Consider the following 58713-nt stretch of genomic DNA (forward strand, 5'->3'; position numbering starts at 1 on the left):
TAGAGCTATACCGTATAGATCATGACCTGAGCAGAAACCAAGAGCCGGACGCTCAACCAACTGAGACAGCCCGGTGCCCCAAAGCTTTCTGTAAAACTCAGTAACATCTCCTCCCCTCACTCTCACCCCTATAGGTCTAGGGACCACAGTTAAAACAGTTAAACACCAGAAAAGCTCCTTTGAGGTGGATATTATTTAGTTACACCATCCTTTAATCCTCCCCAAGGTACCATCTTCCTTCTGTTCATGCCTCCTTATTCACTTTGGTACCCGGGTCACCATCTCCCTTTTCAGTTCAAATGGTCATTGTCCCTAAATTTGGGACATAGATGATTACAATGTGCTTATTACTTGGTCTGTTACTGGCTGTCTTTACCATCTCAAGCAATACTCCATAATTATTGCTTTTGTAGCCATATTCTGGATCTTGTTATTCCCTAAAACCATTCTACCTCTGAACTCACAAAATCACACATTCCACTCACTGATTGTAGCCTCCTATCCTTGCAGCTTGCTTACTCATTATTCCTGCTATATTTCTCCATTAAGGTAATTGGTACTGCAAGTCTATTTTCTCCCTATCTATCCTATTGTCTCTTCTCTATAAAGCTTAGGTCTATTGCTTTGCATATTATCTGGCTAAAACCCTAAAACTCTCCTGCACTGTTTTCCTTTATGTCTACCTGACAAAAACTCAGTGTTGGAAAAAATGACAGAACCTTACTGTCTGCATGCTCCATGTCTACTTCAAGGCTGCTGGGTGTTGCTGGGGAAAAATCACTATACTCGGTAGAGAATCTTTCTGTTTCTCTAGTCATCTTCCTCCCCCATCTTCCATAATAACCTTCCCAATTCTCAAAATTCTAGCTTCACTGTCTCCCCCTTTATTCTCAGGACATGATCTGTCCTACTTCACAGTGAAATATAATAGCCTTTAGATTGGAATATGAGAAATATTTTGACACTAAATATGACAAATATACCTATTCCCTTCTTCCTTCTTTTCTAATACAACTGAAGAAAAGCCCCTTCCTCCTTTCTAAGGCTAATCTCTTTAATACCATTCCATTTTCTCAGGAACTTGTATCTTTACATACGTATACACACGAACACACCCACACACACAATCTGCCTTTGTTCTTTATAAAGAATTACTTTTATTCTGTATTTGACCTTTCATGTCAATATTTAAATAAGCTCAAATCTTTTCCACTTTAAAAACAAAACAAAACAAAAACAACAATAAAGAGCCCTCAATTCATTCCCAGCTGGCATCAGTTTCCTCTACTCCACAGAAATGGCTTTTCCTGTGTTTATCAATGAACTTCTCTTTAATCTGATATTTTAAAGTCCTTACTTTGCTTGACCTCTTAGAATTAGAAATTTTGGACTACTACCTCCTTCTAAAAACATTCTTTCCCCCGTGCCTCCTGTGATACCATATGCTTCTGTTTTTTTCTCCTCCCTGTGTGGTCATTCTTAGGTTCCTCTTCCCACTTCATCTTCCTCTAATTGCCATTAAATGTTGGCATGAGATACCGGAGGTGCTATTCTCTTTTTACTCTATACCTCTCACTAGGCAATCCCATTTACTCAGATGATTTCAATTACCCTATGTACTCTGGCATTCCAAATACTTGTTCTTTGCCATGCCTCACTCATGAGCTTCTGACCCATATAACCACTTGCTTATTGAACATCTCAAAGTGGGCAAATCACAGCCAACTCAAATTCATTATGTTCAAGATGGAATTCATCAACTTCCCTCCCAATAGGTTCAGTGTTTCCCATTGAAGTTAATGACAATACCAGTCATGCTTGAATTATAATTCTGAGAATCTTCCTTGACTATTTCCTCTCTCATTACTTTTTTACAGATTTAATTAATTAATTTTAGAGATTTAATTAATTAATTTTAGAGAATTAATTAATTTTAGAGAATTAATTAATTTTAGAGAGAGAGCATGCATAAAGTAAGGGCAGGGAGAGAGGAAGAGAATCTTCAAGCAGACTCCCTGCTGAGCATGGATTCCCCCCCACCCCCGCCCCACCCTGACATGGGGCTCAATCCCATGAGATATAGCCCCAGTGGAAACCAAGAGTCTGACACAACTGACTGAACACCCAGGCGCTCCTCCTCTTTCTCATTACTTAATATAATGACCTACTAATCCAGTTACTAATGCCTTCTAAAAATGTCTTAAATACTTCTCTGATCTCTCATCTCTGATCTGGATCTTTGATCCAGATATCCTTTGTTGATGTTAAAGTTAATAAATAAGTAAAGTAATACATGTATAATACTTATAAGTATATGATGGAAAGGAGGAAGCAGAAAGGATAACCTTATTTTTATTTTTTATTTTTTTAAAGATTTTATTTATTTATTTATTTATTTATTTATTTGGGAGAGACAGCGAGAAAGAGTATGAGAGGGGAGAAGGTCAGAGGGAGAAGCAGACTCCCCACCAAGCCGGTAGAAGGGCAACCTTAAAGGGGAAAATGTTTCCATCCTCCACTTTCCTTCTGTCTCCCCAAAGATAACTTCTGTTTAACAGCTTCCTGCTATTCCTACCGGAAACAAGTTTTTTTTTTTCATAAAAATTCTCAGTACTTATATATTGTGATAGACTGCTAGCTATCAATCTAATCTCTCTTAAAATACAGAAATAACAGTATTTTAGCTTGTCACATTGTTGGCTAACCTTGCTATGTTTCCCAGATTCCCTTGGAAATTAGATGTGGGCACGTGATCAGTTTTATACCCAATGGAATGCAAACAGCAGTAATGTGCATCACTTCCCACTTGTGCTTTAAGAGATGGTCATGCTGACAATACATTTTTTTTGCCTTATTATACAATTAAGCTAGCCCTTATCTGTAACTTGGACTTGATCTGTAGACATAGATTCTGCCTCCAGGGAATGGTGAAGAAACAAAATGGGAGCCACCTGGGTCTCTGAATGACTAGTAGAGCAGAGCTACCCACCTAACTGAAATTTCCCATTTCTCTCTTCTGAATCACTGTATTTTCTGGTAATGTTAGCTGCTTAACAAAAAAACCCAATCTTACTTATTATTGTTCTGCATCTTACTTTTTCATCTAACAAGTGAAACTGGTACATAAAGACACCAGTATTTTCAACGGTTATACATTAATGCATGGTAAATTAATTGCTCAGTCTGCTATTACTGGAGTCATTAGGTTTTTTTATTTCAGTTTCATGCTATTAAAACATGCTAAAATGGTTATCCTTGTGTATATATATGTATATTTATATTCTTGGCCAATTTTCATGAAGATATTAATAAGATAAAGTTCTAATAAGGAGATTACAATATCAAAAAATAAGTATATTTTAAATTTTGTTATTCTGTCAAATCCAGAAAGGTTATACCAATTTATCATCCCATCACATGTGCAGAATATCATTTAAGCTTTTGTATCTTCTCAGATGGATGAGTGAAAAGTAGTAACTTATATTTGTTTTTACTTGAATTACTTCAATTATGAATGAGACTGAATATCTCTTCATATGATTAATGACCTTTTTTTTTCTTTTTAGTAAATGAACTTTTCATATCTTCTGTAAATTATTCTTCTGGGTTGTTTCTCTTTTTCTTCATTATTTGTATGAATTCTTTGTAAATTAACGAGACTAACTTTGCCATATATTCCACAAATATATTTTCCCAGTATATTTTTTCTTCTTTGGCTATACCTATGGTATTTCTTTAGCTATAAATTAATTTTAAATTTTTATATAATCAAATGTATTCATATTTTCTGGATTTTTATGTTCTGCTTGGTAAGACCCCAGGCTGATCTTTCCATTTTGGTTGAGCCCAGACTGCAACTGTGTTTTCTCAGCACTGTGCAGCTTCTGAAATTTCTGTGCAGGTCTTCAGCTTCCAAGCAACTGTTCCTATTTAATCTTTTCTGTGTAGCTTGAGTTGACCAAAGACCCATAAAGAATTTTTACTGACTTTTGGGGGTCCTTCTTTGCAGCCATCTTCTCCTTGGGATCCTAGTCCTGAATACAAGGCATCTTAACATCAATAAAACACTGATATATCCTTTGCTCAGCAAATAACACATTCTTTGCTTGGATTCCGTTTCTCTGGCTATGGTTTTGCTAATTCTCTCAGAGAAAATGAAGGCAAATACAGTGTTCCCACTACGTTATTTTCTATTTGCAAAGATCATGACCTGAGCCAAAACCAAGAGCCAGACACTTAACCGGCTGTGTTGACCAGGCACCCTGAGAGCATTGTTTAAACTTTCACACATCCATTAAAAAACAAAACACTGTAAAGATCTTAAAAAGAATCTGGACACTCTTTGTGTACTCCAATGGAAAGACTTCTAGTGCATATCACTAAGTAAAAAAAAAAAATAAAGAAACCACAGGAAGTATGGTATGCTTCTGTTTGAATTGCGGATACACATACACACACAGACAGACAGATACACTTTTGTATATGCACAGAATATATCTTTTAGGATAAAATATTGGGGAGGATAACTGGAAGAAATGGGAACATTAGTTTATGCTTTTGAATTTCTATCATGAATTTTCTATTATGACTATGTATCAAGTATCACACATATTTTATTAAAATGACCTAAAATTACAGTCCATAGAAAATAATGAGAAAGAGGCTATACCAAACAAAATCCTAAGGTCCAGCAGAAGTTGCAATCAGAGGAAAATATATAACTGCAAATATCTTCAATATTAAGTAGGATTAAAGATAAAGGAATGCTGTATACCTTAACAAAAAGAGCCTCTATTTCTAAAAGATACTTGGAAGATTGAATATCTCAAAATTATAAAATAGAAAGCAAAGAAATCAGAAAGTATGAATAAATCTGAAATCTTTTCTTTTGAAAGATCAAAGAAATAGGTTAAATCTTCATGAGCTCCATTAAGCAAGAAAGGAAGAAAAATATTCATTATTAAGAGTTCTCTACATTTACTTTTCCTATAATTCTCTTCTGCTTTTTTCCATATAGAACTTGCACTTCAAGTCTTCCCCCTTCCCTTGTATGTTCTAATATAGTCTACCTCTCTCTTTTTTATTGATGGCTTTGTTTAGCTTATAAAAATGCATTAGCAACCAAGGTTATAAAAAACAGCTTTCATGTAACTCTACACACTGACCTCTTTTTCTTCTCTCTACTGCTAAACATCTATATAGAGTAGTATTCTAAATTGGCATTATTTTTCAAACTGTAAGTCATGAGCTTTTAATAGTTCATAAAATCAAATTTAGTGCTTCACAGCCAATATTTTAAAATATGAAATAGTTGTACTAAATTGAGAATAAAATATTATTTCATATAACATGTTTTTACTTTAAGGATATACATTATTTTATAGATGTTTCCTTTCAGTTATATACTGTATTTCATAATTCTAATATGCACATGTTTTCATATTTTAACACCTCTGCAAATGAGATACATGTTACCATTGATTGTGTCTCAAAATCACAGCCAGGCAGTGAATGTGATATGGTAGTCACTGAACATTTGTGAACTTGTCATAGCTCTTCATAATATCATCGCTTCAAATGGTTATATGCACTGTTTGCACTTAATGTATTTAAACTGCTATTCAAAATGTCTAAAATGGGGCGCCTGGGTGGCACAGCGGTTAAGCGTCTGCCTTTGGCTCAGGGCGTGATCCCGGCGATCTGGGATCGAGCCCCACATCAGGCTCTTCTGCTATGAGCCTGCTTCTTCCTCTCCCACTCCCCCTGCTTGTGTTCCCTCTCTCGCTGGCTGTCTCTATCTCTGTCGAATAAATAAATAAAATCTTAAAAAAAAAATGTCTAAAATGATTACAATATGATATATCATTGAATCATAAATTATTATGTATGCAGGAAAGCATGGAAAAAGAGCAACCTCATATATAATAAAAAGAGACTGGTGGGAAAAAAAAGTCTAAATGTTATTTTTTAAAAATGCCAGCACAGTTCTAGTTTCTCTCTTACCTCACTAGACTCTCTTTATACTCTTAATAACTCTTTGCCTGAAATTGACATACTGAAGTGATGTAGGGCTTAGTCCTTAAGTCTCTTCTGTTCTATTCTCCATACTTACTTTCTCACAAGGTGATCTCATGCAGGACCAACTCATTTCTGCCCCACTCTCTTTATCTGCAGTTCTTACTACCTAAGAACCTATCCTAGACCTTCATCTGACTAGCTCCTTCTCATGATTCATTCACATGTCCCACATTTGTCTGTCTACCCAATGTGTCTGAAACAGAACACTTGACCTTCCCACAAGGTCTACTCACTTATGAGCCTTCCCTATCTGATTTAATGGTATCGCCACTCATCCAGTTGCTTAGATTAGACATAGATAACATCCTTGATTATTCTATTATAGTCACTCTTAAAGTTAACCCAATCGGCAGGTATTATTAGCTCTATCTTCAAACTATATCCTGATCTGACCTTCCTTCACCATTTCCATGCGACGGTAGGCAGAATTCACGTCATGGAAGTATAGGTATTGACAGTGGTAGAAGAGAACTTTCTCTGGGTAGTCATTCTGGGGCACAGGCTCACTTCATCCTGTGGCTGTGCCACCCTCTAGGACAACTGAATCTTCCACCAGATCCTCTGTGTCCAGCCAGCAGATGACAGAAGATCAAGAGTGTGAAGGATCATGTGGGAAGTTTTTAAAGGCTAGGCCTGAACGTGGCCTAATTCCATTGGCCAGAGGTTGTCACAGGGCCCCACCAAATTTCCAGGGAGGCTGGGAAAAATATATTCTAGCTATCTGTTTATGAAGTAAAGAAAATGGCACCACCTGCCAGACTCTATTTCCTTAACTATTACATAAAGAAAAATTTCTTTACTAAATACTTTTGGACACCAGTATTTACTTCTTTTGGCATTAGATTCAAGTCATTTTCCTCAATCCCAGAGGTCTTACCTTACCTATTGACCTTTTCCCCCCTCTAATACATATCATCTATGCATCAAAGCTGACTGCTTTTAAATCTATATTCACGTAATTGTTTCTATGATTTCATACCTGCTTTTACAACTCCTTTTTATTTAAAATTTACATATGTGTGTATTTTGTTAATGTTGCTTTTTATTTATTTATTTACGTATTTTTTTTTCACATATTTTCTTCCCAACAGAGTACAAGTGTTTTCAGGATAGACATCATATTAAAAAAATATGGAATTCTCTTGCCTAGTCAGTGTTTGGTGCACCTACTACAAATATATATTTAATTGAATGAAAGGTCCTGCAGTCACCTACAGATACAACATGTCCAAAAATAAACATATTGTTTTCCTCCACACTACATATTTTCCTAGCTTAGTTAATAAAATGACCTATCACTGAAGCTTACATTCTCATGGTCATATTTGATCGTACCAACTCCAATACCTAAATTCAAGGCTAATCTAATTAATACTTTTAAAGTTTTACTTTATTTTGTTTAGAAATATCTTTGAAGAATAATCACTAGATGGGGCGCCTGGGTGGCTCAGTTGTTAAGCGTCTGCCTTCGGCTCAGGGCGTGATCCCGGCGTTCTGGGATCGTGCCCCACATCAGGCTCCTCCGCTGGGAGCCTGCTTCTTCCTCTACCACTCCCCCTGCTTGTGTTCCCTCTCTCGCTGGCTGTCTCTCTCTGTTAATAAATAAAATCTTAAAAAAAAAAAAAAGAAAAATGGCTGGTAGAAATTTCAAGAGAAAGAAGCTTATGGGACAGCTGGGTAGAAAGAAGAGTAGTCCTACCTTGTAGCTTCATCTTATCGCTCTACTTACAGGGTACTCTTATATTCACTACTGTTATTAAGGTCACCAAATACCTTCATCTTATCAAATGAAACTGTCATCTCTCCTTCCTCATGCTTTTCATTTTTTCAGAGGCATCTCATACAGTTAACCACTTTGGGCATATTGACTCATGTTCTTCACTTGGCTTCCAAGTACCCTTAACCAGCACCGTTTAGGTTTCCTCTTATCTCTTTTGTCTAAAGTTGAAATACTGTAGTGTTCTAGGGCTTCATCCTTCAATTAAGTCTCTATACTCTCACATAAGGTGATCTCATTCAAGACTATAATTTATTTCTATCTCAGGGCCTTTATACCAGTAGTTTCTTCTGCTTAGAAACCTATCCCAGACCTTCATAGAACTTTTTACTTCTCATGATTCACTTCATTTTCCACATTTATATTTCCACCTAATATGTCCAAACCTAAAACACATTTCCTGTTCTTCCCCATCTGAGCTGATGGCATTATTATTCACCCAATTGTTCAAACTAAAGACTTAGGTATCATCTTAGATTATTGCATCCCATTTATCCCTCAAGTCAAATCCATCAACTGGTTTTATTAGCTCCAGATAGCTCCATGATATATGCAGAAACTGACCTTTCCTCTCAATTCCCATTCTATGGTAGGCAAATTCTAAGATGGACCATAAGATACCTTCCCCTGGTATACACGCCCTGCATAATTCCCAAGACAGAGAATATGATGAACTTTACTTCCATTACTAATAATTTATGTTATATGGTACAGTTGACCTTAAAATACGAAAATTATCCAGGTGGGCCTGACTCAATCATTTGGGTACTCTAAAAGCACTCTAAAAGCTGGTCACAGAAGAAAAGTCAGAGATTTGAAGCATGGGAAGGTTCTGCGACTTGAAGATGGGGGAGCTTTGTGTTAAGGAATGTGGGCAGCCTCTAGAAGCTGAGAGCAACCTCTGACTGAGAGCCAGCAAGTAAATGCGGTCCAAGTCCTATAATCACATTGAACTGAATTCTGTTAACAATCAGAATGTGCTTGGAAGCAGATTCTTCCCTAGAGCCTTAGAGATAAGAACTCAGTCAAGTTCTTGATATTGGCCTTTGAGACCCTGAGCAGAGAATCCAGCCACAACTGTGCATGAACTTAACAGCTTAAAGAACTGTTTAATAATAAAAGTGTACTGTTTAAAGTCACTAAATTTGTGGTAATTTATTATGTAACAATAGAAAACCAATGCACATACTAAAATTCTGATCCAAAATAGACTAGGGGCACCTGGCTGGCTCATCCAATATAGCACGCTACTCTTGATCTCAGAGTCATGATTTCAGGCCCCACAATGTTTGTAGGGCTTACTTAAAAAAGAATCCCATAGTCTATAGCCTGTTACATAGAAATAATCTAATTGTGCTTGCTTCCTCTTTGTACCCATATTTCCCTAGACTCAATGTTCAATACAATAGCAAGGATAATTTTTTTTTAAGGGTTCTTTTCAAAACATAGATAAGATCATGTCATTCACTTGCTTAAGATTTTCCATTGGCTTGGCCATTACTTAGGATAAATTCCAAAATCCTTAACATGCTATTTTGGTGTAGCTCTCACCTAACTTTCTACCTCAACTCCTACCTCTAACCAGTTATTCATTTCTGAAACATGCTAAATTCATTCCAAGCTCAAAGGTTTTGTGTATGCTCTTATTTCTATCTGAAATGTTCTTTAGTCATCTTCAGACCAAATGCCACTTTCTCTTACAATTACCCTATCTATATTCCATATTCCATCTGCTTATCTTGCTTTCTGTTTTATGGCATATTCTACTATCTAATTAAATATTATTTATTTATTTATTTATGTGTTTATTTATTGTTTGTTGGTCTCCCTTCCAAGACTACAAACCAAACATGGTTAGTGTTTTTTGGTCTTGTTGGTAGATAGATCAGTGCCTTGTACGCAGCTGTTGAGTGAGTAAATGAAGACTAGTGCATCAGAGGGGACTTCTTTCCTCCCTTAAATCAGTACCTGGCTCTCTGCATTTTCAATACCAATCATCAGTTAACTTTCAAAAGTTTCTCCCTGTAATAGGTCCCAATGCTTTCAGTCTGTAGGAATGAAAGGAAGACTAAAAAGTATTATAATGATGCTACATCCTGGACCTGTTTTGCATGACTGTGTTCAGGGTCACAAAACAGGGTCAGGAAGGGAATTTCTGAGTGTAATTCGATTTACATCATAGTTCTCTTATTTTCCCTAATCAGAGGACTATAATCAGTAATCAGTAATTGATGGAGCTTTTTGTTTGTTTTTTCTTTTTGGTTTAGTCCCAGAGCATTTTATTTGGCAGAAATTCTTTCTTAATCCTAGCATGTAGTCAATTTTTTACTGTTTTCCAGACATGTTGATTAGGATATTTTCTCACTTAGTTGGACATTTTAATAATCTTACTTATAGTATCATCTTGACCTATAAGAAAACTTCAGACTTTCCAAAAAAAAACTCCCCAGAGATGGAGGCTATTTTGGAAGGTAGTTATTTCCCATCATAGGAAGGTATTCGGGTGTAGGGTAAATAATCACACGGTAAGTAAGGGGAAAGAATCAAATTTCTTCAAAAGAAGACTTTTGAAGCATTCTTGCATCTTTGAGACATTATGATTTTTAATATGAGACTAGCCTCAAATAATAATGCACCTTGCCAAGGATGGTCAGTTAAGTGTCTTTCAGTTACAAAACTGAGGCTCTCCTGAAAAAATTCTTACAACATACATTTCAACACATCTAACCTTATTTTTGACTTTTATTATAAATATGGGAATAAACTATTTTGGAAAATAACTTAATCTTATGCTAATTAGGATAGATATTGTGAAATAATACTAAAGTTAAAATTCTTCAAGGAAGTACTACTTGGCTGATTTGTATGTTAAATTAATATGCCCCAAATATGACTTTTTTCATTATAGAATTGAAACAATTTCAATTTAAAATCTTTAATATCTTATATTTGATTCTTTTACAGTTCACAAAGACATTTAGAAAAATATTTTGAAAGTTAGGAAAACTTAACCTTGAAAAATTCCCAATTTATTTTTATATTCTTTTTAAGATTTAAAATAACTTACCCTGGTGCATAGTTACATACGAAAATTGCTGCATATCTAATATGTCCAACTCTTGTACATGGAGTTACAGCACAACCAACTTTGTAAGATGTGTCCCAAACAAGCTAAAATAAAATTTTTAAAGAAAACAAAATTTGATTCTAAACATTTACTCTGTCATGTTATAAACAGTAATATATTCAATTCACAAAGAACTGTTAACCAAGAAATTCAAGGAATATGAAGTATTCTTTATTTGGATGCAGGTAAAGAATTGTCATAGATTTAGGGACGCATTTCCCAAACTCTGTTTAGAGAAACCTTTAGCAAGTTCTGCCTTAGGATAAAGAGTTTGAGAAACACTGATCCAGAGAGTTTCAGAGTCAAAGGAAGGCACACATGCTGCATCAGTTTTCAAACTCCTATTGAATCTGAGAGTTCTAGGTTATTGACAGAGAGGAAGAGGGAAAAGAGGAGGAGTTTTGGAAGACTGGAAGTTGTGACTAGAAAGAAAAAATGACATCAAGATTATAGAAAGGAAGGAAAAGCAATACAAGAGTAGAGAGTAATTGAATGCAGTCAGCATTTCTCTTCTTTTGTTGAGGAAATTCCATTATAAAATAAAATAGAGTCTGGGCCTGCAATTTAAAAAGATGTATAAAAGAGCTGGTTTCTATAAAAAGAAAAACAGGTCTTGAATTGGAGTGACAATATGAGAATGATTGAAGATATTCCAGAAATTCTCTGTATGGCTTTAGTATTTCTAATACTTCCACATAACAAAAAAGTACTTGTTTTGTCTGTTAACATCTGTGGAAGAGAGAAACAGTTTCTGGTTTCCTTTTCTCTTTATCCCAAGCTTTCGTGGTTTTAAAAATGTGATTCTTAAAAAAATAGAGTGATACATTAAAATAACAGAGAATAGAAAGTCTGCAGCAGTTGAAATGGAGTTAAGCAGGTCAAATACAAGAAACAAAAATGTCTAGGATACCAGAATTACAGAGTAAAAAATCACAGGAGTAGATCATAGAGTAGACTTGGTTAATTTACTGGGATTATTAAAATCACATTAAGGAGTCTGGTTTTGATATGAGTAAAACAATGGAGAACCACTATAATTTTCTAGACGAAGAAAGAATGGATCAAACATCTTTGGAAACATGATTCATTTGATGGAACTGAAAGACATGAATTCAACTTGAAAAAATTACAAGATTTTAAGTTCTGCATAAAACATGACATCACAGTCTATTGACTGAAAAATAATCATCTCTTAAATCATCTTGAAAGTTCATCCAAAAATTTCTTGATTCCTGATACAAAGATTTATAGAAGACCAAAATAATGTTATGTTCTTGTCGTGTTGCGAATGTATGGCTAACACTCTGTACTCAGAACAGTATCACATATAAATAGATGATTATAAATAATGTGATAGTGAAATAATAAGTGTATGTAGAGGAAATAACAAGTGGTTCAGTATTGTTGGAGTATGAAGTATAAAGGTGGATAGTTAGACAGGAGACAGGAAAATAAGGCTATTAATTTGCACTTAAAATGTTTTACTGAGGGGCGCCTGGGTGGCTCAGTCATTAAGCATCTGCCTTCGGCCCAGGGCCTGATCCCGGGATCCTGGGATCGAGTCCCGCATCAGGCTCCTCTGCTGGGAGCCTGCTTCTTCCTCTCCCACTCCCCCTGCTTGTGTTCCCTCTCTTGCTGCTGTCTCTCTCTCTGTCAAATAAATAAATAAAATCTTTAAAAAAAAAAAGTTTTACTCAGTTATATTGTAGTATGTGTACTGATCTGTGCAAAAAATGTCAAGTCTTTTACTTTTATTTATAGTCAATAATTTAAAAATAATTTTTATTTGCTGGTTTCTTCCTTTTCTAGTGTGTGTTACTTTTAGAAAAGCACCTTTCATTTCTGGGTGGAGATGAGATTTGCTACATTTAAAAGGATGTTTTAACTGTACGGTTCACAGAATAGATGGAATTACAGACATTTTGAAGATCTAGGACTGATTAGAATTTTTTTTTTTTTTAAAGATTTCATTTATTTATTTGACACAGAGAGACAGCCAGCGAGAGAGGGAACACAGGCAGGGGGAGTGGGAGAGGAAGAAGCAGGCTCCCAGTGGAGGAGCCTGATGTGGGGCTTGATCCGAGGACTCTGGGATCACGCCCTGAGCCAGAGGCAGACGCTTAAGGCCTGAGCCACCCAGGCACCTCTGATTAGAATTTTGCTTTTTTAGAAGTAATAACTTTAACAGTTGAGGTTATTTTTAAAATTGATACATAATCAATAAAAACTTGGTAGGAAAGCAATTAAGGAGTCTATTGAGTTAATATAAAAATTAGATACCTGTTTATAATTAGAACAGTCACTAGAGCAACTGTCATTTTCAAAATCGTAGTTTTTCCTCTCTTCATACCAACTTCTGATAGCAATACTTGCAGTGAATTCATTTTCAGGTCCGACCCATATATTTTCACCAATACCATTAAATTTAGGATGGGCCATATTTAGTTCTTCTAAATGACTATTATGTTTAAACACACATTTTTTCCCCCATGCTCTAGCAGTCCGTGACAAAGCTACGTCCCAAGTCTGAAAAAAATGCAAAAAGCAAAGAAAACAAAATAATAATAATGAGGTTTTTTTTTTTTGTTGTTGTTGTTGTTCTCTAAATTATTTTCCTTGAGTTCTCATATTCTATTTAAGGAAAACAATTCTAACTTTGTGCTTATGGGCTTGTCTGTGGAATTTCTAAGGGGGAAAATGTTTTTGAGTTACTCATAGATGAAATAACTATTTCCTGAGGCAAAGGACTATCCATACAATTGCAATTTAAAAATCATATTGTTAGATGATGCAAATGGTTATAATACTATTAATGTAGTCTGTTCAGAATATATACTTTCAATCTCATTCCTTTTATACATAGTAATACAATGATTTAAAATATTCACCTAAGAACTGTTTATTGAATCCTGAGTATATGCAAACTATTGTAATGTGGGGAATAAAATACAAAGTCAGGCATAAATTTTGTCTTCTCTGTTTTATAAATATAAAATCTTAACACATTGTGGTACTTGGTGAATATTATAAAACAGGCACATGTGAAGTTTTATGGATCTCAGAAATCTAAGAAAATATCACAAGATACTGTTCCCGGGCTAGCTATCTGGAAATATCCAGAAATGTATAAATTTATCATTATTTAGAGACTCATTAAGTTTACTGTTTACTTAAGGACAAGAACAAAAATAATACACTTAGATAAATCAGCAAAATAGTTGTAAAATCAAAATGCTTTATACATGCTACAATATATCTGAAAATAAACATTTCTGAAAACCAATACTAAGATTTCCTTAGTTTTCTTAGTTAATTTCATAGATTATACACAAATATAGAAAATAAATATTCTTCCCCAAAGGTAATAATTGTTTAAAAAAATTGCTTATGTATACATTCCTCTATCTCTATATACATACACATACAACCACATTCAAATATAAGATATAAGTGGGGATGTTTCAGGTAGGTATTGGGTGATTTTTTTTCTGTATATTGTAATCATACCATACACAATATAATTGGCCTTCGACTTGGCGGTTTTTGCTTAGATTGTTCCATTTTAGCACAACTAGATCTACCTAAATTTTACAAAGTCAACATAGTATAGTATGGGTCCTCTATAATAACTGTTACCATTCCCCTATTAATGGCCTTTTAGATAGCTTTCCATTTGCAAACAATGCTCCAAGGACTATCCTTCTACTGCCTTGTTTTGCATATTGTTTCCACATCACATGCTTACTATGTACTAGTCCCTATTCTAAGTGTTTCCTATGCATTATTTCACTTAATGTTCACAATAATCCCATGAGTTATACATTATTATTACTGTTTTTATTTCACAAAGGAAGTAACTAAAACACAAAAAAGTTAAGTAGTTTACTTATAGCTACTTATAGTCAGTAGATTGTGGAGCTTGGATTTAAATCCAGGAAGTCTAACTCTCAAGTCCAAGTTTGTAAGCATTTAGTCATTGCTTCCCATGATTGTGTGAAAATAAGTTATAATACACTGCCAGTATTTGCTTAATTTGGTGTAGTCCTTTAGAATAGCAATTGCTATATATCATATAAATTAAAAATATCATACCCTTAATCTATTTATCCCATTTCTCCAATTTGTCTAAGGAACTAATCCAGAAGGAAGAAAAGACTTATGTCTATGGCAACAGTCCTTGCAATATCATTTAATAATATAAATTGGAAGCTCCTAATTGCCTGGTAAGAGAATATTTATCCAATAAATTTTGCAGCCATTTTAAATGACAACCATGAAGACTAGTAGCTAGAGAATAGCTGATGAGATGTAAAACAGAAATACGAGGGGAAAATGGAGGAAAAAGGAAGAATAACATTGTAAGAGAACGCAAAATCAAGGCCAGGACTGGGATGAGGTGACTGAGACACTCCCTCATATGGGCGCCTCTACAAATCCCAGCTTTGTGCAATATCTTGGTAATAACTGTGTGTCACAGTGGCAGTGTTTTTATTTGAGTGTTTCTTTAAACCCAAACTAAAAGTGCAGTTACCGGGGATCTGTCAGCCTCAGTGAAGCAGTGCCCGGGTTTCTCAGGCCGAGGGGTGGCATCGTGACAAGGAGGTTGTTGGTTTGGGCAACCGACTTAGAGCCTCACCATGAAGCGCAAGTTAGACCCTCGGGGGAGGACGTTGCCCCGGAGCTCATTGTGGAGGTTCACGTACTCATTGATAAAGGATACGTCCTCTTCGTGAGGAAGTTGCGCGTTCAAACCGAAATCCAGCAGTAGTAGCCAGAGTTCCCAGACCCACAGCTTCAAAAGGCCTCCTCGCATCCGGGGAAGTGATTGGGAGCACCACTCCCGCGCAAAGGGCCGTGGGGCCTCCATGGTCCACCCGCCGCAGACAGGCCAGTGCGCACGCGCCAGCCCGCCCCTACCAATCTACGCAACAACGCTGGCAAGCGGGTCCTGCTTTCCCAGGAGCTGAGGGACAAGCGGGAATGGAAGTCGCAGTGTTGGGGGGCAGAAACTCGTCATAGCTATCTGCAGAACTAACTGAAGAGAGGCTTGAGTTGAAGGAGTATAGGCTTTTCACTAAACTAAGTATTTCCTCTTTAAGTCGGACTTCCTCATTGAGATTTTCTCTCAGTGTTTTAATAATCTTTTGTGAGGAACCACAGAATAAATGGAAGACTGGAAATCTGAGCTTTTAGGGGGTAGAGTAGGAATCAAGTTCTCATAAGGTTAAAGTATTTTCATTTCATCTCACCAGCACTGCAAAGACAACCTGGAATATCAGAATTCATCATCTCTGACAAACTGTCTTGTTCACAGTTGGTAAGACTTCTTTTTTGTTTTCGTTTCTTTCTTTCAGACAAAACGGCGAGGGCCTTAGCAGATTTTGGCTTGGTCTCTTTGCCTTCAAACATTTTGCTAAAGAAAACTTGCTTTGAGGAATAGAAGTTCTAGGCACAAAATAAAAGCACATATTGTTTTGGGGTACACGTTTGCAAATAACATACTGTGCTCAATAGCATTAAAGGGGTATTTGAAATCACTGACACTGGGACAGAATTTTGCCACAAAGAAAGCATTGGTAACTGGTTGGTCAAAATATCTTAAAAAATGTGCTTTAAAAATTATGAGGTACAGGGGCACCTGGGTGGCTCAGTGGGTTAGGCTTCTGACTCTTGGTTTCCGCTCAGGTCATGATCTTTGGTGGTAAGATCAAGCCTCACCTTGGGCTTCCTGCTCAGTGGGGAGTCTGCTTGAGATTCTTTTCCTCTCCCTCTCCCCCTGCCCCTCCTGGCTTGCTCTTGCTCTCTCTCTCTCTGTCTTTCTCTCTAAAATAAATAAATAAATAAATAAATAAATCTTAAAAAAAATTGTGATGTACACAATTGAAAGCAGTAGACCTCACAAGATGGTTTCATTCATGCCGTTATGCTTTTTAATAAATATTTATTACCAGGCAATGTGTTATTTGAGAAAGACCCAGACTCTGCTTCCAAGTAGCCTATAGTTTAGAGAACTAGCAAATTGGTACTTCTTATACTATGTGATAAAAACAAAACCAAAATGCTCTTGCAGCATGTATGGGACAATTAACACACCTTTGGAGGGCCATCAAAAGCTTTCTAGAGACTGTGACCTCAAGAAGGTGAAGCATATGGGTGACAGAGCACTTCCTAAACAAAGGGGAAAAAAGCATGTAAATACGCCAGGAGATCCGAAAAGACTAAAAGTGTTTTAGTACCAGCAGAGCATATTATAGGGATGAAGGTGGCATGTGGTGAAAGATGGAATTCCTTTATTACGTTGATACGGTTGTAAGATTATAAAAATTGCTATATCAAAGCACAAGGTAAATAGTATAATGCAATCTTAGATTAGGAAGAAATTTTAGGCAATTTTACTAGTCCCATGTATTGAACATACGCTCTGACACATCACTAATAGGAGATCATTATACCTCTCCTTAAATAATTATACTGAGAAGGAAGTTACTGTCTTTTAGGTAACCCATTCCATTGCTGGACACCACACTCAGTCATAAGTATTTCTTTAGGACCTCCTCTATGTCTGAGTCCATGATAGGTATTAGAGCTACAAATGCTGAGCAAGCTAATATGTAGTTTGTCCACATAAAGCTTTCAGTTACAGGTGATATAGACAAGTCAGCAAATAATTATAATGCGGAGTATTAAATGCTATTTTTAAAAAGATTTTGCTTATTTGAGAGAGAGTGAGCAGGGGAAGGGGCAAAGGGAGAGGGAGAGGGGGAGGGAGAAGCAGACTCCCCACTGAGCTCCATCTCAGGACCCTGAGATCATGACCCCAGCTGAAGTAAGATGCTAAACCAACTAAGCCACCTAGGTGTCCCAGTAAATGCTATTTTCAGTTTATTTAAAAAATTCTTACTATGTGATAGGCATTATTTTATTTTATTTTTTAATTTTTTTATTGTGGTAAAATACACATTCACAGAAAATTTACCATTTTAACCATTTTTAGTGTAAAATTCAGTGGCATTTACAGTCACAGTGTTGTGTAATTGTCACCACTATTTCCAGAACTATCTGGCGCTATTTTAAATGCTTTGAAAATATCATCTTATTTAAATCATAAAAGCCTTAAGAAACAGGCACTATGATCATCTGTTTTTCAGATGGAAAACTCAGGAAAAGAGATAACGTAATTTGTCTAAAGTCACCAGCCAGTATGCGGTAGAGCTAGTTTTCAAACCCAGGTGACTAAAATGGGTGCACACGAAGGCATCTAGTTTGGTTTGAGTAGAAAGAGGTTGGGTTTGCTGAGAACGTTTTGTAAATATTCAGTCTTTCAGATACGTCAATGAATTGGTCCACATCATGTACTTCATGTAAGAAACGTTTCAGATGCATTACATTCTAAAATATGTTTTTTTCAAAAATTTCAAAGAGGCATGTAATATTTGAGGATTATTTAATCACTGTTTAATATTTTATGTATTAAAATCACAGATTCTATATCAGTACTGTAGGGGCCAAGGGCAGGCTGCCCCAAGATGGGCCACTTTGGCATGAAGACTATTTTGAGTTCAAAAGCAATCTAAACTCAGCAGATTCAGGAAAAGTTCTTTATCTCCCCACAGCTGGGAGTTATCTAAAAAGAATTTAGATGGAGGACTGCTCCAGGAGGAGAGTTATTGCTGTAGATTACTACATCATACTATGAACTAGTTTTGATAGACAGGGAGGAACCTAGCAAGGTCTGTTTGATCCAAGTCTCCTATGTCCTGTTGTTTCTGAAAGGCCCAGCAAACGTTTATTAAACATTTACTCTTTTTCATCTACCTGTGAATTGCATTCCTTCTCTTTGACATCCTAGATCTCTGTCCCCTTCTCCTTAGTTCAGAATGACATATATACCTTATTTTGCCTGTGTTTGGAATTTCCATGTCTGTTTGGATTCCCCATACACAAAAAATTAAGTTTGATTCTCTTTCGTTAATCTGTCTCATGCCAATTTGATTCTTAGTCCAACCAGAAGGACCATGAAGAAAGGAAATTCTTCCCCAATGGTACCGAAAGATGTGTTTGTTTTCTCATAAGTTCTTATAGCTCGTGACTTTTTGAACTTTGAAATTTTGGCCTATTCATCTAGCCCTCAAAGAAGATTTAACTTTCTTAATTTTGAAAGTGGTGATCTAATTTAACACATTAAATTTCTTGAAGGCATTGGAATTGTTAGAGGATATTCACAGAATCATCTATTTCTTTTTTTTTTTAAGATTTTATTTATTTATTTGACAGAGAGAGATTTATCTGAAACCTTCCTTAATAACATTTTATTTCTGAATGATGTTGATGGTATTCTTAAAGGAAACTACTGGAATATAAAGAAAATATCTAATATCTGAAATGTTCTTTAAGTCTACTGTAACTAAAATGACAATCTAGAAAATTAGAGAGTAGGACTCTTGATACAATGTAAAATTGTATTAAAAACAACAACAGGGTACCTGGGTGGTTTAGTTGGTTAAGCGGCTGCCTTCAGCTCAGGTCATGATCCCAGGGTTGTGGGATTGAGCCCTGCATCGGGCTCCTTGCTCAGTGGGGAGCCTGCTTCTCTCTCTGCCTGCTGCTTTCCCTGCTTGTACTTTCCCTCTCTCTCTGACAAATAAATAAATAAAATCTTTAAAAAAACCCACACACACCTTAATTTTTTTTCTTTTTACTGCTACCCTTCTATACTCAATACATCTTTTGTTAAAATCAGACATTAAATTTAGATAACAGACAAGAGTGTAGAAGTTTTAAGAATTAAACTGATGAGAATTACGGTTAGCCATAAACTGTTTGTTTATTGTCATGTTTGAAAACTTTTCTTGTATGTAAATGATAATTAAAATAGTCTCAGAAGAATAGAAACCAGGCACAATGGATTACATGATATCTGCTGAGGCGCCTTCCCCTGTGGATTCCAATCAGGATATTCTGTCAATAAAATACAACAGTTAAAAGCTCCATTTAGTTTCAAGGGGAGGAAGTAATTGAATCAATATAGAAATAGTTTGATACGTACTTTCAGGTTTATCAAGTTCTTTATTACCTAAGGTAGACAAAAAAATATATAGAATTAAAGGCATTCACTTGCTTTTCTGGTTTTTTAAATAAGATGACAAACTTAAGGAACTTAGTTTGGCTTTAAACTTAGTTCAACTTCAGAAATGAAAACTTCCTCCCTAAATCCCACAGTGCCTAAAAATCTGTATGAAGCCCTGTGCCAACAAAGTCATGTCAACAGATATTTCTATAGCAGCTTTCATGTTGAAGGCAAAAAAGACTAAAATTGACAAAACTATATAAAGTAGTTGACTTTACTTGTACTCTGCCATGTCCATTTAAATTCCCTGAAAGAGAATGTAATTCCTTCATGTTGACTTTTTGGTACCCAGAGCCCTCCATTAAATGTCTCATTCATTTCTGGTGTGGCTCTTGCTCCAGATTTTGCTCTGTCTTTCCCTCATCAAATTTTTTCCCTCTATTTAACAAGATCCTGCAGTTTGTTAGGAATTCATTTGTTTGATTTCTTTCATTCATTTATTCACTTTTTGAGTGTGTACTACGTGTTGAACATAATTCTAGGCTTTAGATATAATAGTTATCAGGAAAAAAATGAAGTTTCCTTACAGAAAAATAAGGAGAGAAAGTCTATCATTTATTTGCTCCCATCTCTCAAAACGAAAGTCAACAAAACTAAAACTTGGCTTTATATAAACACTGATCAACATAAAAGAGAAAAGGCACAGATCAAAAGTCATAGGACTTCAATAAGCGGAACATACCAGAGCAAAGTTGTTTTTATTTATTTATTTATTTATTTATTTATTTATTTATTTATTTATTTATTGGAGAGTGAGAGAGAAACAGAGAGAGAGAGCAGGATCAGGGAGGAGAGGGAGAAGCAGACTCACCACTGAGCAGGGAGCCTGGTGTGGGGCTTAATCCCAGGACCCTGAAATCATGACCTGAGCCAAAGGCAGACACTTAACTGACTGAACCACCCAGGGCCCCAAAGATGTTAATTCTTTCCAAATTTATTTATAAGTTCAATGTAATTCCAACCAGAATTTCAAGGTCTTCTGTGGAATTGATAAGCTTATCCTAAGGTTAATTTGCAAGAGCAAAGTTTGAGGAAGAGCCAAGTGATTTCTGAACAATTTAGAAAAGAAACAAATTGGGAGAATACCTCCTACGAGGGAACAAAGCTTATTGTAGCCTTTGCAGATCTTGTGTGGTGCTGTCTTGGAAACCCATTGTCGATAACTACTTGAATCTTGGGATGGAGAAGCTCAGGACAGAAAAAGTCCTCATTAGGTAAAACTAGAAAATCCAGGTAAAGTACAACAAAACAATGTTTAAGAACCTCAGAGATTTGCTAAAGCAACAAAGACTGGAGGGTCAAGATTTCAGAGCTGGAGATCCAGAGAATGGACTGATGTTATGAAAGCTTCCCCCCCTCCCCCCTGGAGCCATTTGTTCATCTTGGGCCCAGGTCTAGGGCTGAAAATCTGGGCTTTGCCCAGGCAGAAGCTGATTTTGGGGAAACAGAAACCATCAGAGCTTTTGTTGACCTTGTAGGACTAGAGAGAGAAAATTGGAGAATTGAGCAGTTCAAGATCCTGGTGAAAGGTAAAGGTGGAGGAATGAGCCCAAGAGATGGCCATTTTGTACTCAAAGTATTTGTTTAATTTTGAAGCTATGAGGAATAGGAGGCTAAAATCCTAAGCTAAAAGCCTCTGAAAAGCAAAGTAGATTTGTTGGTAATTTGAGAATGCTAGAATTATAAGGATTAGAATTTAGAACCTCTTAGGGAAAGGCAACAGTGAACACACCAATCTCTCAGCAGAAAGCCCTGGAAGTCTATGCCCTTCGAACAGAGACAAACAGAGGTAGACCAAGCCTTACATAAATTCTAACCCAGTGTTGACTAAGCTGTGTTTAGATTAAGGTAAACAACCTTGACTCTAACTGTTCAGCAGAGGAAAAGGTAGAACTCTCTACATTTTTGTTTTACACATGTTGTTAGATGTTTAATAGAAACTTATATCGGCATACACCAAGTGTTTTTACCATGTACTTCTGTGACACAAACTTCCAGAAAAAAGGCTTACAACAATAACAATTTATTATTATTTCTTATAACTATCTGGATTGGCTGGCTCTACAAGACAATTACTGTGCTCTATGTAGTGTTATCAGGACTCAATGACATAGTTGCATTTATCTGGAGCTCAGTTGGGGTTGAAATGGTTCCAAGGCCTTTCTCCATCTGACCTCTCTAGCTCTACAGTGTGGAATTGAAATTCTGGGGGGCTTCCAACAGAGCAAAAGCAGAAGCTGCCAAGTCTCTTCTAAAGGGTAGGCCCAGAAATGGCACAATATCAAGGCCTCATTCAAGAGGAGGAGAAATCGTTTCCACTTTTTTGGAAGGAGTGGCATATGTGTGAAGGAGGGGAGGAATCATTAGTGGCTATCTTTAAAGATAATTCACCACACCAAGAAACAGAGCATGTTACCAAAACCAAGACAAAACAAAACAATCTTGAAACTAGAAATAGACCCACAGGTGATCCAGATGCTGGAGATTTCAGAAAGAAGTTGGAGTATTTGAGGCTGGCAATCATGGAGCTTAGTGTGTCACAGGGAAGATAACAATAAGAACAACAACAAATGGTAGGGGACAAAAGCAAGAGCCAGATTGATCATAATTGACTTATTGGCCTTGGAATAGAGTCATCGGAGTAAGAAGCAATTGAAGAATTTTAAGACAAGGATTTGACCTGGATTTTCTTTCTGTAAAACAATTTGGAGAAGGAGGAGAAGTGGGAAATTACTAGCTCAGGCAAGAAATGACAGTGGCTTGAATACTGGGCAGGAAGGGGAAGTTTAAAAAAAAGTCTATCATTGTTATTTTTATGTCCCTTTAACTAGAAATTATTAGTTTGCAAATAGATATACAACTAATTTATTTTTTAAACTGTTTTGGATGAAATTTAAAATTAGAGGGACCATACTTCTGATTCATTGTTTAACTGAAGTATAATATAAATATGAAAGTATGCATGCCTCATAAATGGAAAGATTGATGAATTGTTACAAAATGAACATAGCATAGGTCTAGAAAGTCCTTCTGGTATCATCTTCTATTTAATTAACTCCTCTTTGCTCTCTAAAGGTAACCACTATCCTGACTCCAAATGTAGATTAGTTTTGTCCGGTATTTGAACTTTATATAAATGAAATCATTTAATATACATTATTTTTGTGTCTGTCTTCTTTCATGGCACCAAATCATCATCTTCTCCTTCTCCTTCTCCTTCCCCTTCCCCTCCTCCTCCTCCTCCTCCTCCTTCTTCTTCTCCTTCTCCTTCTCCTTCTCCTTTTCCTTCTCCTCCCTTTCTTCTTTTTCTCCTTCTTCTCCTTCTCCTCCTCCTCCTCCTTCCTCTTCCCCTTCCTCTCATACTACTTCTTCCCGTTCTCCTCCTCCTTCTTCCCCTTCTCCTCCTCCTCCTTCTTCTTCCCCTTTTCCTCCTTCTTCTTCGTCCCCTTCTCCTTCTTCTTCTTCTTCTTCCTCTTCTCCTCTTCCTCCTGCTGCTGCTTCTTTTTTTTACAGTTTTCAGATCATCTCCTCTCCTGTTTCACTGAAAATTCTTTTTCAATCAAGAATTTATGCACTTATCTTTAAAAAAAAATCTTTGTTCTGAGAACCAAAAGACTGATAATGGAAGACAAACACATTAGCTTTAAATCATAATTAAATTGCACATTGATGAATGTATTACTTCTGCACTATTTTGATAGTAGAGGTGATTGGAAGCAAATACAAATAAGACACATTTCAATGAACAGTTATTTTGAGTATCATAGCAACTGGTTAGTTATACCTGACTCCTTTCTGTTCTTTAGCTTGAGAGGAAAAATAATCAGTAAAGAAGGGAGGGATCATCTGGATTTAAATATGATAATTTATGATGAATGATTTATATCATCATATAAAATAAATCAAATATTGTCAATAATTCCTTATACACTTGAAGATCCAAATTTTAAAATACAATTAATTTATGGAAACTGCTTTCCAAATAGAATGTTACAATTATTTTTTTTCCTTTTTGCTTACGGCAGAGGTTCTTTCTGCAAGTTTCTTCTTCTGCACACAAAGAGCAGGATACTCCTTTAGTGTAAGGGGGCTTATTTGGAAAATTTCCTCTGTAAAAAAGAGAATAATTGATTAGCCAAATGGCTATTAATTTCTCTAATTTTGTGCATGAATTTATGCAAGTTGTTTTGGTCACTCACTCATGAATGTTTAAAAGGAAAAATAACAACTTTTGTCCCAATTTTATGCTCCTTTCTTTTGTAAAAAGAGGCTATTAAAACTGTTTACAGGATGTCCCTAATCCACATGGCAGTTATATTCTTGAATATTCTGTAAAATACAGTTTAGATGTGAACCCAGTATAATTATACATGTTGACAGCCACAAAGTTTTTTGTAAATACAATAAATAAAATTTAAATTGCAAGTGGAAACACATGCTTTGTGTTCAATACCATAGTTCTTATCTAGTTCTTTTGGTGGTGTGTCAGTAAGACTTGGCAGCTGTTGTGCCTGCTTTTCAGTAAAATAAGTTGATACATTTTAACAAACCTCTTTTCCTCCCCGTCTCTGTATCCGTGGAACACTTAAAAAAGTGTTACCTAGAGTACATTGTTTATTTATCTGTTCATTTGTTGATGGACATTTGGGTTATTCCAAATAAAGTTACTATGCACGTTTTGAACATTCATATATAAGTCTTTACAGGGACCTACATTTCCTTGGATAAAAGGAATGACTAGATCATATGGTAGATGCATATTTAACTTTTTAAGTAACTTCCACACAGTTTTTACGAAGTTGTTGTAACACTTTATATTTCTAACAGCAGTGTTGAGAATTCTAGTTGCTTCACTTCCTTGTCAGGACTTGAGTTGGCCAGTCTTTAGCCATTCTAATTGTGTGGTGGTATTCACTGTGGTTTTAATTTGTGTTTACCTAATGATTAATGATGTTCAGCATTTTTTCATGTGCTTATTTTCCATTTGCATGTCTTCTTTGTTAATCTTTGTCCATTTAAAAAAATTGAGAAGTTTTTCTAATATTGAATTGTGAGAGTTCATCCTATATTCTTGATATAAGCCCTTTATTAGGTAAGCTTTCCAGAGACTTTCTTCCTGTCCATGGCATATCTTTTTATTCTCGTACCAGTGTCTTTGAATAGCATTAATTTTAAATTTTAGTGAAATCCATCTTATCAATTTGTTCTTTTATGGATCATGGTTTTGATGTGGTAGCTATTTTAAGGTCCCAAAGATTTCATCTGTGTGAATTCCAACAGTTTTACAATTTTGGGTTTACATTTATGTTTGTGATCCATTTTGAGTTAATTATTATAGGTTGTGTGTTGTATAGACCTAAGTTAACTTTTGTTTTTTATATATGAAAAACAAAAAGTACCAGCATCATTTATTGAAAAATCTTTTTTCCAATGCATTGCTTTTGTGCATTTTTGGAAAATTAGTTGAACATATGTGGACCACCACATATAGGTTTATTTCTGGACTCCACTTTCTGTTCCACTGATCTATTTGTTTAACTTTACATCAATTGTGATTATTCAAGCTTTAATAATTCTTGAAAGCAATAGTGTTAGCCCTTCTGGGGTGCCTGGGTGTCTCAGTCAGTTAAGTGTCTGCTCAGGTCATGATCTCAGGGTCCTGGGATCCAGCCCTTAGTCAGGCTCCCTGCTCAGCAGGGAGTCTGCTTCTCTTTCTCCCTTTGCTCCTCCTCCCTGCTCTTGCTCCCTCTCTCTCAAAAAAAAAAAAAAAATCTTAAAAAAAAATAGTGTTAGCCCTTCAAATTTTTTTTTTCAAGGTTGATTTGGCTATTAAAAGTTCTTTTCATTTCCATATGAATTTTATGGTCAGTTTGTCAATTTCTACAGTAAAAATCTGGAATTTTCATTGGGATAATATTGACTCTATAGATCAATTCAGTGAAAATTATGTCTTAACAATTTTGAGTCTTTTAATCCATTAACAAGTTATAATCTCTCCAATTATTTGTATCTTTGTTAATTTCTGTCATGAATATTGTGTAGTTTTCAGTGTAGAGATCTTTCGTGTCTTCTGCCAGGATTATTTCTAGATAATTTATATTTTTTGATGCTGTTTTAATGGTATTATTTTAATTTAATTTATGATTATTTATTGCTAGTGGACATGAAACCAAGTTTTGTATATTGATCTTGTGTCCTGAAAAATTACTAAGTTCACTTACTAGTTTTAGAAGAATTTTCATAGATTTCATTGGATTTTTTTTTATATAGACCTATAGACCAGAAGTCAGAAAAGTATGATCCATAGGCCAAGTCTGGCCTGTTTTTGTGCAGTCTGCAAGCAAAAAAAAAAAAATTTTTTTTTAAAAATATTTTTAATGGGTTCTTTAAAACAACAACAACAAAAAAAAACAAAGATGAGGGTAATAATATATATGGCATGCAAAGCTTAATATATTTACTCTCTGGTACTTCACAGAAAAATTTTTTTACTATTGATATAATATTACATATAGGTTTTTCACAGCTGTCCTTCATTAGGTTTAAGAAGTTCCCTTCTATTTCCAGTTTACTGAGAGCTTCTATCAGGAATGAATGTTTAACTTTTTCTCAATCTATTGAGATGATCATGGGATCTTTATTTTCAGGTTGATTAATATGGTGTATTACATTGATTGATGTATTTAGAATGTTAAACCACCTCTATATTACTGGAATAAACTCCACTAGGACAAGGTTTTTACTATATTGATGGATTCAAATGCTAAATTTTGTTTAGAATTTTTGTACCTATATTCACAGGAGATGCTGCTCTGTGGTTTTCCTTTATTTCATTTATACTTTGCAGTTTATGTCCTTGAAGGAGTTTTTCCATTTCATCCAAGTTGCCTCTTGATTGATTAACCCCACTGTCATTTTTTTTTTTTTTTTGAAAGAGAGAGAGAACCCACATGAGACCACATGTGCGAGTAGTGGAGGAGGGGCAGAGAGAGGGAGAGAGAGAATCTTAAGCAGATTCCATACTCAGTGCAGAACCTGATGCAGGTCTCTGTCTCACAACCTTGAGATCATCACCTGAGCCAAAATCAAGAGTCAGAGTCTTAACTTACTGAGCTACCCAGATGCCCCAACCTCACTGTCATTTGAAATGACCTTCTTTATCCCTAGTTATTATTCTTTACTCAAAAATCCACATTATCTGTTATTAATACAGACCCTGCTGCTTTCTTTTGACTAATGTTACCATAGTAAACCTTTTTCCATTCTTGTACTTTTAATCTATTTCTGTGTGTTTCTTTGTTTATTTAATTATTTAAATTCCAGTGTAGTTAACATATAATGTTATATTAGCTTCAGGTGTACAGTGTAGTGATTGAATAATTTTGTACATTACTCAGTGTTCATCATAATAAGTGTGCTCTTAAATCTCTGTCACCTATTTCATTGATTCCTCCATCTATCTCCCCTCTGGTAACCAGCAGTTTGTTCTCTATAGTTGACTATCCATTTTTTATTTGTCTCTTCGTTAATTTGTTTGTTTTGTTTCTTAAAGTCCACATATGACTGAAATTATATGATATTTGTCTTTCTCTGACTTATTTCACTTGGCATTGTACTCTCTAGATCCATCCATGCTCTTGCAAATGGCAAGATTTCATTCTTTTTTATGACTGAGTAATATTCCATTGTATATACATACCACTTCTTTATCCATTCATCAATTGATGGACACTTGGGTTGCTTCCATAATTTGGCTATTGTAAATAAAGCTGTGATAAACATAGGGGTGCATATGTCTTTTCCAATTAGTGTTTATATATTTTTTGGGTAAATACCCAGTAGTGAAATTACTGGATCGTATGGTAATTCTATTTTTAATTTTTTGAGGAACCTCCATACTATTTTCCACAGTGACTACACCAGTATACATTCCCCCCAATAGCATATGAGGGTTCCTTTTTCTCCATATCCTAACCAACACTGGTTGTTTCATGAGTTTTTGATTTTAGCCATTCTAACAAGTGTGAGGTGATAGCTCATTGTGGTTTTGATTTGCATTTCCCTGGTGATAAGTGATGTTGAGCATCTTTTCATGTATCTGTTGGCCACATGTATGTCTGCTTTGGAGAAATGTCTGTTCCTATATCTGACCCATTTTTAATTGGGTTATTTGGTTTTTGTGTGTGTGTTGAGTTGTATAAGTTCTTTATACATTTTGGATACTAACCCTTTACTAGATATATCATTTGCAAATATCTTCTCCTATTCCATAGGCTGCCTTTTACTTTTATTGATTGTTTCCTTTGCTGTGTAGCAGCTTTTTCTTTTGATATAGTCCCAGTAGTTTATTTTTACTTTTGTTTCCCTTGCCTTAGGAGACATATCTAGAAAAATGTTGCTATGGCCAATGTCAGAAAAATTACTGCCGATGCTCCCTTCTACAATTTTTATGGTTTTGGGTCTCACATTTAGGTCCTTAATCCATTTTGAGTTTATTTTTGTATATGGTGTAAGAAGGTGGTCCAGTTTCATTCATTTACATGTAGCTGTTCAGTTTTCCCAGTACCATCTATTGAAGACACTGTCTTTTTCCCATTGCGTATTCTTGCTTTTTTGTCAAAGATTGTCTATATAATCATGCGTTTATTTTGGGGCTCCCTTTTCTGTTCTATTGACCTGTGTCTTTTTGTGCCAGTACCATACTGTATGGATTACCACAGCTTGGTAGATCTTAAAATCTGGGATTGCGATACTTCCAGTTTTGTTCTTCTTTTTCAAGATTGCTTTGGCTATTTGAGGTCTTTTGTCATTTTGTACAAACTTTAGGGCTATTTGTTCTAGTTCTATAAAAAATGCTGTTGGTATTTTGATAGTGACTACATCAAATCTGTAGATTGATTTAGGTAGCATAGACATTTTAGCAATATTTGTTCTTCCAACCCAAGAAATGGAATATATTTCCATTTCTTTGTGTTGTCTTCAGTTTCTTTCATCAATGTTTTATAGTCTTTCACCTCCTTGGTTAAGTTTGTTCCTGGATGTTTTTACTATTATTATATTATTTTTAAGCTCAACACAGGGTTGAACCAACGACCCTCAGAACAAATCTGGAGCTGAGATCAAGAGTTGGATGCTGGGTTGCCTGGGTAGCGCAGTCGTTAAGCGTCTGCCTTAGGCTTAGGGCGTGATCCCGGAGATCTGGGATCGAGCCCCACATCAGGCTCTTCTGCTGGGAGCCTGCTTCCTCCTCTCCCACTCCCCCTGCTTGTGTTCCCTCTCTCACTGGCTGTCTCTCTGTCAAATAAATAAATAAATACAATAAAAATCTTTAAAAAGAAAAAAAGAGCTGGATGCTTAACTGACTGAGCCACCAAGGTGCCCCTTATTATTTTTGGTGCGACTGGAAATAGGATTGTTGTAAATGTTAATTTCTCTTTCTGCAACTTCATTATTAATATATAGAAATGCAATGGATTTCTGTACATTGATTTTGTATCCTGCATCCTTACTGAATTCATTTATCAGTTGTAGTAGTTTTTTTGTGAAGTTTAGAATTTTCTATATATAGGGTCATGTCATCTGCAATTAGTGAAAGTTTTACTTTTTCCTTATCTATTTGGATCCCTTTTATTTCTTTTTCTTATCTGATTGCTGTGTCTAGGACTTTCAGTATTATGTTGAATAAAGTGGTGAGAGTGGACATCTTGTCTTGTTCCTGATTTTAGGAGAAAAGCTCTCTCTCTCTCTCTTTTTTTTTTTTTTTTTTTTTTTTACTATTGAGTATAATGTTAGCTGTGGGTTTTTCATATATGGTCTTTATTATGTTGAGGTATGTTTCCTCTAAGCCTACTTTGTTGAACTTTTTTTTTTAAATACTTTTTCTGTATCTATTGAAACAATCATGTTTTTAATCCTTTCTTTTACTCATATGACATATCATGTTAATTAATTTGTGAATATTGAATCACATTTGTATCCCAGGAATAAATCCCACTTGATTGTGGTGAATGATTTTTTAAATGTATTGTCGGATTCGGTTTGCTAATGTTTTGTTGAGGATTTTTGCATGTATGTTCGTCAGAGTTATTGGCCTATAGTTCTCTTTTTTTGTGGTTTCTTTATCTGGTTTTGGTATCAAGGTAATAGTCTCATAGAATGAATTTGGAAGTTTTCCTTCTATTTTTTGGAATAGTTTGAGAAGACTAGGTATTAACTCTTCTTTAAATGTTTGGTAGAATTTGCCTGTGAAGCCATCTGGTTCTGAACTTTTGTTTGTTGGGAGTTTTTGATTACTGATTGAATTTCATGGCTGGTAGTCAGTCTGTTCACATTTTCTATTTCTTCCTGCTTCAGCTTTGGTGAAATTTATCCATTTCTTCTAGGTTGTCCAATTTGTTGGCATATAATTTTTCATAATATTCTCTTATAATCCTTTGAATTTCTGTGGTATCAGTTATTTCTCCTCTTTCATTTGTGATTTTATTTATTTGAGTCTCCCCCCCTTTTTTGGTAAGGCTGGTTAAAGGTTTATCAATTTTGTTTATCTTTTCAAAGAACCAGCTTCTGGTTTCATTGATTTGTTCTGTTGGGTTTTTTGTTGTTGTTGTTTTGTTTTTTTAGTTTTTATGTCATTTATTTATGTTCTAATCTTTATTATTTCCTTCTTTTTGCTGATTTTGAGTTGTATTTTCTTTCTTGAGCTCCTTTAGGTGTAAGGTTAGGTTGTTTATTTGAGGTTTTTCTTGCTTCTCAGAGTAGGCCTGTATTGCTATAAACTTCCCTCTTACAGCAGCTTTTGCTGTATCCCAGAGATTTTGGACTAATGTGTTTTCATTTTCATTTGTCTCCATGTATTTTTTATATTTCCCCTTTGATTTCTTGGTTGACCCATTCATTGTTTGGTAGCATGTTACTTAACCTCCATGTGTTTATGTTCTTTACAGATTTTTTTCTTGTGGTTGATTTTTTAAATTATTTTTGTCTTTATATTTAAAGTGTGTTTGTGTAGGGGCACATAGCTGGCTCAGTCAGTGGAGTTTGTGACTCTTGATCTCAGGGTTGTGAGTTTGAGCCCCACATTGGGTGTATAGATTACTTAAAAATAAAATCTCAAAAAAAAGGTATGCTTTTGTAGGCAGCATATAATTCGTTCTTGATTTCTTATCCAATCTTGGAATCTCTGCCTTTTCTTTTGGGTGTTTGTATCATTTAAATTTGATGTGATTAGTTTTTTTTTTAAAAGATTTTATTTATTTATTTTGAGAGAGAGAGAGAGCGAGAGTGTGTGTGTGGGGGGGGGGAGAGGCAGAAGGAGAGGGAGAGAAAGAATTTCAAGCAGACTTCATGCTGAGTGTGGAGCCCAGAACAGGGCTTGATCTCATGGACATGAGATCATGACCTGAGCTGAAATCAAGAGTCAGACGCTTAACTGACTGAGCCACCCAGGCACCTGTGATGTGATTATTGATATAGTTAGGTTTGAGGCTATCATCTTATTTATTCTGTTCATCTCATCTGTTCTTTGTTCCCCTTTTCCTCTTTTTCTGCTTTTCTTTGGATTAATCGAATATTTTTTAAAATCTAATTTTACCTGCTTTGTTGATGCCTTTGCTATAAGTGGTTTATTATTTCAGTAGTTGGAGTTTATAGTATGCATCTTTTACTTATCACAGTCAATTTAAATTATTGTACTTAACAGAGTAGAAGAACCTTAATATACTTAGATTTTTCTCTTTTAGCCTTTATGCTGTAGTTATCACATATTTTAATTTTATGTGGTTGTAACTCTAACGATGCATTGCTGTTATCTTTGATTAAACAATTATCCTTGGAAAAGAATTAAATAATAAGAAAAACATCCTATGTATTACTCATGTAGTTACCATTTCCAGTGGTTTGAAAAAATCTTTTCTTTTAATTTTGAAATATATTTTCAAAAGATATAGAATTCTCAGTGGACAGTTTTTTTTTTCCTTCCAGTATTTAAAGATATTGCTGTTTTCTTTCTCACATTATTTTCACTGAGAAATCTGCTGTCATCCTTATCTTTGTCCTTCTGTATGTAATATGTCTTAGTTCTCTGACTGCTTTTAAGATTTTCTCTTTATTACTGGTTTCTGAAATGTTTTATTATAAGGTGAGTTGGTGTAGTTTTCTTCATGTTTCTTGTGACTTGGGATTTGTTAACCTTCTTGGTTCTGTGAATTTATAATTTTCCTTAAGTTTGGAAAGTCTTGGGCCATATTTCTTAAAATATTTTTCTGGCCCTGCCTCTTTCAGGAAATCGATTCTCCCTAAACTTATCTCACAGATAACTGATGCTCTTTTTATCTTTTTTGGATTCTTTTCCCCTATATATTCTATTTTGGATGGTAATAAATAAGAGTTCAGTAGTTCTGCAGTTTCTCTGGTATTTATAAAAACTGTACTTTGCCTGAAGTTTTAAGGCTATGTATTTGTCATTTTTGTTTTTGTTTCTGATTGAGAGGCAACCAAAGAAAATACAGAGTTATACACATTTGTACCTCTCCATAGCAATTTTGGCATATCTTAGATCCTTTTTGCAAATTATGTATATTTATTCTTTGCTTGTGTTTTCATTTTTTGTACATTTAAAAAAATGGTCTTTAGAAGAGTTGGGCTACTAACTGATTTTTATCTTCTTCCTTTTACAGATCTATTGGGATTAGAGTTCCAGAATTTCACTTCTGGGGACTCCCATTAGGCTAATGTTATATTTCCATTTAGATATGCAATTATCATCAAGACAATTAAAAATTATGATATTCTTTCTTAGAAGAATGTGCATTTCACTGTCATTCTCAATCATTTACTCATCCTGGTTATGTCATATTAGAGAAGCATCTGCCAACCAATTTGGTGTTCTAAATACTTAGATATTACGGTGGCAAAGTATTTGATATTCCCTTTTTTTTTAATTTAAACAGTTTCCATAATTTTCATTCTCAAGTTTAAGTATTTCGTGGCAGGTATAATTTTTTATGTAAGGTAATGTTCTCTCACCACCTTCTATTTTAATGTATTTCTTGAGTAGTTCTACAGAGGGAGACTTCAACTTATTAAAAATACACTTGTCTCTTTATTATAAGGTTCTATTTTGGGAACAATTCTTAACATGTATTTTAATTTAAAATATTTTTTAATAGCAAAATAACTTACGCAGGTCCATAGTTGCATACAAATATTGCAGTTTGAAATCCCCCAAGTTCAGGACACATTGTCATGGCACAACCAACTTTATAGGAACTGGCCCAAACTACCTATAAGGAAAGGAATTTTAAAATAAAATATGTGAAACAACTTTATGCAAACAATGCATTATGGGAACAGGTATAACCTTTGTCATGGTACCAAAAATGAATGTACATAGATATTTACTCTCTGTTTATTTTCTTAATTTTTAATATTAACTTCAAAACAATTATTTTGTTAAGGCTACTTTCCTGAGGCCTATCTAGTTTTTCCTCACTTAATTCTCATAAATTCTAAAGGAGAGTATAACAAAAAGACAAAATTATATTTTTTCTAGGTGACTTATGAAATATATTTTAATTTTCTCCGTGGGCATATTGTGTTAAAATCAGACTATAAATAAGAACAATAATAAACTTTTATTTCTTTTTCTCAGAAAAATTCTACTTCATTAATGATCACATTTTAAATTTTGTGGTCTTAACCATATTCTTACCTTTGTTAAGCAAACAAGAGACAGATAAGGATAGAGATTAAGAACATAATGAGTCTTCCGCAAAAGATGCCTGCCACAGAGATGGTGAATCTTTATTTTTGTCTAGTTGCAAAGAATAGCAAAGTTATTCAAATGAAAGATGATGCCTATGGAAAACTGACATGGGAAGAGAGAGAAAAAAGTGAAGAAGATTACTATTTCTTTAGTAATAATAAGAGATGAAAGAATAAGAGAGAAGTAAGAGATGAGTTTTGCTTCTAACCATGTGAGTGGCTTTAAACACTGACATCAATTCTGAGCTAGTTCCCTAATTAATAAAGCGAGATTAAGCTTGATCCTTAAAAGATCCTTTTCTTTTTGAATGTCTCAAAAAGTTAATAAGCCATTACAGCTGCAAGCTGTATTTTTTCCAAGAAATCACATTCAAAAATTTGGTTCATGTGTATGTGGCTACTCCATGAAATTCTCTTTGCTTAATGGATCTAAGTTATGATTCTGTTTTGGCTTTGAGAATGGTAAAAGTAAATATCAACTATGTGTAGGTTTAAAATGTACTGCTTTCATTAAAGGGACTAGATGTGACAATATGAACGTTGGTTGTAACTTCAATATGAATATCTGCAAATAGTAAATGCAGGAAATTTTTAGCTCATTTTGTTTAGAATATTAAGCAAGATATAGTTGCTGAACAAGTAGAAAAAATGCACCCATTCCTAATGATTTAAGCATATATGTAAATTAGCCAGTGGGGAGTGAGCTTCCAATTCTGACGTAGCAATGATAGTGGAGAAGGAGTATTTGGGAACAGATTCCTTTTGACTTGAAACAAAAGAGAGAGACAAAGGATTATATAAAGGCTGTGAGTTAGTCTTGATGCCGTATTAGGGATATTACATTCTGCTTGTTATCAGTATGCCTAACATTTGGATTCCATTCTTTTGATTTTCTCAGCGGTAGCCAAACCATATTCTTTGCAGACATCTATCCTGAGACTTATAGTGTCCTTTTGTTGGACAAAGAGTGAATAGAAGGGGAGCATGGAAGCTGCTAATCTCCTTGTTCAGTGCTTCTCTGATAAAAATGACTTGCTTTAAGTCACTATATATTAATGCATCTTATACAGATGACGAAGTTTGGAGAAGAAAGTTAGCCCTTTTTATTGCTTAAATGGAGCTTCCTAGGAGTTCAGTGCCATTTTTAGAATTGGTTTAGCTTAAAAGTGACTTCCACTCCTCAACAAAAATTCCCACTGAAATAACCAGAATACTTGGGAAAATAATGAGAAATAAAGTTTTTTGAGATACTGGACATTAGTATCTTGAAAAGGATAATGCCCTCTGTGAGTTGAGGGGAAAGGATTCAGGCTGTACAATTGTCCCAGATTATTGCTTTGACAGATTTTCCAGTCCATGGCTGGGGGGTTGAGAGCTGGGAAACCAGCAGAAGCTTGATGGATTCACACAATTGAGAGGCAGAGCTGAGAGTCTGGGGAGACCAAGGAGGCAGGAGTTTAGAGAATATAGAGGAGGGAGGTGAAAGTCTCACAGTGATACAGCTGTAGAGATCTACAGAGAGTCCTCATCATCAATTCAGCAGCTCATTAATCAGCATGTATATGAAGAAACTGCCTGAGGCCTGGGAAAGAACCACCTATAAAAACTAGAGGAAAGGATGCTAAGACTTAAACAGGGCCAGGAATAGAGCCTGTTCCTGCTAGCCACAATGGAAAATACCAATTTCTGGGGCATTGGTGGAGTACACACAAGGGTCTTGCTTTGCAAGAATCAAAAAAATTTAAAAATTTTCAGATAATGTAATTGTATCCCAGAAGACAGTTCAAGAATATTTAGAGATATATAAATAAACCCAGCATTCAACAAGGCAAAATTTATAAATTTGGCAATATAATAAATTTATCCAGCAGCATGATAAGAAGCAGGAAAATTTGACCCATAATGAAGAGGGAAAATCAGTCCATTGAAACTAACCCAGAACTAACCTAGATGATAGAATTAGGAGGGAAAACATTAAAATAATGATTGTAGCTATATCCCATATGATTAAAAAGCTAGGTGAAAGATTAAATACTAGATACAGTCATTGACTGATTAGTGAACTTAAAGATAAAGCAATAAGACTATCTGAAATTAATCACAGAAGAAAAAAATTAGGAAAAGAGAAGAGAACATCAGTCAACTGTGGAAAACTTCAGGTGGCCTTCTACATGAGTAACAACTCTGGGAAGGGAGTAGCAAGAAAGAATGACAGAAATAGTTGAAAAAATAATGACAAACGTTTTTCAAAATTTGATTTAAACCACAGACCTACAGTTCCAAGAAGTTCCTAAACTGCAGCAGAAAAAAACATGAAGAAAACTGCAGTGCGTTATTATGAAATTGCTCCTGACGTGTAATAAAGGAAGAATTGTAAAAGTCAGAGCAAAAAGACACATAAAGTACAAAGGAATAAAGAAAAGATTATAGTAGATTTTTCATTGGAAACAATGCAAGTGAGATGACAGTGGAGTAAGATTTTCAAAGTCTGGAAAAACAAGACAAACAAAAGAAACAAACAAAAAAAAAATTCCAGGACGTAGAATTCTATTCCCAGTATAAATATCTTCCAAATGAAGGAGTGTTTTTTTAGATACTCAAGAGAAACTCAAAAGAAAATGCTAAAAAAGTCTTTTGATTGCAATGTGTATAAATAAGAACTAATCAACAAAATGTCAAATGTTTACCTGCGTATAATGGCCACAAGCTTTGGAACATGATAGGGTATCATAATCATAAAATTCAGTTTCATTAAACCAAGCAACAACAGCAAAGTGTGGTGAAAATATGCTTAATCCACCTAACCAGATATTTTCTCCAACAAATTGAAAAGTTGGGTGGCATCCGTATGATTTTGATAAGCAGGAGTTGTGTTTGAATGTGCACTTGTTTGCCCACGCTTTAGCAATCTTCGCTAAACCATCATCCCAAGTCTGAAAGATAAAATAATTTAAATTGAATTGTGCATATTTGCTTGGATTAAAGCTATTCTAATGATTGTAATCCAATTTTGTTTATTTTAATAAAATATAGATTTTTTTGGTATTATGTTTACAGTTAGTCATTTTTTCTAGTTACACTTCAGAAACATTTAGTACCCACTCTATGACAGTTTATCTTTGAATTTCCAATACCTTGCAGATGGCCTAGTACAGTAGAGGCACCCAACAAATATATTCAAATGTGATTTAAGTAAGCCAAGAGTTCACAGTCTAGTAATTCAGGTCATGCAAATATATTATAAGTGAAAAATGAGTACCCATTTATAAGTAAAAAAGGAAAATGCCTCTTAGCATACCAGGAACAGAATTTCCTTAATTTGATCAAGAATATCTATCAAAACCAAAAAATGCTACAAACAGCATCAATATACCAGTGAAATATTGAAAGCTTCCCCCAAGATTGGGAATGAAACAAGAGGTCTCATTATTTCTATTTAAAATAATACAGGAAGTTAGGTGGTATAATAAAATATGTGAGCTATAAATACATAAGAAAAAAGAAATAAAATGTATAAAGACTGGAATCTGTCATTACTTATGGATAAGACCGGGTACGTAGAAAATTCAAATGAATACACAAACAAAAGTATGGGAAAAAATGAAATTTTCAGTTTCCAAATATCAGAAAAATATACAAAATTGTATTTCCATATATACTTCAGAAACAATTTTAAAGAGAACAAATATATAAAAATAAATCCAATAAATGATATAAAAAATTCCTACACTAAAAAGCTACAAAACATCACTCAGGTTAATTTGTAAAGGCTTCAATGGATAGATGTAAAATGTTTATGAACTGTAAGATTTAATATAGGTAAAGAATTGGATATTGATATTTAATCCATTTCTAGAAAAAAATCTAGGTTTTTTTTTTTGGTGGAAATTGATTTCAAAATTTGTGTGAAAATTCAAAGAACCCACAATAGGTAAGACAATTTAAAAAGTAAAACAAGTCTAGAGGACTTACTGTAACAGATATCAAGACATCATAAATATACATAAAGACATTGTGGTATTGGTACAAAATATGGATAGACAAATATCCCAATGAAACAGAATAGAGTCCAGAATCAATTTTTGACAAGAGTGGTGACATCTTAACGTAGGTATATTGGCAAGATGATTTTTTTAATTTAAGTAAACTTTTTGCCCAATGAGGGGCTTGAACTTACAACCCCAGGATCAAGAGTCGCATGCTCTGCCCACTGAGGCAGCCCCTGGCAAGATAATTTTTAAAAAATATTTTTATTTTAAATTAATTGTAGATTCACAAGAGGTTACAAAAATAGTACACAGAGGTCCTGTGCAAACTTTGGTTTCCCTATTGATAATGTTTTATGTGACTATAAAACAATATCAAAATGAAGAAATTGACATTGGTACAATCAACAGACCTTAAGATTTCAGTAGTTTTACATGCATTCATTGTGTGTGTGTGTGTAGTTCAATGCAATCTTATCACATGTGTAAATTGAAGTAATCACCCCCACAATCAAGATGCGTAACAAACTGTTGAAATGTTGCAGAAAAATAAGAATCAGACGGTGAGAGATCAGGTGATACTTGGAGAAGTAGGAGAACTCGGATTTATTTTACGCCAGTGGACCCAGATGAGCTCGTGCTACAAATTCTGGGCCCAGGGCCATGGGGTTACGGGACTTTTATAGCGGATTGTAGGCAGTCAGGTTCCAAGGGCTATGCTGACTGCTGGTAGGTGGGTTTAAACTGGAGGAGTGGGGGCTATTTTAGGCGGAAACAGTAGTGCAGGGAGCCTGTGGCGGGAAGCGTGTTGACAGAAGCAGAAAGGGCTGGTTAGGGGCGCCTGGGTGGCGCAGTCGTTAAGTGTCTGCCTTCGGCTCGGGCTCAGGGCGTGATCCCGGCGTTATGGGATCGAGCCCCACATCAGGTTCCTCCACTATGAGCCTGCTTTTTCCTCTCCCACTCCCCCTGCTTGTGTTCCCTTTCTCTCTGGCTGTCTATCTCTGTCAAATAAATAAATAAAATCTTAAAAAAAAAAAAAAAAAAAAAAGAAAGGGCTGGTTATCTCTTGCTCCCAGTAGGGCCTCTGGTTATCTCTAGCTTATTGTTAGTAACTTTCCATCTTCTGGGGCCTCCTGGGCCTGGGCCTGCTCTGGTCAATTTTCTCTCTTCACTATCATCACAATGACCCCTCATACTAATGCTTTAAAGTCATACTCACTCACTTCCCCATCTTATCCCTAATTCCTGGTAATCACTAATGTGTTCACCATCTCTGTAATTTTGTCATTTCAAGAATGTTACATAAACAGTCACAATATGTAACCATTTTGAGATTGGCTTTTTTTTTTTTTTCACTCAGCATCGTTCCCTTGAGATCCGTCCATAATGTTCCATGTGTTCATAGTTTATTCCTTCTTGCTGCTGAGTGGTGTTCCACAGTAAGGATATACCACAGTTTGTTTAACCTTCACCTGTTGATGGAAATTTTGATGTTTACCAGTTTGGGTTATTACAAATAAAGCTGCAATGAACATGTGTGAACAGGTTTTTGTGTAACAGTTTTCCTTTCTCTGGGAAAAAAGGAAAAGGAAAAAGCACCCTAAGAGGGCAATTGTTGGGTCATATGGTAAGTGTACATGTGGTTTTTTAGAATAAGAGGACCAAACTATTTTCTAGAATGGCTGCAACATTTTACATTTTACATTCCCACCAGCAAAGTACGGCAGATATAATTTTTCTACATCCTCTTGAGTATTTGAGGTTGTCACTGTTTTTTATTTTAGTTTTTCTAATCTGTGAGTAGTAATACTACATTGTGCTTTTAATTTGTATTTCCTGATGGCTAATGTGGTGCACATATTTTCATGCACTTATTTTCCATTTGTGCGTCCTTGTAGTGAAATGTCTCTTCAGTCTTTCGTTCGTTTTCTTTTTTTTTTTAATATTGAGTTTTGAGGGTTCCTTATATATTCTAGAGAGCAGTTCTTTGTGAGATAACTGGTTTGTGTGTATTTTCTGCTATTCTGTAGCTTGTCTTTATATGTATTAAGGTATTTTAAAGAGCAAAAGTTTTTAATTTTGATGAGGTTTAACTTGCTATTTTTTAATAACTTGCAGTTTTGGTGTCATGTATAATCAAAGTAATCTGCCATATTAGGAAGCCTCAATAGCTGTAGATCCTGAGGATTTTCTCTACTTTTCCTTCTAAAAGTTTTATAGTTTTGTGTTTTATATTTAAATATGTGATTTATTTTGAGCTAATTTTTATATAATGTGTAAAGTTTAGGTCAAAAATTTTTTTATTGTTTGTTTTTTGTTTTGCTTATGAATGTCAAAAATCTGTAGAGTTGTTCATAGTATACACCTTGAAGGATCTGTAATAATATTCGTGATTCATTCCTGATATTGATTATTTGTGCCATTGTCTTTTTTTTATAATAATTTTTTATTATGTTAGTCACCATACAGTACATCCCTAGTTTTTGATGTAAAGTTCCATGATCCATTACTTGCGTATAACACCCAGTGCACCATATACGTGCCCTCCTTAATACCCATCACCAGCCTATCCCCATTCCCCCACCCCCTCCCCTCTGAAGCCCTCAGTTTGTTTCCCAGAGTCCATAGTCTCTCATGCCATTGTCTTTTTTATTAATCTTTTCAAAGAATCAGATATATATTCCATGGATTTTTTTTCTATCATTTTAATTTGCAACTTCATTGATTTCTCCTCTTCCATTATTTTCTTCCTTCTGCATGTTTATTTTGCTTTTTTCTTGTTTGTTTAGATAGAATCTAGATTATTTATTTAAGAGCTTTCCCCTTTGTAATGTAGCCATTTAGTGCTATACGTTTTCCTCTGTAGCACTGCTACAGCTGTATTGCTTAGGTTTTGATATATTGTATTTTCAGTATGTATTTTGAAATTTTCCTTGAGATTTCCTCTTTGACCCATGGATTATTTATGTGTGTTTAATTTCCAAGTGTTTAGGGAATTTCTTATTTTCTTTGTGCTATAGATTTCTGGTTTGATTTCATTGTGTTCTGAGAATATACTGTAGATAATTTCAGTTGTCTTCAGTTGCTTTCATTTTATGGTTCAGGATATGGTCAATCTTGGTTAATGTTCCACAGGCACTTCGTAAGAATGTGTATTACTTAGTCATTGAGTGGAGTTTTCTATAAATGTAGTTAGAGCCTAGTTGGTTAATGATATTAAATTCTTCCACATCCTTGCTGATTTTCTGTCTGCTTGTTGAGCTGGGTGTTGAAATTTCCAAATGGAATTGAGAACTTTTCTGTTTCTTCTCTCAGTTCTTTTGGTTTTCCTTCCTGTATTCTAAAGCTCTGTTGTTTGAGGCATACAAATTTTTAATTAAAATTTCTTTGATGGATTGATTGTTGTATCATTATATAATGTCGTTCTCTGGTGTTTTTCTTTGCTTTGAAATCTACTGTATCTGATATTAATTTAGAAAACATAATGGAAGAATACTTTGTTATATTTACCCATATTTTTACATTTTGCCTTGTTCTTTCTTCATCCCTGATATTCTGAGAGTCTTGTTTCATCATTGTCTTAGTGTTTGAAGAACTTTTCTTAGCTATGCTTTTAGAGTGGGTCTGCTTATGACAAATTATTTTAGTTCTCCTGAATCTGAGAGTGTTTAATTTCATCTTAATTCCTGAACTATATTTTCTTTGGGTAGGATTCTTGATTGACTATTCTTTGAAATAGAAAATATTGTGCCACTTCCTTTGGGCTTCTATGGATTTGGATGAGAAATTTGATGACATTGAAATTGTTGTGTTTCTTTAGGTAATGCATTAGTTTTTTTCCCCACTGCTTTTAAATTTTTTTTCTTTGGCTTAAATTTTCTGAAGTTTGATTATATGATGTATCTTGGCATGAATTTCTCTGGGCTCATCATAGTTGGGCTTCACTCAGATTTATTGTTCATGTCTTGACCCAAATTTTGGAAGTTCTCAGCCACTGTTCCTTAGGATATTTTTTCTGCTCCTCCCCATCTTTCTCCATTCCTTCTGGGACTCCAATGACATAAATACATATTTTGTTCTTGCTGTATAGATCCCTGATGATCTGTGCATTTTTTTCTTCCGTCCATTTTCTCTCTGTTGTTCAGATTTGGTAATTTCTGTTATTCTATTTTCAAGTTTACTAATTTTTTCTTTTGTCATATTCATTCAGCTATTGAGCCCATCCAGTGAGTTAGGTTTCTTTTCTTTTCTTTTTTTTTTTAAGTAATCTCACACCCAATTTGGGGCTCAAGCTCATGACCCCAAGATTAAGAGTTTTGTGCTCTACTGACTGAGCCAGTCAGGCACCTCCATCCAGTGAATTTTTTATTTTTGGTTATTATATTTTTCAGGTGTAAAATGCCCATTTAAATCTTCTATATAACTTTGATTTCTTTGTTGAGACTTTTCTATTTTTTCATTTGTTTTAAACATTTTTATAATTGCTCTTTGAAGCATTTTTATGATGAGTCCTTTAAAACTTTCGTCAGATAATTCTAATATCTGTGTTGTCTGGGTGTTGGCACCTGTTATGTTTTCTCATTCATGTGGAGATTTTTCTGGTTCTTGGTAGGATGAGTGGTTTTTCATTGCATGCTTGATATTTTGAGTTTCATGTTATGAGACTCTAGATTTTATTTAATCCTCCTGTTTTAGGGGGTTTCACTAACACTGTTCCAATGGGGGAAAGGGATACCACCTCTTTATCACTTGATTGGTGGATGAAAGTCTAGGCTTCCCACCCTTTTGTATTTGCTGACATCATCAGCCCACCAGGAGAGTAAGGGTTCCCTTTTTATCACCCACTAGGTGGGATGAAAATCTAAGCTCCCTACTTGTCTTCTACCAATACCACAGGAGAGGAAGGGGTACCTCAATATCTTATGCGACTGGAAGTCCTGACATGGCCTCCACTGATACCATGGGGAGGTTGTTATGAGGGCCACTTCATTACTGCTGGGTGGTAGTAAAAATCTAGGTTCCATGATTGGCCTCTTCTGATACCACCCTGGCTGGGAAGGGAAAGGACACCATATTATTGCCTCATGAAGGCTAGAAGCCTCCTCGCTTAGCCTCCTCTGGCACAACATTTGTAGAGAGGAGGTGAGAGAGGTGCTTTACTAGCATCACGATGATAGTTTAGGCTCTCCACTTAGCCTTTGCTAAAAAAAGGTAGGAGGTGGGTTGTTGCTTCCCTTCCTCACTTCCACTGTTATTTGTCCAGAATAGGATGGTTATTGTTTAAAAAAAAAAAAAAAGTTTCGGGGCGCCTGGGTGGCTCAGTCGTTAAGCGTCTGCCTTCGGCTCAGGGCATGATCCTGGTGTTGCAGGATCGAGCCCCACGTCAGGCTCTTCCGCTGGGAGCCTGCTTCTTCCTCTCCCACTCCCCCTGCTTGTGTTCCCTCTCTCACTGGCTGTCTCTCTCTCTGTCGAATGAATAAATAAAATCTTTAAAAAAAAAAAGTTTCTTCCTTACTAGACTGCTCTTTTTCTTTGCTGAGAGAGCAGTCTTTTCTTGAGGTTTATTTTCTGTATCTGTTGGCATTTCTGGGTTTTGGGCTTCTTTCATACCTAGTCTAGGATATACAGGAGTCAAAAAGGAAAGACATGGAACTCACCCTGTGTCATTCCTTGAGTCCTGGAATCTCTAGCTACTTTGTCTGCTTTTTTTCTTTCCAACTTTAAGAGTCTTCTAATATTTGTCTTATATATAATATCTGAGGTTTTTAATCTATACTTAATGGGAGGAATGGTACAAATGAATCTACTCATCTTGGCAGGAAGATGATTTCTTAAGTTTTTTAAGCTCATTATATGTCCCATTTCTATCTCCATAGCTCCAAAAAAGACATTACCAGCAGGTAGTAGATTCTCTGTAATTCCTTGCCTCAAGAATTGTGGGCATGGCAGAAAGCTTAAGTAGCTAAAAATAAAGGCTACTACCAGTATTAGAACATAGCCTTGAACATACAGCAAGATTTCAGAGAGAATGGTAGCCTGGTAGCCTAGGAAGGTAGAATATCTAACGTCGTTCTCCCAGCCTCCATCAAGAGTTCTGTGTCATAGAACTATCCTGGAATCATGTCCAAACCTGGAAGGATAGTGATACTGGCATCCCAGTGGTGACTAGTTTGGAAGGATAATAATGATTATTGACTTGACTATTCAGATGATTCCCCTATCTTTTGGAACAAAGACCCAAGGTTTTTTTTTGTATAATAATGGGGGGAAAGGAGTCCCTACAATGTTTAAGGTTGCGTTTTTATTTTTTTAATTTATATATATATATATTTTAAAGATTTTATTTATTTATTTGACAGAGATAGAGACAGCCAGCGAGAGAGGGAACACAAGCAGGGGGAGTGGGAGAGGAAGAAGAAGGGTCATAGCGGAGGAGCCTGATGTGGGGCTTGATCCCACAATGCCGGGATCACGCCCTGAGCCGAAGGCAGACACTTAACCGCTGTGCCACCCAGGCGCCCCAAGATTGCATTTTTAATACCCTTATCAGTGTGAGGACTAAAAATTACAATTAGGGTGATTTAATGGAGAAAATAAATGACATTTCATTTCCATTTTAAGATCGTAGATTTAAATTCATACTACTAATTTCATTGGTTAACTTCCTATATTTTTTGACACTTTAATCACTCATATTCCTTCAAACTACAAAAAAGAGTTACATGAAAAGTTTGTTTACAGTAGCCAAGAGAGACTTCAGCAGGTCCTAGAGGTCCTACGGCATGATTCATAATTTACCCTTCTGAAAAAATGAATAGACTGAGTGATGAGTTCTCATATACCCCACTCACAAAAATTATGCATACTTGGAAGAGATAAGATACCACAAATATAGAACCTCCATTTTTTTCACAGTTACTGTAAGATACAATTGCAGAACCAAACAAGAAATCAGCAACAGCAAACAAATATTTTCAAGACAGGCCTTTTCACTTAATATATATATTCCTAGCTATAGCTTTTATGCAATTCATTCCTTTTCCAAAATATTTCAGTTTAGCTATAGACTCTGGAAAGCTTTACCTCCTCTTAACACCTGTGAGAATCCCAGTCTTTTGTCTGAATCATTGGAAGTTTTCTCCATTTTAAAAGCAGAAAAACAAAACAAAACAAAACAACTAACAAAACAACAACAACAAAAAAAAAACCCAAAAAACCCAGCTTTAAATATGCTACATATTTTATTTATTTATTTGAGAGAGAGAGAAAGAGAACACTCGAGTGGGGGAAGAGGCAGGGAGGAGAGGGAGAGAGTCTCAAGCTGACTCCATGCTCAGGGTGAAGCCCAATGCAGGGCTCCATCACATGACCCTGAGATCATGACCTCAGCTGAAACCAAGAGTCAGTTGCTTAACCAACTGAGTCACCCAGGCGCCCCTAAATCTGGTATATATTTAAATTATATATATTAGTTAAAACATAGTTCTAATTTAGAATAGCTTGTACCAAATCATCCCCTATCCAAAGTATGGTATAAGAGAAAATTATTCTCTCATTCTAATTAAGACCTAGTCTTAATATACAAATGGCAAACACAATGGCTTTGAAAGAGTAGGAATTAATATCTGATGACTAAGGAATTACATGCATTTAAAACATGTATTTCAAGCCAGTTCAAACACACATAATATATATAAATTATAATGATCTTGGTGTATGTGTAACTAAAAAAATCTATTTGCATTTTAGAATCCCAGGGACTCTGTAATCCCAGGGACTCATTCTTTCCCTTGATTGAATAATGTAATTAAACATCTTTCTAGAAAAAAATATTTTAATGTCCCCTTAGATCTGTCAATACTTCCACCTAACTTTAGTTGCTGTTAAGTCTCTAGCTGTTCAGGAAAAGTTTTATTGAGTAATATCCTGCCTTAACATGTAAATAGAAGAATTTGACATGCTTACAGACATAAATTTTAAAAAGCCCAATCACCTGCCTTCTGCCTAACCTATACTCCAGTACACTCTGCAAGCTCTTCTGATCAGAAGTCCTTGTATTATGAATTACATCCATATCACTGAAGCTCCTCTACATAAGGAGGAATAAGAAAATCTAAGAAAGGCTTCAAAATATAAACTAAAAAAGAGAATTGTAATAGTTTCATGTGATGGAGAGTTTCCACACTACCTTTTAAAAAATATGCTTATATAATCATAATGCTTCTACTTGTGCTATGGCAAGAAACAGTATATTGTGCATAGGGTTGAGGGCAGGAGGATGCTGGGATATGTCAGTAGGCTACTGCAGAATTTTTGCTATATATGGGTAATATAAAAAGAATGATGTTGAGTAATAAAAATAGTATAACAGTCAATGTTCAAAGTTCTTGAAAGGATTATGAAAAATGATGCAAATAACAAAAATAATACTGAAAAAATCAGATTTATTGAGTTATCATTGATATAGAAATAATTTTACATATTTAATGTGTCCAATTTGATGAGTTTGGACTTATGCAAACACCTATGATACCATCACTGTAATCCAGATAATAGACATCATGTTTAGAAATCTCCTAGAGTTTCTTATGTCCCTTTGGTGTTGTTTGTTTTTGTGGTAAGAATATTTAACATGAGACCTACCTTCTTCACAAATTTTGGAGTGCCCCATAACATATTGTTAACTATAGGCACTATGCTATATAGCAGATCTCTAGAACTTACTCATCTAACATAACCGAAACTTTATACCCTTTGAAAAACAATTCCCCAATTCCCCAACCACCTCACCTCCCAGCCCCTGACAACCACTATTGTATTTTCTGCTTCTATGAGTTTGACTATTTTAGATACCTCAAATGTGGAACCATGCAGCAGCATCTGTCCTTCTGTGACAGACTTATCTCACAGATGGCAGGATTTCCTTCTTTTCTTAAGGCTGAATAATGTCCCATAGCATGTATATACCACATTTTCCTTTCCCATTCATCTGCTGATGGACCCTTGGATTGCTTCTATATCTTGGCTATTGTGAATAGTGCTGCAGTGAACATGGAAGTGTAGATATCTCTTCATGATCCTGATTTCAGTTTTTTTGGATATATACCCAGAAGTGGGATTTCTGGATCTTATGGTAGTTCTAGTGTAATTTTTTGAGTAATCTCCATATTGTTTTCCATAGCTGCAGCGCAATTTTACATACCCACCAACAGTGTACAATGGTTCCAATTTCTCTACAACCTCACCAACACTTGCTATATTAAAATTTATTTGTGTTATTATTAATCACTTCTAGCATAACAAACATTTGCAATTAAGAAGAACAGCAATCTGAATATAAAAGTCATATTAATTCAACAAATATATGGGGAAGAAATGAGAAGAAAATAAGATGGTGCTAAACCTCTTACTTTAGAATAGCATCAGTAGATATTTATTCTTTACATTGGTAAAGCAATTATTTAATGAACGACTTTGGGAACTCTTGTCAAACTGCCTGTTAATGAGCTAGCTGGGGTAGGGGGCTCGCCCTTCTGCCCCCAAGAGAGGTTGAATCCTAACTCACCTTCTCTACAACTTGTGCCAGTAAAGAATTAAACTTCGTTAAGCCACTGACATTTCAGGGTTTATTTTATACCATAGCCTAGTCTAGCCTCATAAAACTTACTTCTAGAAGTGGAGTGAAGCCACAATAAAAATCTAATCAAACCACCGTGAGACCTAGGTAGGAAGGATCCCAGCTCTGGGCCCAGATTTTATAGGACGTCACATATTACACCCCCCCAGACACAGTGTATTATAAAATGACCACTAGATGGACATGAACACTAGAATGATGAATAATTTTATGTTGATAAAAATATACAAAAAGACTTAAATTTTCAAAAAAGTTTTTTAAATACTTAAAATTGTTATTCATCCATTATAACTTTGCCTTTTAATTTTAAGAGCATTTCAATTATTTCAGAAGAAATGCAAATTTAGTTACTGATAACATCAATGAAAATGAGCAAAATTATTCTGATCGAATCCAGATCTGGACAAGTTAGGTGAAATCCCTGAAACCACACAATCTTTACTAAATAAAGATTTAATTACTGAGCAAACAATGAGACTGTAGGCTTCCATTTTTATGCTTCCTCTAGCCCAAAAATGATGGTAAGCTTGCCTGAATCATTTGGGGAATTTAATAGTTAGCTGGCAAACAGCGAGGAAACTTACACAAGGGGCAGGAATCCATGTGATTCAGGGCCAGAACATCTGAAAAAATGTGATCTGTAACTCAGAAGGGAGACCATGAGCCCATTGAACTTGAAGCTCTAAGCAGAGATTGGAAAACAAAGAAATAGTGTTTGTTGGTTGTAGTGTGTGTTCAGCAAGATTATTTTAGGAGTAAAAGAACTGGCCAGCTTGGAAGCAGAAATAAAAGGTAGAATCAAGAAATGTAGGGCTTTTGGGATGCCTGGGTGGCTCAGTCAGTTAAGCGTCTGCTTTTGGCTCAGGTCATGATATCAGGGTCCTGGAATCAAGCCCTGCAATGGGCTCCTTGCTCAGTGGGGAGCCTGCTTCTTCCTCTGCCTCTGCTGTTCCCCCTGCTTGTGCTCTCTACCTCCCTCTCCCTCTCGAATAAATAAATAAAATCTTAAAAAAAAAATGTGGGGCTTTTGAGACATAGGAAAGAAACTGCTTCTATATAGCATATAATAAGATATGAGATGTTAAAAAGTCATTGAGAGACATGTTCTAAGACTTTCATGTGATTAGAAAAGCTCAGGACAAAGAGATGAAGTATATGACACCAAGGAAATCCTCTTAATTGATTAAAAAGTGCCTCAGCAAATGAACAGATTAGGGTATATCCATTTCCCCAAAACTCACATTTCAAGAAAACTGGTATTAAGACGAACAGGAAAAGCATCACAGTGAGAAAACAAAGATAAGACTTGAAAATTTCTCTAACTGGTACTTTAAGTGTGGGTATTGGTATTTGGAACTGATTGGAGGCATACAGCTGAAAGACCTTAAGAGTTTTTGAGACAAATGTATTTCCAAAGATATTGGAAACCTGTTATGAAAAAAGCCTGTGAATGTTGGATACTTTAAATGACCATTGACCTTAACCTTCCATGGGCAGAAAGCAGTCTGAGAAGGCTATGGCTCGAAGATGGCGTATTTCCCAATGCCCAATTCAAGTTAGCCTAGGAGGATGATGGATAAGGAAGAACATTTTAGAGGGAGAAGATAGGTACCACAGAAAATAATAGACAAGGGAACTCCTACCTCCTCTAATCAAAAAAAAATTTTCTGGCCCCCAGTATAGTAGGTCTTCGTACTATCTCCTATCTAAAGATTGCAGAATCATTCTGAACCAATGATTACTGTGTGGCTCCCATTCTTCCACCTTCTGAATAGAAGTGTTTGTTATGGTTGTCTTGTCTTGCACTGCCATTGAATATTGTTTGTGTGGAGGACAGACACAGTCACTAGGCCAAGAGTATCCACAACCAACCTTGTTGGGTTGTTGCATACAACTCAGAGATTTAAGACTGTGTCAATAACTGAATAAGATATTGGGCTTTATCTCTTAGAGGAGGCCTTGAATTGTTCTATTTATGGGAGGGAAGGAATAAAGAATAAATAAATATGTACGTACATACATACATACCTGATGATCATAAAAACAGTCTGGGCTTGAGACATTTAATGCAAGCATGTTAGGATTATCAGACTAATTCTGGCCAGAGGGATATGAGTGGGAGTGACATATAGCACCTTCAGGTCTGATTTTACAAATACCTATACAATCTTCTAGCTTTCTCAGTGGTGACTCTGATAAAACATTTGTTGGCCTGATGGATCCAAGATATAAGCAGCCTATGGCATTGTACGAAGAAGAGGTGATACAGAGAATGGTCCAACCAGTATTGGACTTTGTGTGAGGGAGATACTAAACTTATATTGTCAAAAGAATTATGCTAAGTGAAATGAGTCAGATAGTGAAAGACAAATACTGTATGATCTCACTTATATGTGGAATCTAAAAAAACAACTCACAGAGAACAGATTGGTGGTTCCTGGAGACGGGGGTGGGTGAAATTGTGAAGGAGGTCAAAAGGTGCAAACTTCCAGGTTTAAGGCAAATAAATTCTGGGGATGTACAATAAAGCATGATGATGTGATTATACCTAACCATACTGTATTGTATATTTGAAAGTTGCTAAGCAATTAGATCTTAAACATTCTCATCATACGAAAAAGAAATTGTTAACTATGTGAGGTGATGGACGTTAACTAAACTTGTGGTAATCATTTCACCATATATACATATATCGAATCATGTACATTTAAATATAATAGTATATATCAATAAAAAAGTGGGAAAAAAGGCCTCCAAGCTTTCAGGATTTATTTGTTAACATCATAGTCCACCGTTTTTTGATATATATAGAAAAAACATTTTTTTAAGTTTAAGTAATAATCTCTATACCCAATGTGAGGCTTGAACTCATGACCCCAAGATCAAGAGCCACATGCTCTTGGCCAGCCAGGTGCCCCTGATAAATATAGAAATTGACATGAGAAATGAGGTGCTTAGTTTTCCTGGATGATCAGTAGTGGAAGACAGGAGAATCTCCTGTTGAAGACTCAGCCAACAGTTAGCACTTCCGCTTCCATTAGTTAGCACTTCTGCTTCTGGCCAAGATGGAGTAGCAGGACCAGATTTACCTTCCCACTTGAAAAAACAGAATATGTGGAAAAGCAGGTGTCAGCACACATAACATCAGGCGAAAGAGGCCAGTGCTCCCTGAGAGTAGGGAAACTAATAAGGTAATCCTCAGCTTACTCCCTTGAGAGAATGAGAATTTTCAGACCATAAAGAATTCCCAGGAAAGAGAGATCGGCATGGAGAGAGAATTCTGAAGATGTTCAGAGGGTCCTGCTGGAGTATTTAGCAAAGTACTGATTAGCACATGTATGTGAGGAACCTACCCAAGGTCAGGGAATGAATCACTCAAAAAGGTAAGAGAAATATTACCTAATGCTCACTCAGTCCTGGGAATAGTGCCTCTTCTCTCTAGCCAGACTGGAAAAACCTCATAATCTTGGGAACTGTGTAGAGTACTCAGAAGAATCTTGGCTTAATTGTGGGAGATATTTATCCCTAGCCTAAACCACCGTTTTTTTTCCTGCCCAACGAATCTTAAAAACAAGACTCAAATGGGTCAAAATGCCAGGTAACATGAATGTATGACAGGAAAAAAAGTCCAGAATATTTATAGAAATCCAAAAATAACCATCACCCAACAAAGTAAAATTAGCAGTATCTGGCATCTGATAAGAAATTATCTGCATACAGAGATGCAAGAAAATACAATTCCAAATGAGAAGAAAAATCAATCAATGAAAATCAAACCAGGACTGACACAGATGTTAAAATTAGTAGACAAAGCAAGACTGAGAAAAAGAATAAAAGAGCATCAGTGAACTGTGGGAAACTTCAAGTGGTATAATGTAGATATAATTGGAGTCTCTAATATTTTAGTAGACAATGGCTCAAATTTTTCTCTTTTGATTAAAACTGGCAGATGCAAAAAGTTCAGTGAACTCCAGGAAACATGAACATTGTAATACCAGGGCATATCAGATTACTCAACACCAAGGATAAAGAGAAATTCTTAAAAGCCGCCAAAGGAAAAATGCATATGATATACATGGAAACCAATAAAATGATCCAGCCAGTTTCTCATCACAAATAATGTATGAGAAGAAAGAAGACAGTGCAGTAACATCTTTAAAGTTCAATTTAGAATTCTACACACGGTGCTAATATCTAGTAAAAATTAAGGAGATGGAAAGGTGTCCAAAGATACAAATTTCCCATTATAAGATAAATAAGTACTATCCATATAATGTACAACATGATTGATGAGGAGAATGAAAGCAAAAGAAATGTGGATAAAATTAAATTTCCTTACAACCTGCAGCCCATTGACAAATACTTGAGACACGCAGAGTATGACATTCCTCAAAACACTCACAATCACACTGTTTTATTTATTTTCATTTTTTTTAAAGATTTAGTTTGAGAGAGAGCACAAGCTGGAGGAGGAGCAGAGGCTGAGGCAGAAGCAGGCTCCCCACCGAGCAGGAAGCCACTACCCGGGGCTCAATCCCAGGACTCTGAGATCATGACCTGAGCAGGAAAGCAGACACTTAACCCACTGAGCCACCCAGGCACCCCACTTGCAACTGTTTTAATGTTAATGCTTTGATAGCGGCAAAAAGTAACCTTAGCTTGACAATAACCAGACCTCCAGGATCCTGTATGTCCTCTTCGACATATGCAAATCCTTTTGGAAACTTTTTTTTGTCTTTAGCCCCCTCCCCAATTTAAAAGTCTATAATCAGTTGCTCCTAACAATCCCAGTGCAGCTTTTTCTGCCCATGGCTCCTGGCCCTGTGCTTTACTAAAAATCCCTTTTTGCGCCGAAAACGTTTCAAGATTTCTTTCTTGATCATTCCCTCCTGGCCCACATCACATCAATGATGATTATGGCTAACACTGCTGTATGATATATAGGAAAAGAGAGTAAATCCTAGGAGTTCTCATTACAAGGAGGAATTTTTATCCTTTTTTTCATTCTTTTTTTTGGGGGGGGGGTAATTGTATCTATATGAGAAGATGGACATTACCGAACCTATTGTGGCAATCATTTCACAATATATGTAAACAAGCCCTCATGCTGTATGCCTTAAAATTATACTGTGATGTTTGTCACTTATTTCTCAGTTCGACTGGGAAAAATATACAGTTAAAAAAATTGCATGATAGAAAAAAGATTAAGGAGAAACAAAGACTTTTATAATATAAAAATGGATAGGATGAAAATCAACAGACTAAAGTATAAGAAATGTTAATGCCATTTAGGCAGAAGGAAAATGATACCAGGTGGAAATATGGATCTGCACAAAGAAATGAAGAGCACCAGAAAATGTAAAGGGCAAAAATAACAAAAGCTTCTACACGTTTACAAACTCAAAACTATAAAACAAGGTAAATGCAAAGAAGGCTTGTTTCCATTCATGTCTTCTCCACCCTAGTCTTTTCTTCACTCTCCAGCAGCTAGGTATTTAAATTTAAATTAATATGTATATCCCTTTATTGCTTCCTTTGGAGAACATTAGCATACACAGGTGCTTATATAAAATGTGTATGTGTTTACATATATTTGCACATAAATTTACATATGCATTTACATATATATGTAGGATGTATATATTTACATATACACACACAAATATATATGTATATATATTTAAATAGCATTTTAATGACATAAGATAATCCTTAAAAAAGATATTCAAATAAGTATGGAGGCAATGATGTATAGCAAATCCATGTCATTGACCACCCTAACTTACTGGAGATTAAAGTATATATTACATATTAAAATATTTTAACAATTCTGCATTAAAGAGATCAGTTTATTTTTGTTTAATCCAGTGTTTCCCAAACATTGTTGAAACCTCTTCCCCCTCAAAAAGAATGCTTTCCCATGTAGCAGAATAGTGCAGTTTTGAATTTTAGTGCCTGAATAGTGATTTTATAATACTTCCATTTCATTTTCTGTTGGCTAGAAAGGGAGAACGCTGGAACAGATGCTTTACAATGTAGCTACAACTGCATAGCACACAAGCAAAACGATGCTGTCAACATGTATGCTCATAATTTCGTAATGATAAATCTACATGCAAGAAAAACGCAAGGGAAATTTCTAGTGATAAAATTTATAGTCCAGCATTTATTTAAAAATTATAAATTCTATGGTTTGTTTTAATAATCCAATATTTTTTATGCTCATTCTTCAGTAGAGTACTCTTTTTGCCTTAATGTCTATATGATGGAAGTCTGCAAAAGACACCATCAGTTCAATGTTTTTGGAATTAAACTTCACATATTTATTATTTTTCATGGAAATGACAATCTGATATTATTCAAGTGTTGATTTCATTATTTACATCCTTGTAGAACATTTCTTAAAAATGAATATTACACATGTAGTACTGTTCCAACCTAGAGTTCATAAAATGTAAAATCAGGTGAGAGGACAAAGAGAATCTCCATCCCTGTGCTATTTCTTTTATATGAAATATCTTGGTTGTGCGATTTGGGAAGTGCTAGTGGGAGAGGGGTGGGGAAAGCTTTGAGAAGTTGCGAAGTACATTTATTAAGCCTTAGTGGTGAAGACCAAACAACTCCCAAACACTGCCCTTCCGGCCCGCCACCCTCCACCCCCACCCCTCTCCTTCCCCCCACCTCCATCCCCATCCCCATCTTTCTACCCCTACCCCCTTAAAGGGAGCTAAGCCTTGGCAAGATACAGCTTCAAGTTTTCCTTTTTCGTCCACTCCTATCACTACCCTGGAAGATAGACCGACTAAGGCGTGATTCCTAACTGCATGCTGAAGATCTGGATTGAATTCATACAAATGAGTACATCAAATTTACCGCCCAGATACTTCAGGATGAACTAGAGAAATAAGATCCCAGCCCCGTCCTTTCTCACCATGTGTTTCATGTCAGCCGCGGGGGGCCACACTTTGCCACGCATTTCGTTATGAGCCTTGACGCACTGGTCTTTAAAACTCCGGTCTGTGATAGAGGGGACTTTAACAGACGATTTACTGGCTACCAGACAGAGACCTAACGTCCATAAGCAACTCAATTTTTTCCTCAGAACCATGGCGGGATGCAGAGGATGCTCTGACTGCGTGGACCAGTAACGGCTCGGCCAGCCAGTCTTCCTTGGCCCCTGGGGACCACGCTCTCTGCCGGCTCCCTCCTCCTGCACAAGCTCGAGCTCAGCACGGGGATGCTCAGCGGGCTGGCTGCCAGAGGGCAGGGCCAGAACCGAGGCAGCACAAACAGCAGGATTAGCCCATCACAAAGCCCTGGGCTACAGGAGAAAAGTTTGAGTCGCCCTCTGGTGGAGAGTTTCAGCCGTCCAGCAGCCTTTCTGCGAATCCAATCCAGAACCACTGCGGAGGGCCCCTGAATTGCAATCCAGATCGCCACATGGAGGCGGCACAGAGTCATGTAAAAAGGCAACATGTATTAGATGCTGAAAACGGACGGGGCCTGTACAAAACCCTTTATATTAGTAACACAGACTCAGCTTTCATATATAGTTTTATTGTTTTAAATAAATATACTGCCCGTATCTCCAGAAACTGGTAATAAAGCAAGAATAGGCATTTTCTATACTCCATATAGTGATTATTACTTTGCCAAACATATAATAATTTAGTAATTTGCATTTGTTTTCTCATTTGGAGACAGACTGCCTAGAAAGATAAAAACAGAGAGGTGTAGCTAAGTGGTTCCTCTGGACGAAATCTCACATGCTTGATACTTGAGTTTGGAACAAACCTATGGTTTGGTTACTAGTAAACTTCTGAGAAAGGATTGCTTTAGTGGGCATTCTAAAGACTAGGGCAGAGTACATTTGATCTTATTTTATCTACATTGCAATATCAACCAACTTCATTTGGCTTAATGTCTTAAATACATTACATCAGTTGTTATTTAATAATAAACCAGCATTTTTGTGTGTGTGACATTAAAAGACATTTTCCAGTATTTCTGTGTTTCAAATAAATATCTTTATTTGATGATCTGAGGTTGTTTACAATGCCATTTAATTCAAGTAAATTTATATTTATAGCTACTGAATATTCTAGTCAATAAATCTTTTCACTAAAAAAAAACTTTGATGCAACTGGTTACCATTTTTAAATAGAAAATAGAAAATTAGGGGGTGCCTCGCTGGCTCAGTCGGTGGAGCATATGACTCTTGATCTTGGGGTCATGAGTTCAAGCCCCATGTTGGGTATAGAGATTACTTAAAATAAAATCTTGAAAAAAAAAAGAAAGCAGAAAATTAAATTATAAAATGGGGGAAAAATACAAGGATCCTAATGGAAATTCTATTGAGTAGTGGAGAAAATATTTGTCTGCCTCTGCTGATGGAGAACTGCAATGTATGTGACTTGAGCATTACTTACACAGTCCAAACTGAGCTTTTCATAGCCCAACCCCAATCTGGATCCTTCCACAATTTCCCTATCTCAGTTAATGACAGCTTCATCTTTTTGATTGCTCAGGCCCCAAACTTTGGAGGCTTTGGTCCCTTAGCAAATTCTGTTGTCTTTGTCTTTATATTTTCAGAACTTGATCACTGCTCAGCATTTGAAATGACACTCCTTGATTTCATGGATAATTGCAATGGCTTCCTGGTGGAGGTCCCTGCTCCTGCTCCTAACCTTCTATAGTTTATTCTCAGGACTGCAGTCAGAGTGATTGTATATAATCTTTAGCATACTTAAATACTTTGAGTGTCTGTTATGTTCTAGGCGTTATTCCTGATGTATGGGATTACAACCATAAGAAATAAAGCAATCTGCCTTTCTGGAATTCTAGTGAAGGGAGACAGAGAATAAATGATAAGCATAATAAATAAATGTTATAGCCTGATAAACCTGATAATATGTATGGAAAAAATAAATCAGGCTAAGGAGTTTGGGAGCACTGGGGTGGGTGTGGAGGTGAGGGTGGCAGGTTGTGATTTCAAATAGGGTAATCAGTGTGGATGTCTTTGAGAAGGCGACTTTTGAGCAAATACTTGAAGGGGATGCAAGAGGAAAGTATGTGGTTGTTGGAGGAAGAGTGTTCAAGGAAGAAGGAGTTTCAGTACAGGATGGAACTATAATACTTGGCAAAAATCACATGGAAGATGGGAGAGCTTAGTGATTATAGTTGAACTATTCTAATGTCCTTGTATTCCTGGGGAAGAGTAGAAATATGGAGTAATTTTGACTTTGTTAAGTGATGCATACGTGTTAAACATTTAAGAATCACTACTAAAAAATAGGAATACCAAACCAGTAGAGGGAAAACAACTTTTTGAGCATTTCTAGGACCTCATTCTATTGTTTCTATGTATATTTATGTTCATATTCAAATATTTAAATACTAATTCTCAACACAGCATCCAAAATGATCCTATTAAATGTAAGTCACGTCACTCCTCTGCTTAAAACCTTCCAATCGATGGCTTCCCATGGCAGTTAAAATAAAATCCCAAGGCTATCCTCACTATTACCTTCAAGGCCCTAACCAAGAAGGCCCTTTTCTGATCTCACCTACTTCTCTTCCCTTCCTTTTCTCTCCTCCAGATACTCTGGCCCCTTTAATGTTCCTTAAAACAGTGACAGTGCTGCTATCTCAGGGCATTGCTCACTTCTTTTGCCTAGAACTCTTTCTCCCAGAAAGCTACATGGCTAGTTTCCAATCTCTTCCAAATATTTGCTCAAATGTCATCTTTTCAGAATACCTCACAGTGGTATTTTACATTACCCATCCTACACCTATCACTTCCCATTGTCCTTTTTCTGCCTTCTATTTTCCCCTAACCCTTATCCTCATATCATATACAATTTATTTACATTTTCATATCTCCCTTCAAATGAATGTAAGCCCCATGAGGCAGGGGTTGCTTATTATTATTATTTTTACTCCTGTATCCCCAGCATCTCAAAAGAGTTCAGTATTTGATGAACAAACTAATAAATGAATCTTCTAAGACTCCAATCATGAGTTCCTTTCATGAAGTCCTCCAATTAGAAGGAATCTAATCATTAAATCTAATCATTAAATCACCTCATGGTCCTATATATTATTACTTTATTTCTCTTTTTCTTTCTGTAGTAGTCAGAGTTATCCAGAAAAACAGAACTAATAGACATATACTCCCACCCCACTCCCTTGTACACACACAGGTACATACATACAGATTCTGAAGAAACTGACTCCCACTATTGTAGGAACTGGCAAGCCTAAAATCTGTAGGGCAAGGTGACAGGCTAAAGATTGGCTTAAGAGTTGATGTTGTAGTCTTGAGTCTGAAGGCTAGAAACTCAGGCAGAATTTCTATGTTGCACTCTGGAAACAGAATGCTCTGGGAACCCTGTCCTTTGGGGGTACTTTTAGAGAGTTCACCACAAAGGTGTGATTGATTAACTCCTTGACCATGGTTGATGAATTCAACCTCTAGCCCCTGTCACTTCCTCCAAGGCCTTCCAACTTCCAACTCTAATCACAGGGTTGGGCCTCCATCCTCAGGTGCTTTCTAAGAGTCACCTCATTAAGATAACAAAAGAAGTTTCCTTGCTCTTAGCGTTTAGGAAAATTCGAAGGGTTTTAGGAGCTCCATGGCAGAAACAAGGAGGAAGATCAAATATATATTTCTTATGATAAATCCCAATATAACAGCCTTCCCTCTTTTCAGAACCTTCTGATGACTTCCTGTCATACCTAAAAGACCCAAAATCCTAGGTTTGGTCCACCAGGCATGATTTAATATTATCATGGCTAATCTCTGCCCCCTAGTCTACATTCTCCACTGGCGCACAGGCCTCAGCCACATCCCCCTGCTTGACAAGAATGCTCTATCCCCAAGCCTTTTGCACTCGCTATTCCCTTTGTCGGCAGAATTCCCCTCAGCAAAGCCATACGTGGTCCTAGAGCGTATCCCTTCTGTCAGTGTCTACCCAGTAACTGGTTGTATTTTCCTTCACATTAATTGCTACCTGAGATGATATTATTTATTTATTTAATGTTTGTCGCCTCAGATTTTAACTTTCAGTGAAACCGTGGTTTTATTGGCTTTATTGCTATATCTATAGCCCCTGGAACAGCTACTGAACACTTATGCCCTTAATGAATATTTATTAATGAGGGAATGAGCACTCCTAACTCTCTAATAATATCATATACAATTGTAAGCTTCTTTAGAAA

General features: G+C 35.7%; 2 protein-coding genes across 2 annotated transcripts in view; both read right to left on the reverse strand.

Annotated features, from left to right (window-relative positions):
- Positions 1-15849, reverse strand: part of LOC113256252 (GLIPR1-like protein 2) — a 17791-nt gene extending 1942 nt beyond the window's left edge. Inside the window, exons 1-3 of the mRNA XM_026500006.3 lie at positions 15619-15849; positions 13263-13508; positions 10923-11026 (exon numbers count right to left, since the gene is read on the reverse strand). Coding sequence (XP_026355791.1) covers positions 10923-11026; positions 13263-13508; positions 15619-15849 — 581 coding nt within the window. The remainder of the gene's footprint in view (positions 1-10922; positions 11027-13262; positions 13509-15618) is intronic.
- Positions 15850-19848: 3999 nt separating this feature from the next.
- Positions 19849-54601, reverse strand: GLIPR1L1 (GLIPR1 like 1). The gene is made up of 5 exons (XM_026500008.1): positions 54425-54601; positions 36558-36803; positions 33289-33389; positions 24130-24218; positions 19849-19940 (listed from the first exon to the last, which is right to left on the reverse strand). Exons 1-5 carry the CDS (start codon positions 54599-54601, stop codon positions 19849-19851), a joined length of 705 nt encoding a protein of 234 aa, XP_026355793.1.
- Between the last annotated feature and the right edge of the window lie 4112 nt (positions 54602-58713).

Source organism: Ursus arctos, unplaced genomic scaffold (genome assembly GCF_023065955.2).
Source record: "Ursus arctos isolate Adak ecotype North America unplaced genomic scaffold, UrsArc2.0 scaffold_21, whole genome shotgun sequence".
Lineage (NCBI taxonomy): Eukaryota > Metazoa > Chordata > Mammalia > Carnivora > Ursidae > Ursus > Ursus arctos.

Coding starts and splice junctions, on each gene's coding strand:
- GLIPR1L1 (XM_026500008.1), bottom strand. CDS start 54,601: ATGGTTCTGAGGAAAAAATTGAGTTGCTTATGGACGTTAGGTCTCTGT. Junction 36,804..54,424: donor CGGCTGACATGAAACACATG/GTGAGAAAGGAC, acceptor TTTATCTTTCAG/ACTTGGGATGATGGTTTAGC. Junction 19,941..24,129: donor TTGCAGAAAGAACCTCTGCC/GTAAGCAAAAAG, acceptor TTTTATTGACAG/AATATCCTGATTGGAATCCA.